The following is a 72,089-nucleotide window of genomic DNA, read 5'->3' as shown; positions in this document are numbered from 1 at the left end:
GTAATATTGCAGTACCACTGGACTTTTACTGCTGAATGTGTGAACTTGGTAATATTGCAGTACCAATGGGCTTATACTGCAGGATTGGTTGTGCAAATTTTGTTGTAATTAAAAAAAAATTAAATTAGTTTTTTGTATTTTTTTAAATAACTTTTTTTTATTTTTTTAAACACTTGGGAATATTGGGGAAATAACTATGCCCTTAGAAGCACAGAGCAAAGGACACAGCACCACTGGACTGAACAGGACACAGCATAGGACCCAGCAGCACCACTGACCTCAGAAGGACAGAGCACAGGACACAGCACCACTGGACTGAGCACAGCACAGCACAGCACAGAACTGAACAGCATGAGATATAGCAGGACAGAGGACCACCGAACACACCCTCCCTCTACCCTGATCAATGCCCGAGTGAAGATGGCGGCGACTAGCGGGGAATTTATAGGATCCGAGTATCGCGAGATCCGACAACGGGATTATGAGTCAGAGCCTCAGTTTCAGATTTGAATTTGGCGCCAATACCCGGATCTGTCTCGGATCCGACTCGGATCGGCAACGTTCAGGTGGGCTCGGATTTCAGAAATCCGAGTGCGCTCATCTCTACTATCTACAGCATCTATTGAATCTATAGAATTGCATATACTTTTCAATACTAAGGTGGAAAATATAAGTGAATATAGTGCAGTTTCATGAATCACATGCTCTCAAAAACAGCATGTTATTTCTTATAATGTTAAAAGCAAAGGAGTGCTATCTCTTTGCAAAGAACAGAATTTGAAATGTTGTACCCTGTGTGCAAGGATAAGGGGTGCATTCATAGACAGTTCATATGACAACAACAAAGTTGATAAGTTAGCAATATAGGATATATTTTTGTCCTCAATATGCTAATGCAGCTCACAATTTCTATGCCTTACAGCCAGTTAATGTATGTTTACCATAGAAGACCTTCAGGAAGCAATCCATGGTTTCAGACTACCAGAGTATGATCTTCCTGTGCACTACATGTACTGTTGTGTTGTGTAGGAAGAGATGATTCTTTAGGTAATATCCAAATAGCTTCAGAAAGGCAGAATATCTGACACTCACGATAGGACTGGGCATCTTGGTGCACAGAATCTCATTTTGCTTTCAGAGGAAAGCCACTACTTAGATCAGATAATTGACACATATGTGCAGTTTGTCAAATCATGTCTCTTTTATGCTCAAAGAAATTCACATTCAAAAGACCAAAGCCCAAGTATACAAGAAGCTACTATAATTGACTCATACGTGTATATTGAAATTGATTTCCCAAGTTCACTTCCAGTTGCAAACAGAGGACTGAAATATGCTTTGATCATAGTAGATGTTTTCTCTAAGTGGACTGAGGCAATACTTTGAAAAAGATAAAGGGGCCTACTTATTATTGCTTTTTCGCAACGTCCGTTTCCGGGGGACCGACACATTTAAGTAATGTGCATATTTATTAACAGTGCATTGCAGCAGATATCATAGATATCTGCTGCTTTTAATTTTTTTTCAAAATCCATTGCAGTCCCCATAAATGTCTATGAGGACTGCTATATACCACAATTTAATAAGTTCTGACAAAGGAGTTACACATACGATAATGTATGCCTACTGCTGTATGGGGAGAGCATTGTGTTAGAAGGATCTTCGGATCCCTCACCGCATTTTACTGCTCTCCCCTTTGGTTACTATCGAAAAAGGTGGTCATTTTGCAAATGTGACCATAGAAAAGATAGTATAGAGGTCTTCGGAGGAACAGCAGTTTTTCGTGCCTGCTGCTCCTGATGAAGTTTTTTAATAAATACAGATGATCTTTCAATCCTTATCTTTGCAATAAAGATTGAAAGGGATTGTGTTAAAAATACGGTCTTTAATAAATATGCCTCAGAGTCTTGGTTAAAACACTATGTAGATCAGGGGACTTATTCATCAAGAAACGCAAAACAAATGTAATGTGCATTTTTAAAAAACAAATTTACATCAAGTATATGCACATCCGTATTCAACAAGGACCGGATCTGATCTGACTATACGTCTGTTGATGAATACATGTCTAGGTCCACTCTACTCTAACAGATAAGACACTGTAGGGTACATCCAATACATATGTGGAATATCAAGTCACAAAACAACGGACAAATTTTTTTTTTCAATAATAAAAAATAAAAAATGAGAAAAAGTGGGTTTTCACTTAATTTTGTTTTTTCCATAAAATACATTAAGCAGAATGTTATGAATGTCTGCTGTACATAAAAGGCATTTTACAGTTGCTCCTGATTGCAAACACATGTTCTAACTTGCATATACAGCCTTTATCACTAATAATCAGCACTTACACCAGAGCTGTAGCTGGTGCAGGTGATATGACTGAAATTGTCAACCTTAGACATACCCAAAGCTTGAATCGGATGCTTCTCTGTGTGCTCGGCACACTGTCACTGTACATAGACTACGCTCATACGCCTAGTCCCCTTCATGTGTTGCCCATGAAACCATAGGCTGTGGTAAGGGTCCTTTGCGCTTGAAGATGAATAGGATGCTGCTGCATTTTCTGGTGTGTGGTTCATTTCTAGACATACGCATAGCGATTTCACTCCAAAATATGGCAGGTATAGGCATTTATGTTCCTTAATAATGCATGCCCCAGAAAAGTAAGAAGCAGTGGTGCACAACCTGTGGTTCAGGACCCAAATTCAGTACAATAATTTGTTTGTGAGGTCCTCTGATTGTCAGATAAAAAATATTGAGCACCATTGCTTTAAAGAGCATTAAAGCAAAAATGTTATTACAACAAGTAAATATTGCTTCTCCATCTGCAGTAAATACAATTTCCTTTTTTTAATTCATCACAGGCAGAAAAATGGAATTTATCTATCCTGGTGAACATTCGGTAACTACTCCTATACAAGATACAATTTCTTTTGACAATTATTTATCTCAAATCTAAAAACAGTTAACTTTTTTATTTTGTTGTTTTTAATATGGCCCAAAGAGACCAGTGACCTACATTATTTCTAGCATCACAGTTTACTGTAGGGATGAGGTACAACAATTTTACAGAAATTGTAGTTTTGGTCCTCATGGGAGGGACCTCTTTGAGGAAAGCAGGATGCTAAGGACACACTATTAGTAATCATATGCAACTGCTATGAACATTATGCTGTGTAAATCTTGCACACAAATATACATGTAATTGTTAAAGTACGCAGATGGTGCTGTCGCTAGGTTAAAATGTTATTTTTATGCATTGTGTGTTTACCATATTTCATATGTTGTGATGTTATCAGTGATTTATGGTCTTTTGAGATATAGGGCTTGATTTATTAAGAAAAGTAAAGCAAAAAAGGGAGCAAACCATGTTACAATGCAAGAGGTGCAAATGTATTTATTATTTTGCACACAAGTTAAACACTGGCTGATTTTTCAGGTAGCACACAGATAATTGTTAGCTTTATTTTTACACTGAAATTTAAAGTTAATCTAGAATATGCCAAGTAGCAAAATTATTCCTATGTTTTGCTTTACTTTCCTTACTGAATCAGGCCCATAATGTTTAAATTGTGCCAGGTGGGTAACATGTAACAAATTGTCAATGTGTAATTGTTCTGTTTAAGTTATATGAAAGACTTTAAGTATAGATATTAGTTGGGTAATGTGCTAACTTAGATAATAAAATATGCATATTTTTACAATTAGGTTAATATTATAGGATTGTGTTTGCAGCAACCTTATGTCCTAATAGTCTTATTCAGCAAGGCCTTGGTCAGCATTCTATTGTGTAGTCAGCAGCCTGACTATTTGCACAGAAAACATAACCACAGGATGTCCTGCTAATTCTGATAGCAATTGAACAGCAAACTCTCTGAATTAGTATAATTAATAACAAACTATATTAAAGGCAAAGAGAGTATTGTGTTATACTGTGTATGTGTATAAAAAGGGACATTAAATTGCACAACTGTGATGCCAGCTTGTCTAAGCAGACCTTTATTGAATAAGTTAAATAAAAATGTGATATTAAAGTCAGAAGATTTTAACGACCTGCCATTCTGAGGTTTTATTGTGTGACGTTGAACATGGTTCTTCCTCCTTTCGTCTACAATGCTTCTGATCAGCAGTCAAAAGGACACCCTAGTAAACGTGCTTTGGAACCACAGTGATTGCATTGGAAAATCTTTATTTCATACCATACAAAGAACAAATCAGCAGTGAGAAAGTCGTTAGTAGGTGAAGTGGATAACACAATAGTGGGAAGACTGGTTAAACCAACATAAATACACAATACTTTTGCTGTGTTGGCAAAATAATTTTTAGACTCCCATATACTAGTAAACATAACAAAGAAGTCCGCAAGTTTTAAATGTGCAAATCAATATTTATGATCTATTTAACTTTCATGCACTGTTTTAGAGCTCATATCACTATGTTCAGTCCTTGTTTGGCCTCTACCTCTGTACCTCACATGTTGGGGATCTTTCTGTGCTTAATGTAGATTTTGTGTAAGCCAAACCCCTGTTAGCTGAAGAAGGCACAACTGGTAAGTGAGCTAACACTGTGTTAAGCAAGTAATTTATTGCTGCATTAGTATTTATGTTTGATTCCCTCACAGATCTGTTAAGCCCTCTAATGTCCCTGTCAGATGGAGTAGATAGCAAGCAATACAATCCGAGGTGTGGGTCATTCATGCCTGAGAATGTACTTGACACTATTAGCGTAAAAACCTGCTTTTAATGTGCATATATCAGCTGCAAATGTTTTTTGAAATTTCATAAGATCACTTTCTGTGCTGCGCAAATTCCCTTAATGCAGGTTGCATATGCACCACTGGCTGTACATGGTTCTGTTGTGGATGAGTAGATGGACAATGAATCTAGTGGTAAAGCATGTGCATATCTTTTGCAGCAGATGCCTCTGATTCTCTGTATACCACATGGAGGGTGATCATGGTGTCATGTTATCCCTCAGTTGGTGTAAGAATAGATGTCATTTTTTAAAAAAAATTATCTCATGTCTATTCTGACTTCTTTTTTTTTAATCCAGTATTTTTATTGGAATTGTCAGTGTACAAACATACCAACAAACAAAGAAAAGAACAAAAAAAGAAAAACAATCACATATGTGCCAATATTAAATATCAGAAAACATTGCAAGACAACAGTATCGCATAGTGATAACATTTGTGCACTACTCATTTAGGTACATACTTTGTAAATGCTTGTACATAAATACTTTGCAGAAGCAGGGCTCGACATCTTGCTATAAACATTTATTGTGAGATCCAGGGGGACCAAACACTTATGTAATCGGGACATCTTGACTTGGGGATACAAGATAAAATGGAGACTCCAACCACCTATACCATATACCCTCAAATTTTTGCAATGCCTGCCTGCTGGTATAAATAAATCTCTCGTGCCCTATAGTGGTGTTAACCAGGACTTTCCAGCTCCTAATTGTGGGACTCATCGGGGCTAACCATAGGCGCGCTTTGCTAATCTTAGTCACCATAAACAACTGGGAAATATACATTTTTGTCAATTTATTAACCTTAACCTTCAAGCAAAGCCCATATAGACAGGTGGCTGATGACCGAAGTGAAACCTCAATTCCAGTTTTTTGAACACAGCGTATAACCCTACGCCAAAAGGCTTGTATACAGGGACACTCCCAGAGGAACTGCCAGAAACTGCTGTGTGCCACTAGTGCTATCCATAACCATCCCCCATTCCTTATGTGTTAAAGGACCAATATCTATTTCCCATTGATTTCTCAGGTCGTTCAAATCATCCACTGTGGATTCATACAAAAGACAGGAGTACATACATGAAATCAGACCCTTATGATCCAGAGCCTATAACTGCTTTCTCAGTGGAACTACAGCAATCACTATTGGCTCCCCCTTAAATTGTGTATTCATGGCATGTCTCAATTGGAGGTAAGAATAAAACATTGTTCTAGGCACAGAGAACTCCCTGTTCAAAGGATTTGAGAACATTTGCTTCATACAATTGACCTACAGCCACCACACCATATTGGGACCACCGCCTGGACCCCACCACTGTATCCAACTCCCTCAATCTCCTCGTCCCCCAAATAGGAGTACATGGGTCAATATCGGTAAATCCCACCATTTTAATACTAACTGTCCAAATGTTAATTGCTTGAATCAAGAGCGGGGAAGCCCGTGGGCCAAGCCGCCCAGATAACAGTGACTATAAAGGTGTATGGTTAGCATTAAATTGACGAACTAACATCCAGTGTAGATCCTGGTAATAGGGATCAGAAAACCATGCCCTAAGATGAGTCAGTTGAGAGGCGATATAATACAATTTTAAATTAGGGAACGCAAGACCACCAAAGGACCTGGAACTTCACAGTGAGCTGAGCTTAACCTTGGCCCTCCCCCTCCCCACACCAGAGAAGTCAAATAATGATCAATGCTGCAAAAGAAGGAGGGTAGGATATATATAGGTGACTGCTGAAGTATATACAAAAACCTTGGCTGCACCACCATCTTGATTAAGTTTATCCTGCCAGAGACAGAAAGAGGGAGTTTCCTCCACACACGTATTTTTTATTTAAGATATTCAATCTAAGGCTGCAGATTCAATTCCACATATTCTGAGGGGGTATTAGTAATCCATATTCCCAGGTATTTAAATTGCGGTGCCCATTTTAATTGGAGATCTTTTAGTGGTATAACAGGGCATTTAAAACCCAATGGGAACACACTGGACTTATCCCAGTTGATTTTCAAACTGGAGAATAACCCAAAACGATTAACCACCCGCAAGAGGGTACCCAGGGAGTTATTAAAATCGGAAAGAAACAGCAGCATATCATCAGCGTATAATGCCACCTTATCCTCCCTATGCCCTGATTTAAGTCCCTTAATATCTTTATCGTGATGAATCAGGCAAGCCAGCGGCTCTACTAGTGCAAACAAAGCTGGAGACAATGGTCATCCCTATCTAGTGCCCCATTCCAATTGGAATGGTTGAGAAGGATGAACATTCACACATACCCATGCTACAGGATGCGTATAAAGTAGCATAACCCATTTTATAAAATCTGAACCCACCCCAAAACCGGATAACACCTCCCACAGGTATGGCCACTCCACCAAGTCTAACGCCTTGGTCGCATCCAGAGATACCACAACTTCATTCTCTGAAGGAGGCGACCACACCAGTAGGAGAGTGTACAACCTCCTAATTTTAATAGATGTAGTCTTGCCCGGCATGAATCCCGTCTGATCCAGGTGAATCAATTCTAACACCACCCTATTCAAGTGGGAGTCAGGCCCGCACAGCTTGCTGAATGTGTCCAACAACTTAGCTACAAAGAAGGGTCGATGGTTTTTATATAATTCAATGGGTATACTATTCCAGACACTTTTCCATTAGGGAATGACATAATGGCCATATCAATCTCTTCTAGGTTAAAAGGAGAGTCAAGATACTCCCTACTATCCGCAGAGAGCATGGGGAGAGTGATAGCTTCCAAGTATACCTGTAAAGTAGCCAAATCATACTGGACCTGTGACTTATATGTACTAGCGTAATATTTATAAAAAGCTCAACAATATCAGGCATCAGGAATTTCTTAACCCCACTATCATCACAAATGACTGGAACAGCCACATCTGCCCTCTCAACCCTCGACAAGTACACCACAAAACTACCATTTCTATCCCCCTCAGCATATTGCATATGTTTAGAAAAAATTAATTTACTTTTGATTTATCAAAAACATAATTTACCCACTCCCTCTGAGCCACCTGCCAAACACGCCTTGAAGCCTCAGTTCCACCACTTATATATTGCCCTTCTAATAATTTGCATGTTTCCTCCAATTCTTTTTCCTTATGCCTAGATGACTTTTTTTATTTCCGCCACACTAGCAATTAATGTCCAGAAAATCTTTGAAAGCATCCCACACTAATGGAGGTGTACTGTCCCAGAATTATCCGCAAAGAAACCTTCCTTCTGAGTAACCATTGTTGCCCCTGTACCCATCAGGAAAAGCCAAAAGGGGTTCAACTTCCAAAAGGACAGACCTCTGATAATAGCAAAGTCAATATATAAAAGAAGAGGTGATCAGAAATTCCTCTAGCCTTGTATTCCACCCAACGTATCGCCAGCACCAGAGAATGCGACAACAAAGCCAAATCAATCCTTGAAAATGCATTATATGATGTAGAGAAACAGAAGAATTGAACCTCTTCTGGATGCCTCAAGCGTCAGACATCTACCAAATCCAACTCGCCTACAAGGGCGGCAAAGGCCGACACAGAATAGCTAACTACAATATTTTGCTCCCGTCATCTATCTATAGATTTATTCATCAAATTATTAAAATCCCCTATGCATATAGTGGGCACTTCTGGAGACATTGCCATGAACGCACCACATTTTTTTAACACTTCACTGTTATACGGTGGGGGTATATAAACTACCAGGAGGAGCACCGAAACCCAATTAATAATTTCATTAAAACAAACCTCCCTAAATGATCCACCTGAATTTTTTCCAAGGAGGAACTAATTCGTCTATACACCAGTACAGTAACACCTTGAGAATTAGTTGTGTGTGTAGAGTGGTACGCACCACCTAACCATGATTTTTTAAGGGAGAGTGTTCTTTCACCATGCAGATGGGTCTCTAATAAACAAATTATATCAGGGTAATTTTTTTCTGACTTGACGTATAACAAGGGAATGCTTCACACTGTTATTTAAACCTCGCACATTCCAGGAGAGGATTCTCAGCTCCCTGTCAGATGCACCAGAACACAAACAAAAGCATAGTGACTTGTACCAGGTCCCACAGCCCTGCAGAGCATACATAATCAAGTATGAATGTGAGCTCACATAAACATTGGTCATATTTTTGCGATAACTTAACTTCACACAGACTAAATAAGAAACCTTAACACTAAACCCCCACCCTGTATACTCCACCCAACTAAAGTATACCTCAATCCCAAACTGTAATTAACTTAGGATACCCAACAGGCCAGCATGCAGCCACCCGCCGAACCCGCACTACGCAAGACAGCCCGGGTTCAACAAGACAGGCCGCCCGCCAACCAGCGGAACAGACAGGAATAAGTTACAAGGACAAAGAAAGAAAAAAAGAGGGAAACACCAGGTACAAAGACAAGAGGTAAGAGGATAAGAAAAGGAAGGTAAGGGGGCAAACTGAAGCCAGAATAGGCCTTAAAGCCATGGGCTCTCCAGCCCGTTGCCTCGTATATAGGCATTAGAACAACCTTATTTCTCATCGACACATGTTAAACATCAATAAGCATAGTAAGCACCAAGAACACAATACATAGTACAAAATGTAGCTCAGCACAAAAGTGTCCCGAGGACAAAGTAAAGAGACACCAAAGTACTCACCCGACATTCCGTTTCAACATTCTCCAGCAGCCAGATAATCCATCACGGCAGCAGCCTCACGAGGTGTATACAAAAAGGATGTGTGACCTTTGAAACCACATGCAGCCGAGCAGGGAAGATCATAGCATATGGGATCTGTAGGTCACGTAATCTTCTCTTCACCGGAATAAACTGGGCCCTACTCTTTTGTACATCAAAGGCAAAGTCAGGATACACCGCTACTCATTGGCCATTATATTCCACTGGGCTTTTCTGCCTAGCCAGACGCAATACAACATCACGGTCACAATAATGCAAGAATTTGGCTATGAAGGTACGCGGAGGGGCTCCAGGTGGAGATTCCTGAGTTGGGATGCGATGAGCCCATTCCACTGCAAATTGGGCTGTAAACGAGTCTGTGCCAAATAATTGGATTAACCACTTTTCCAGGAAAGATTCTGGAGCAGAATCTGGAGCCTTCTCAGGTAGCAAAACCAAACGGATGTTGCTGCGGCATAGTCGCCCTTCGATATCCGTGAGCTTTTGCTGGAAGAGGAAGGCCTGGAACTCCAGACCCTCCAACCGACTTCCAACCGGTGCAGAGACATCCTCCAATGTGGACACACAGGCCTCTACCTCACCCACTCTCTCCCTTATCTTTTGTATGTCTTGCCGAAGAAGAGATAGATCAACCTGCACCTCTGCAATTTTTTCTGTCACATGTTTCTCAGATGCCCCAATGGACTGCAGAACCTGCTGCAATGTGACAACCAGATCAACCTGAGGCACTGACAGAGGAGGAGAAGCAGAATGCGATGTTTCACCCGAGCCAGTAACATTAGTGGAGGAGCGAGCAAAACGTTCTAATTTTCTTGCTGCGGCGGATTGACCATGCTTCCCCATGGTCTTTTAAAACAGAGTGGGTAATATTTATCCTATAAACTTGTATGTGACCTAGAATCAGGGCCAGGACCAACCAGGCAATTGTGCATCAAAGGATATATCACTAGCAGACTACAGAGCTTGACCTTGCCAAACCTGGCAAATTGCAGCCAATTATAATCGCCCTCCACCAGATGATATAGGCAGGGCAGACTTCTTCAGCATATCAGATCCACAGTAACAGTGGCAGACTTTAAAGGTCCAAACGGATCCAGGTAATATGCAGTTTATTCCTCAGGTAATAGAGGATACACATCTATATCTGGAGTGTAAATCAATTGTGCAAAGGCTATTACACCACACTTTATATCACAGAAGCAGTGACTCACTTGAATTCAGCAACTAGGCAATATGGCGCCTGGAGCTTGTAATGGCGTGAAAAGAGGGGGACCGACTGCCCTGATCAGCCACTCAGTCTGCCAGACCCAGCCAAGGAGCCTCCGATGACTGGACAGATAAGTCCCTCCAGATGTGCCAGTAAATTAAGCAGCGGTCACGCAGCACACTTATAGCGCTCTGTCCTCCCGACTCCATAAACGCTTCACACACAGCACCTCAAGCACTGTAAACCGCTCTCCTCTGCACAGCAAACACTATCGCCGTGGACCCATTTTCAGCTGCAGAGCTTTAGAAGTCTCGTTCTGTACTTGGTTAGCAGTTTTAGTTGATTTACAGGAGATATCAGGATATTCGGGCTGAAGAGCATGTAACAATACGTGCTACTCCATGCTTGTCCAGGCCACGCCCCCGTCCATTCTGACTTTTAATGTTAATAAATATTATTAAAATGATATATGAGTTATTATGGGTACTGTCACTGTATCCATTTAGAATTATCCTATTAGCTAACGCACCTTGTAATGGCAGATCACTTACCATATATTTGCAAATATATGCAATAAACTCTTGTGTATTTTAATAATAATTTAGATGGAATTTTTGTACTGGCAGTGTAGTTTTTTTCTATATGTATTTAAGCATTCATTTTAGAGCAGCTGCTGCAGTTTAATTTATTTATTGAAGAATTCACATTTTTTGTGCAACAAAACACATGTTGATGCTATGTATATTTTTGTTTGATATAGTTAGTCACTAGAAGCCACCTCATCTGTGGCATTTCTCTGCTTGAGGGATCTGTTAATTAAACTATGGAAACATATCACAATTTAAAACATGACATACACAAGACATATTACTTTACATATATTTATAGGTATGCAGCCACCAAAAAGAATGGATGGCCAACTGGCCCAGAAAACATTAAAAACAAGGATAACATCCCTTAGCTGAATGGTAGGAACCTAACCTGACATCAGCGAAACAATGCCACCTCCTCAACTCTATGACCTACACTGGACAATGAGACAAAGAACATTGAAGGGGAAAGTAACCTGCAGCCAATCAAGAAAGCCCCTTGTATTAGCTGCTGACCACAATGTTTTCCTGCCACTCTGTGGTCCTTTAATGGACACACAGCCCACCACCAAATGAATTAACCAACTTCCCAATTTCCAATAAATTTCATCAATGAAGAGCCACAACCCCTCATCTGTAAGGTGAACCTCATTATGCCTGAAAAAATGAGCTTAGTCCACTGTAATCAAGGGGTGCTTAATTACCAGTGCTTTGAACTCCTTGGTTTAATTACATGGGGACCTGTTCAGTTGTTTCAGAATTCACCTCATAATGGAGTCACTAACCTTACCCTTCCAGCAGATCGTAGGGATAATATGCGACCAGCACAATTTAACAGATGGCCACCAATTCTTGACCACTCTAAAATGATTCACAGATTTTAATAAGCAACTTTATGGATCTGCATTTAATTAAATCGTTCCCTCTAAGATACACAACAAGTATGTCAGGAGGGCCTCTATGCTCAACTTCTAAGACCAACATGGCCATAATATTTGGCCAGCACAATTGACTCTTACCCACCAAACGATTCTCAATGGAGTGGAGGAAGAATGACCACTCATGGGCAATATGGTGCCTGGATGCCCAGAACACAAAATAATGACCAACTTCCCATATCCGTATCCTTATCATATGCACACCTGCAAACAAAACATCCTCATGTCAAGTGGCATCCTGTCAGACAGATAAATAAAATCAACTATCAAAGAGTTGCCAAGCATAAGGAGGGGAGGTTTGCAGTAACCCATATAAAGGTAAGAAAAAGTTCAGAGGTGAAGCAACGGAGACCAAAAGTCATTTAGCTCAATGGTCCGTCTTGGACATCTGAATTTTAGTTGAACAGAGAATATTGTCACACTAGATCAATCTATGAATACAATCATTTTAGATGACTCCCAGATTTTAAATCTAGATAGTATTAATACTATTCTATCAGTTGATTTCAGCATTTTCACTGGGAGGTGTTATCGCTTAGAGTATAGATTCACAAAAGTAGAATAGAAGACAAGTGTTTCATTGCGGTTCCAACACTAAAGAGTCTGAACATTGTTATATAAACTTTCAAAATCACAATTTATTCCTCTTTAATAAAATAGGGACTTATATGATCTTAAAGAAAGGAGTATTTCAGCGAATGTATGAAAAATGTGTAAAGTGTAGTGGGTTAAAAACTGGACTGTGGAATGATCTTGGTGTTGCAATATTTATCTAGATAGTAAGTTATATGTAATCAAAATAGAAATCACTGTAGGCTAATATAACGAATATAAGATCCTCGGTAATTACTGGTTAACGAGCTATAAGTTATGCTCTGGAATCACTAAACCGTGTGGGTTTGTTTATTGGTTCACCCAATTTTAATATTAGACAAATTGTATCAAATTGGGCTAGGTGCACACTACTGTGTTTTCAGCCAATTATCAGGCCAATCAGACAATAAACGACTGATTGGCCCGATTTCGCAGTAGTGTGTACCCTGGAACGATGAACAATGAAGTGACGGGTATTAAAGTAATTCTATAGTTTTTAAATAAGCATTGCCCAAGCGATTGTATTGTGTTTCTAACGCACAAAGTGATTTCTTTTAGCAGATGCAAAGTTGAACAGTTAAATACATTATTACATTATGATACAGTAAAGTACAGTCAATACCAAAAGATACATACATACCGCTGGGCTAACCACGGGCACCAGTGGACAGTAATTCACCCTTAAATACTGTAATCAGAGTAGACTGAGACTGGTGGGGGTGCAGCTATGATTATATATACAGTCAGGGTTACAAAGTGAACAATAGAGATGATGTGGCTTGATTCTATAGGTCCAGACATCAGATGGGTCCAGGGTAAACAGGTCATAGGCTGGTTCAATATAAGGAATTCAAAGGTGGGGGTCATCTCTCCAGGGGATGAGCTCTATTCTTCCCGCCTGACTCTCCAGTTACAATTAGTCTATTAGCATTTTATGGTCAGTATCATATTAAAGGTTTATTCCCTAACATCAATAACTAGAGTATGCAATGTGCGATCTCTTCACCGAATGCATCGGACAGCTGCTGGTGAAAAGGGCTTTAATATGATACTAGACATGACACCTTTCTTATAACCTGAACCTTAAATAACACTGAAGTGTACATATAATCATATTATTTAAACTAATAATAAACTAAATACTATCTGCTCATAAATGACTGTGTAACGGAATCAATATGAATATGAATTACATAAATAACTAAATGTTGTAATGCGAGTGTGTACGTGCGTATTTTACCGTGCGATCGCAATATGCCACGTGTAGCGTGGCATACTGAGTGCAATTGACCAATAAAACAATATCAATCAATATACTTTCGTTCATCCAATTATACGACTTCGACACGGGATCCAGAATCTCTAGTGGAATGGTTAGTACAATCTTCAGTGTTACATGTGATGGTAATCATGCAACATGTGTTTTTGAATCAAAAGTCGTCGGCATGTCTTTTGGGGCACATATTGATAGCTGCTAGAATGACAGTAGCCTAAAACTGAAAGTCCCCCGTCTCCCACACTATTACACGAGTCATTTCCAAGATTCAGTACAGCTTTGAGATGGAAACAATAGACATGCCCTATTCCACATCTGCATCAGCTCCCATTATGAGATGGTTTAGGTGGCATGAATATGTCAAAGATGGCCCTGGGGCACCCCGAGACACCCCGGACTTCCCACCATTCCACTCTCCAGTGGCCCTCATAGAATTCCCCTAGCCTAATGAACAGACTACACCCTGCGGCACCCCTGCCATGTGGGGAGTATTATCAGACTGTCAAATTAAAGGTTAATGTGTTTTGATGTATACTTGCACTCTTCTGTATGTATATTGCTGATTTTATGAGCCTTGCTTCAATTGAGTGACTGCTCCTTCCCTGCGTGGGGGTTTGCCATGTGTTCTTCCTTGTGTGATTTCCCCTCTTTTCTTTTTTCTGTACCCCATATATTTTTGAATAGTTTCAATAAATATATTGATGATAAAAAAAAGTCGTAGGAATGGTGTTTTCAGTGCAGGCTTGCAGTATACATTGTATGTTCCTCGTCAGCTGTAGACTGTTGTGTGTTTGCATATGAGTGTCCGCTTTATTGTAAACATCACATTACAATGGCCAGCGGAGAAGGAAGGAGGGTAGGGGGAAGTCCATGATTAGCATGTTGGAAACAGTTAATACTTTTTATTACTATGAATTTCAGATATCCACATAGAAGGTAATAATTATTAATTTTGAAGTTGTCTGCTATAATAATTATTACCCAATTGCATACTAATCACAAACTCACACATTATTGTACTCCAGTAATTGATATGGATCTTTGAACTATATTCATTCAATTATTAGACTTTATCACACTCCACCTGGTTCTACATCTTGTGGAGGTCATATCTAAAAGTGAGCATAAAAGGAGCATAAAAGGAGCAGCTAAAAAACACCAGGAGTTAAAGGACTTGCAGGAGCACCTATTAAAATGAATACACCCAGAGATGAAGGGTGAAATGGACAGTATTCTTTCTGCTATCGAGGGGGCTGGAACAGCCATCCTGAATTGGCTGAACCCTATGGTCTCAGCACCTGTCTCCGGTGAGCCTGAGCCTTAGGACAGGACAAGACAGTTTTAATACCTGCTTCAGAATGGCTTTATAGCTTAAACATGCTGTTTAAACTATATTGCCATTCAGAACATAAGAGAAAGCACCATTGACATTTAAATTATGTTGCCAATCATTATTTATTGATTAAGGGGCAAAATTAATTAAATATTAACTTATGAGGGAATAACACATTTTCATTATATTAAGGGGATAAAATTATTTAATTATTATATTATTTGAACAAATGACAAATTGTGTAACATAAATAATTATATCCACCATTAACAATCAGTTAATAATATTATATATTCACATTTTCTACATAATATAATGCTATAATAGTGTCCCATTAAAAAAATATAAAAATAAATTCTTTCAGAAGTTAATATTAAATTTATGTTGTCCCTTTATCAATAAATAATGATTTTCCAAATCATTTAAATATGAATGGTGCTTTCTCTTATGTTCTGAATGGCAAATAGCTCATACAGCATGCTGTTTCATCAAACTCGCCATTTAAAACCACCTCTTTCATTTTGGCTGTTTCGATGGCTGTTTTGCGGCAGTTTTGAAAACCCCAGCTTAGTATACCCAGCTGTTTGTATGTACATCATTGTTAAAATCGGGATGGCGGTTTGTAAAGTGGTGGTTTTGAAAAATTTAAATTCTGACCGTTTTTCACGGCGGTTTGGGCTTTAGTAAATATGGCGGTTTTAAAACCGCCGGAAAACTAGCCGAAAAGTGGCAGTTTGAGCAAACTCTCCGTTAGGAAATCTAACCACTAGAGTCTGATACAAAGTATACCCGGTGTCAACAACTAGCGGATCTTGTTGATGACGGGTTTAAGCAGAGCCTATTTGCAGCCAGTAAGGCAGTTGTATGTCTTAATAACTTAGGCCCTAAGTGTGTAACTTGATGTGCACGGTTTGGACGATTAAGACATACAATTGTTAGGTCCACTGTTGATATTCAATCGTGTATTTTTGTTTAAGAATAATAATAATAATAATAATAATAATAATAATAATAATAATAATAATAATAAATCATGTTGTGGCATTGTATTTTAAGAAATATGGAATGCAAAGAAAATATTGTATGTAAATAATGCATTTCCAATAATGGATAAAATATATTTGAAATTTTGACCTGGAGTAACCTAATTAAATTCAGTTTTGCAGTTGCTATCCTAACTACTAAAATTGGCATTTGTGAGTATTCACTTCACAGATCCAATTTGTCTTCTCAAGCAAATCTGTGATTTTAGTTACCATATTTTCATTTACCCTTTTCAGAAAGCTCATACTAATTCAAAATAGGATTTTTGAAGCAGATTAATTTAAAATTAATCAAAAAGACATTGGAGGTTAAATTTGTATTTCATAAAAAAGGTTGCATTAATTTTCAATCTCCCACAACAGAGGAGTAGTTTGACATCAATAAATATAAAAGATTAAATAATATATTCTTAAATTGTCACAGTTAATAATTTAATAATGTAATTCTAGTAACCTATTTAGTGAGTTTTAAAAAGTTTGCTTAATTCAGCTGTTATATACTCTTCTATTTGCAAAACAAGTTATTGACATACAAAGTATTTTAAAAAATAAATGAAATTCCTGACTTGATTGCTATCTCCTGAGGAAGATAACGCACATGATAGCAGGCACAAAAGAAACACAGGCAGGATAAGTTTAACTAGCTGGTGATGATAAAAAATTGGTGCAGATTATCCCACACTGAGGATAGGCAAAAGCGAATTATACGAAAAAATTTGTTCTCTGTCCAGTCAATATAAAATAAAAAAAAATAAGCCTCCTAACAGTGACTTGATGTCTTGCACCCAACACAATAAACATGCACATTTGTAAACAAATGCACCTTTTACTCACAGTTGTTTTGTGAAAATTGTTCTTTTGTGGAAGTATAACCACCATGGCTGAGACTAAAATATTTACTGATAGCCTCAAACTTTATATTGATCTGAAAACTACAGGGTATTAATTACCTTGATAGAACAAAAATTTGGAATAGTCTGCCCCATGCAACATATTGGCCCCTCTTTAAAATTCTCTTTCCAGCTATTGTCATAATCAGAACTAACAAAACACCCTGTTGATGCCACTAGAGAGCATATCCTTGAGCTCTAAATATAATATATCTGATTTATGTCCAACTCTCAGATGTACAATTCTGTTTTGTTTTGCTGTAGATGCAGTAATGCAACATGGGATTTAAAAATCAGCATAAGTTGCACTTGTGGCCCTGTATGCCTGGAAAGATGGATCAGGGTCATGCAAGTGCAACTGAGGTACAGTAATGGCATGCACACACAGGGCCGCCATCAGGGGGAAACGGGGGGTACTATTATGAGGGGCCCGTAGTGACTGGGGTGCCCGCCAGCTGCGACATGTGGAGCAGGCAGCTGCTGTCTAAAACATGAAGCCGGCATCCTTTTCTTTTTTTGCGCTTTTTATTTTGATAACTGTTTCCTGTCACCGGGGGCGGGTTTGTGAGCCGACGACAATGTTCTTGTGTGATGGCCAGCTTGTGTCTCTGCATCTGTTTCTGCTCCTTCCAATGTGGAGCTCGCGTGATGACATTAGCGTCATCCCGTGGGACTGCCTGTAACAGTGTGCTGACAGCTGATGTTCCTGTCTCGGCTGGTATGAACTCGGGCTATTATGTGTGGCATGATATCAACTGGGGGTACTATGTGTGCCATAATGTGAATTGGGGGCAATACTGTGCGGCATAATATGAATTGGGTGTACTATATGTGCATAATATGAATTGAGGGTACTATGTGTAGCATAATATGAACTGAGGGTACTATGTGTGGCTTAATATGAGGTCAATGTAATATATCCCACATTATACATTGGGGGCAGCCTTTTTTGTTTGTACTGGACCCCACAATTTCTGATGGCAGCCCTGTGCACACATAATAGGGGCATGCCCTCTGGATATGCAGCCTATTTTTTGTAGGCAGCAACACAGATATATACAGAAGTGGAAGTTTATCAATTAATTTACAGGCATATAGCAGGTGCTTGAAAGGGTGAGGATATCCTAAAAGTAACAAACACAGAGAAAAATCCCCCTGCACAATGCTATAGCCAGCAAAGGAGCTTCCATTTCTACTTGTACATAAAAATGCAAAAGTCTCAGTTGCACACATTTGCAAATGTATGTTTAAGCCACCCGCCACTCCATGGTGATTTTGCTAATATGGTGGTCCTAACTCTAAACAGTGAGAGTCCCATATATTTGGGCCATACATATATGTGTTTTTAAATTGTGAGCTTTACCAAGAAGTACTTCAGAAGCCTCCAAATGGCAATACAGCACCAGCACTCCCCCTCCGCTACTGACAGCAACATGCCTCTCAGACAAATACAGAAGTGGGAAGTTGCTTAATCAATTTATAGGCTCAGAGCAGGTGCTTTAAAGGGTGGGTTTATCATAGCAGGTGCCTGTTGGCAGATGTATATTTTCTGGTTACACGAGCTGTGGTGTAAAGATTTTTTGCTCATCAGTATTTATATTTAAAAGTCTTAAAAAATAAAATTAATTAATGAACTAATTAAAAATTACCCACTAGTGATCATATGTGGTAATGCCATTATCATCATCATGGCTCTTGCTCCAGGGATCAAGCACCCATAGCAGATATGTCTCTTGACAGGCCTATCCCTGGCTATCTCGACCTCCAAATACACAATAAGTACATGAACATGCCTTTACTGTACTTGCCCTACATTTGGACTCCTCTTCCGTCCCCTGTTACGCTTCTTCACATTTAATGAGATGCATGTCAGAGATAAGATAATATCTTAATATGGTTGCAGGGTTATGCTCATGTTTCACATCTTCTCTTTCCACTCTCTTTCCTCCTTCCAACAGTGATCCATCAGCAGTAGCTGCACAGAAATACCAGTCACCAATGACTTCTTTATTATTGTTGGATGTTGATTCTGCTCTCCTACAGTAGCCACACACAATTTCCCCAGCCGTAGCAACAGTTGTTTTCTCACTACCCCTCATACACCTCTTAAATTGTAAACTGATTTGGGTGTGTATTTGTCTTTGTATGTAATTTGTGTCATGACCCTCTTTTTGTACAACACCGCATAATATGTCAGGCCTTATATTGATTTTTGCTTAAAAATAGGGGTATAATGCATATGTTATATATGAGTTTAATATATATGTAGACAGGGTGACCTCCGATTCAGAGAGAGGCATCAAAAAAGGAGGCAACAGATTTCTCCTGGCTATCCTTCCATTTCTCCAGATTTTGATTTGTCTGAACTCATGCAGCTAGGTCATAATTATCTCTCTACTGAGAAGAAGAGCAGATGTAGACAGAAGAATTTATGTTATACTGAAGAGTGGATAAAATGTTAAGAGATTGGGAAACAACCAGACCAAAGACACTAGGGAGATGTTTGACTCGGTCGTATATTCAAATTGTCAAAATATATCTCTACTTCAATCAATACTTCTGCTTTCATCAGTAGTGGAGCAATAGGTAATTTTCTGGATCTGCATTTTGATAAATACTTGCAAATTACTAACATCAAGTTACCCAGTCCCATGACATAAGAGGCATAGACAGCTCACTGCTTCCTGGAAGCTCTATTTAGTACTCCACTCCCCCAGTATCTGTCACTATTGGTATGTTTCACCAAGAGCAGATTACATGCTTTATCACCATTTCTCCTGCATTTACACTAATTCTTAGATTGTCATGGTTGACTCAACATTTTCAATTGGAAATCTAGGGAAATTGTTTGTTGAAGGGACATGTCATTAGTCTTATGTATCTTTCTCTGTCTTTCAAATTTGGAACCACCAGAAGTATTATAGCTTTCACTGTCCCCTTCCCATTACTCATTGAACCCCATGCTATCCAATCTAAGCTATCTACCATGATTTTAGAGACCAGAAACCAGGATATTCTGTGATAGGCTGACTGCTTCTAGCAACGAAAGCCCCACAATTGTTATTAATTACAACCAACTCCTGCAATGAATAGCACAGGAGCTCTTCTTAGCTACCTGGTACATTGGTGACTAGGTAAAACTTTGCAGTCTCAGGTGGTGACAATTGGTTTATGGAACTTCTATTTCTGCAGCAGTATTTTTGGGACTTATTGTTCCACAATAAATGGAAAGCCACAGGTTGCCTCAGCATGGCAAAAGGCATGGGGGTGGCTGTTCATAGTATGGCTCCCACAAGACACTATAAACCATACCTCACCCAACACCATTAGAATTCTTGTCCCCGCCATCTACAGTGGAGGAAAGAAGACACTCCCAATGAGATTATATATTTATATTCCCGCTACCAGCCAGGAAAGCAGGGTGGAGATCCCAGAGGCTAAAATCAAGAAAATCCATGCTTCTACCAGCTGGTGGCTATTATTGGTCTTTCTCATATTATGGCATCCTTTATACTTTACTCATAAAGGGAGATTTGTGATGTATTTTCTTTAGTTTAGTTTACACTGTCTGTAATTCAAGGAAATTATTACAGAATTTCCTTGAATTGCTCCTTTCCAACTCTAAAAGTTTACAGACACACGTTGCCCCCATACACTTTGATGGGCTTGTTAAATGTTTACATTTAAGTATCTCAAACCGGAAAAATGTAGAACATTTATTTAAATAAAGTCAAAAGTCTAGCATGAAAGCTTCAACCTTGACACATTTCAATTGATAACTCTTCTATCCGTTGTTATGCAGTTTTTATAAGTTCCAAACTGAAAAAGTTTAGTCTATTTTTTAAACTGCACTATAGTATCTCAATACTGGGTGAATAGATTCCTTTGGATATATGCATGCAAATTTACATTGTCAGTATCCCTAATCAAACTGATCAGTTATACTTTTTAAATGTTATTAGCTTCTGAAAATAGGCACTATATAATGCCAAGTTAAGTTAAATTTTTGCCATAATTATGGCTGCTGCCATCAATATAATTTACCAATATTTACCAATATATTTAAATTCTTAGAATTATTTTTAGCAAACCTCTTCATACTTATTTAAGAAGAGACATGAGGTGATCAGGTACATCTGTATGACATTATTAAATTAAAGAACAATTATTTACTTATTTTTTTCTTTACAGATTTTGAAGTTTCTGTGTAATGGGTTTCTGGACAAAATATATGTACTGTTAATATATGTAAATCAAAATATATTTCTTTGGTACAAGATTAAACATGCAAAAAATAATTTCTTTGCAGGCTCATTCACAAGTCTACAAATCAGTGGTACATACAGATATTATTAATTTCAGTGTCACTTTCCATTGTTCTCCATAATTATAGAATATACTAGTATAAGTAGAAAACATAAACTCATTTGTCTGCTACACAATACTGGTAGAAGCTGATTGGTTGCTATGGGTTACAGTACATACATTTTTTACAACATGAGTTCTCAGCATTGTTTCAAGCACTTATTTCTATCCTTCATTTCAATTCTCTCTTATATTTAATTTATTTTAAATCATACAAAGCATATTTTAATGAATTTTAGATACAATATATGTTATTGTCAAAGCCTAAAACAGCTGTGTACCGTGATTTGTGCAGATGCGTCTAGATTTTTTCCAAAGCATGGGTTTTTGAAACAAGATGGAGAAGAAGCTTCCACCAGCTTGCTAAAGTTGTTGAATAAAGTTGAAGGCATTCCTAGAGGAGTATGGAGTAAGTCACTGATGCATAATTTTGTGGGGCAATGTAAAAATGAGATTTCAATTTGCTGTATGAAATTAATTATGGTGTGTAGAGAGTTAATTTATGGTGCGTTGCTTCATGTGGCATGGAGCCTAGCCATTTCCACTCCGCAAAAAGACTCTCATCTTCTGGGATATAGAGCTGCAGATTCTGCAGCCACTGTGCCTGTACTCTCCTCCAACATTTAATGTGATTGGAGGAGGAACAAGGCTCATGGAATGGGGCAGCATGGATGCTTGCTTAGTGGTTAGCACTTCTGCCTCACAACACTAGGGTCATGAGTTCGATGAGTTTCTAACCGTGGCCTTATCTGTGTGGAGTTTGTATGTTCTCCCCGTATTTGCACAGGTTTCCTCCAAGTGCTCCTGTCCCACACTCCAAAAGCATACTAGTAGGTTAATTGTCTGCTATTAAATTGACCCTAGTCTCTCTCTGTGTCTTTGTGTGTGTATGTGTATGTTAGGGAAATAGATTGTAAGCTCCAATGGGGAAAGGACTGATGTGAGTGAGTTCTCTGCACAGCACTGCAGAATTAGTAGAGTTGTTTAAATAGCTGCTGCTGCTAATGATGATCATGATGAAGGCTCAGCACTTACTTATCAGAAAATATTTGTCCTTGTTGCCCTCCTCATAAAACTTCCAAATCCTTAATAGAAAGGTCGATTCAAACTACCAGATGAATAATCTGATGTTGCAGTTTCTTCAAGGATACATAAAAAAAAAATAAGCAAAGCTCTAACCTTATAAACTTGCACTCCCGGCAACACTAAACAGAAGCCTGCAATCTACACCGTAATTATTTTGATTTTTTTCTTGAACTCCAGAAGCGCATCCCCAGCAACAAAGAGACCATAGCAACTCATGTTTCTTACTCACCCCAGTGAGATATGAAGATATAAAACTTGCCACCAACGAAAACAGAAGAAAAAATGAAAGCTAAAAAATGGTTAAAACAAAGCCAGATGCAAAATTGAAGGAAGACATACATGAAGCTATAAAACTAGCACGCTTCAAAAAATAAAGCAACAATATAAAGACTATAAAAATAACTGCTAGCGGCATAGTTAAGATTTGAAGGTAGGTCCAAGAGAATGAAGTGATGTTATAAAATTTTCATTCAGCCCTGCTGGAACCACAGTATTAAGTATATTCATCCAGATGGCTCCCAATTTCAATAGTATGCTAGCCCAAATTCCTCTACATCTGATGATCTATAATTGTATACCTCAATGCCAGGAGATTATGTCTTGCTGTAACAAGGTGCCTGGTTACTGGTTGGTCGCTTGCTTTACCTTCTAATGTCAACCTAACAACTGATCTATGTGCTCTCCTCTCTTTAAATTGTCTGCTAGTTTGTCCCACATAGTAAAATCCACAGATAAAGATTATAATGAATATCACACATTTGCTTGGATATGCCAAAAAATGTTTGATTGAAAACATTTTGCCTGAGAGAGGATGTTTAAATGTGACTCCAGTCTTCATATAATCCAGATGCATGGTTGGTTGCAAATTGGGCATAATTAATTCCCATTTATTACGCCCAAAACAACAATTATGCCTGCAAACACCCTTACCCTATCTGATCTGCATTACCCAATATTTTTTTTGAAAACCACAAAATAGCATTTTTTTAGAGAATAACAGCTATTTGTTCCTACACAAAACACTCATATACTGTAGCTAAATATAATCAAATATTAATCCTGAAAAGCTCTAACTAAATAAAAAACAAACCATGTTTATGCAAAACAGATTTATTAAATGTAAGCCTATTCTTCCAGAAGCCATCAGGTATTATGTCATATTATAAACATAGATTGTTTATTAACTCGCCATGATGCTTCAAATTACATTGATGTGTATAATACATTTCATTTTTACACATCATATATTAAGTTTGTTTTGTGTAAGATGAAAATGTGATACTTTGGGAATAGCATCTGTTGCAAAAAGCAATTCAACCACAATTCTTTCCTTGTCTTCATTAGCAGAGAAGGCATAGAAACGATGACCTTTGCTTGTTTATTTCTAAAGTGTGAGCATGAATGCTACACTGAATACTTTGACAGAAAATAATACAGAATATTGAAAAGGTCAAGGTAGTATGCCATGCTACTACTGTGTAATTAACAGAGCATTCTCTCTCATCTCGGCATGATAGCTCATTCTTGTAGTTAATGTAGCTCTTACAAACAACATGCAGAGATTAGGAGGCTGCCAGCAAAATATCAAGAAAGAGTAGTTTTCACCGGGAAATGTCAGACAATACAAAACTTTTTTTCAGCCATCAGTCTTCCATTAAAATGTATGGCATTACCTATTTTTTTATGTCATGTGAAGTTGCTATTCTAATTGCTAATCCTTGTCGCAAATTCATTCAAGTAAATCTTTTACCAGATACTTAAGTCACAAAATGAATAAATCAGAATGTAATATTGAAACACCTGGATGAATGATTTAAGCTTTAAAACATCCAAGTAAACCCAAATTCAAATAAACAAGAAACAAAGATAGGGAAGGCAAATAAGACTATACGGACCAACCGAACATTGGAAGAGGATTATAAGTTAAAAGAGAGAGAAAGGACAAGAAATCCAGTCTTTTTATTTCTTCAGAATATTCTTAAGATAGTTAGAGAATGGAAAGTTAATTTTGCTGTTCAGTACATTTAAAAAAGTTGAAAATAAATGAGTGCAAATGTTTACTTAGCAGGCTGGAATTTAGTTATAAGTTGGAATTTATCTAAGAATTCCAGACTTGAAACATTTAAACATTTCAGGTCTCCTTTAAGAGTTAAGAGTGTTCTTTATGTGCATTATATTTCAGGTGAAATTAACATTTGCTATTTTGAATGCAAAATCAATTTAAGAAATGAATGTATATTTGTAGGTTTATCTTTTCTTGCTTCAAAGTAGGTGTTGGTCACAATTTTGGACCTTAAATCATTTACAGCAGATGTGGACCATCATATCTTCAGGAGAACAACCCTTCAAGCACAAAGAAGGGATTCCACCCAAGTGAATTGGTAGGGCCTACTTTTGGTACCTTAGTTGAGTTGATGTCTTTTAGTGTATGGTCATTGTACATGGAATGAAGGCGAAACCATAAGGTACATTCCTTATTGTATTCTTCAATTTATATTGTTTACAAATATATAAAATATGCACACTTTATTGGATGTTTGGTATGTGTTTCTGGCCATTGTGTCAATGACTATCTAGGATTTACTAAACCCAGATAATCTTATTCATTCAGGAAACACCAGTGGTCATGTTACCGTTGTTTTCTATTTGAAACCTGGGCCACCATTATATTTCATGGGGACAGCAATCAAGATTTTACAATCTGACTACTTCTGCAAACTGAGAGTTGCAAGTCAGAATCTTTGGATATTTTCTTCCTAACAAGATTTTATCATTGAAGTCCTATTCTCTCGGTTGTCACACAGACAAAGTTGCCAGTGACAGTCTTTTTTTATTTATGTGTCAGATAATTCCTGCATTGTGTTTGTCACATAAACCAAGTAAAAACATAAACCAACTAGGTAACTAGAGAATGGTGGGTACAACTTATAACATTGGATATACAGGTTAGATTTGAACTGCCCTTGACTTCAACAGTAGAACTGTAAATGTGAACCTGTTATGGCAACAGCATTACTTTACTTACAACTTGCAAGTGTTCTATCCTTGTTGAAGTCCAGGAGATACCCATATAAGGTGTATCTTGTTATCTTACATCCATCTGGCCCTCTTAGAGCAGAAATAAAACAAATGCCTCCTCAGCACATCAAGGCCATATCACTCATTCTGAATGTTACTGATGTATTTAGCATCAGATTCAGAGACTCAAACAAACTGAATGTCAGATCACACCCCAAATCTTCTAAAGGCTTAAACTCTGTATACTTAAACCTTCAGGTTAATTCCTCCAATTCCTTTATATCCACCAAGTATTTTTGCATGAAAGTGCCATTACAGTAAACAGGTACTACAAGAATATATTATTTTAAATGCTAGAGACTTTGTTTTTTCGGACAATGGCATTTTTCCATCAGTTGGTACATGTCCAAAATAGACTAAATTAAAATGAAAAACAAATTACCTATCTTTACCCAAACTTCCCCTAACATTCCCTTCTTAATAAATGATTTAACAGAAGTCCTCACAGTGTATATAATTTTTATACACTGAATAGCTGAGGTACAGCACATAATCCTTGATGACATTAGTACATTATTTTGATCAAGAATGTTTATATTTCCTCCAAATTACATTGGTTGGCAGAGGAAGATGGAGGAACAAGAGACTTTACCTGCTGAAAGGATGAGTTGGATGGAGCACAGGAGAAACATGCTAAGATGTTCCTAGCTTTATGTTGCAGAGTGAGATTATTGTAATAAGATATAGGGTGGAAAGGGTAATATGTATTGCTGTGTGGAGGGGTGTGCAGTCATTTTCAATCTGTATGTATGAGCTTCAGAGCTTTACATGTATTAAATTCAGTTATCCGCTATACATGTTAGGAGATGCATTTTAAACCTTCCAGCTAGTTGAAATTTTTATAGGAGAGACTACAGCCGTGCGCTTATATTAAGGTCCATGCTAATAAACCACATTCCTCCATATCCATATTCTGAGCGGGGTCATAGTGTTTACAGGGCTACATCTTATAAAGTATTAGAGGCATTAAGCTAAAATTTGACATACTGATGAAGAACTGTCTCTGGGTGCTGCAAGTTCAGGAAACAAATTACAAATTGGAAAAATCTAAATTTTTCCACTTTCTGTTTTGCAAAACTCACGGTTTTTCTATTTTTTGGGGGGGGGGGGAGAATAACTATGTACAGAGCGTTTTAAGACTAGAGGTTTGTTTTTGTGGAGTGAATTTGGAGGTTAAGATTTTTGCGAATGTTATGTTTTTTCTTATAAATTAGTAAAATTTTCCCCATTTCAAAAATAAGGGAATTCACAGTCTTGTGCATGTCAAATAGAGGCGTGTGCTGGTAATATTCGGAATGGCTTCACTAGGGAGGAAAAATATGGCTGACAATTTTCTTCTTTGAATGGGACATAAATTAGACTTATTTGCTGGTGGCACCTTGTACCACTATTAGCCCTTGCACCACTCTCACTGTAAAGTTTAATCATCCGTGCGGTGTCAGAGGTGGCTGTAACAGAAACCATTTTAAATTCCCTGCTCCAACTGTGATGTCACTTAATTTATTTCCTGCACTGAACTGGGGTGGGAAATTTATAACAGTTCTCAGTGGTGATCAGTACAGGGGATCAGAAACTTATTGAGCTCTGTTTGCACTTTGGCACTAATTATATTCAGGGAACAGCCTACAAAGGGAGCAATGTGGATTGAAAATTGTAAATCCCACAGGTGGTCCTGTGTTGCTTGTGCCCTAGTAGTGTTTGGATATGCCTCTCTGTCTTTGTGTGCCAGTGGCATGCTCAAAATGTGCAAACAACTTCAGAGCTATGAAGTAAAGTAACTGCAGCCACCTTGTGCTGTATGTCTCTAAACTGAGCTTACCCTCTCTGTTCCGATGCACTCATAGGCTGAGAAAAAGTGAGGAAGGCACAATTGCCTGCCATCCATGTTAATCAAAATATTCCAGGCAAAGGATATCTGTTGCAAGGCTGAGTATTCTGTCTGACAAGCATAGATATCTGATACAATATTGCATGAACTTATCAGCATCCTGAAAATTATGTGACCGCATGGTGGTGACGAATATAAACGTATTCCAGCCCTGCAATACTTTTTCTGGTGATGTGTGATCTGGATAGGCAGCATTGCCAAATGGAACAAGGTGCACCTGACCTTCAAGAGCTCCAAACTGGCTCCTCCTGACACTCGTAAATCAGACTACAGACAATGTCTGATGGGGCCGCAACAATTCATCATCACCACCATCATCATCTGCACTTCACAGGACACCAACTTCCTATCACTCCAGTGATATAACCAGACATGCTGGCAGCATGGCAGCATATAAGCTACAAAAAGAAAGAGACTTTGAGGACCTCTATGCTACCTCAGATACTACAGGTTCATGTGATCCTCTGAACTCTTGCATTTACTGCCCTGTACCCATCATCTCATTCTCCCACTCTGGATGCTAGGTATGTGGCTTCAAAGCTCAGGCTCATCAAAGTGAACATAAGAGAGAGAGAGAGAGAGAGAAAGGAGGATCATGTTCCACTACTTTCAATAACCCAGTTCAACCCTTCACAGCTTCCAGCACTGGAATAGCTGCTACCAAGTCTTTTCCTGCCCATCTGTGCCCTCCAGTTTGATGACTGCAAACTGGACAAAAAAAATCATCTTTGAAGTCAATGCAGAACCATTTGATGTTAATCAGGTCCAGATAGTCAGACCAGAGATATTAACTGAGAACAACAGCTATATGGAACCATAGGAAGCTCAGAAAATAATGCAATGTAGACAACCTGATAAGTAGCCTTCTGGAGGGTGAGTGGCTTGTGGTATTAGGGAATGTGGGAAAATGTCTAGGACAAGAGACTGAGTGTGACCGAAGTGAGCTGAATGGAGGGGAGATGTTTACCAGTGTAATAGGGAGATGAGTGAGAGCTTGGCACTGCTGGTTACGAGGCCATGAGCATTGACGATGTTGTGACAACTGACTCCAAAAGCAAAAACCTCCTCATTCTGTGCCTAGGGGCCAAGCTAAGGCTGGGTAACAAGTACTTGGAGGTGGGCAGATAAGAATGTTACAGTAAAGCTGGTTGACATTGGTGTCATGTGAAAGAAAAGCTGGTGGGCAGTGGGTGACTTGTAAAAGAAAGCTGGTGGGCAGGTTGTATGAGAGAAAAGCCAAAAAATATATATATATTTAGGTGATAGACTATTACAATTTATTCAATTAATAATAGAACTAAAATAGTGGCTTTACAAATGTGCAGCTCTCAAAATATGGGTACTGGCACCTAAACAACCAAACATTGTATAAGTAAATATCAAAAGCGCATATATGGAATAAAAAATCTACAATTTATGAAATATTTTACATAAAAAATTACAAATAAATAATGATCATCACTGAACTTATATCATGCTATATCTGCTACACTGCTTCAATTACTAGCATACAAAAAACATCATCTGAGTTCCAATTTTAAGAAGCTAAGAAAGCAAGACAAAAAGCTCTGTTTTGCTGTAATTATGGTGTTAAATCCTTTCGGAAGCAATATAATTACATAGTTGTCCAAGTGGCCACTTATTTCATGCATGCACACTGTTATTTTATTAGCTCTCACACACTGTGTTAGTGGAATCGATGTCACAAATTTATGTTAGTTTACTAATAAATAATACGTATTTTGATTTTGCCCAAACATATGTTGATTTGATGGAAATCCTCAAATACTTAGCTGAAGAAAACTTCTTGAAAGAAGGAATAAGCTCACATTGCAGGGATCAATTACTGACATGTTTATCTGCCCACTTGTAATGATGGTTTCATCATAGGAAAAAAAATGTATCTTGATCCCAGGTACTACGTACAATGATCTCAAATGGTCACTTTAACACAACACACTCAATTAGCTATTAATGGTGATCATTATCAGAGACAAAACAGAGTCATTTGATCACCATAACAACTAAGATGCTAACAGCACACTACATGTGTGTATTCAAATGAACACACAAATATGTGCAGCTCCACCATTTTTTAGTCACAGCAATCTCACTTCATGATAGTGATGACACCTCCCTTTGTCACATTATATATATTTATATATGTGTATATATGTCTATCCGCTTAACCATCTATCTATCTATCTATCTATCTATCTATCTATCTATCTATCTATCTATCTATCTATCTATCTATCTATCTATCTATCCATACACACATACATATATCTATATATCTTTACCTCTATATCTATCTCTCTCCCTCTCTCTCTCTCTGCATATATACATATATATATATATATATATATATATATACAAGTTAACCCGTGCATGATACTCATGCATTTTTTTGTCAAATAATGTCAGTATACCAAATTTCAGGTCATTCGGATGAGCCCTTTCTGAGAAAATAGTTTTTTCCACAGACACACACACACTAACACACGCCGCTACACATGCAGGGGCGGATCTAGAAAATGTTTGTTCCCCGGGGGAATGTTAGGGCGGGGCGATTTAGGCCCTGCCCCCTTTCCGCCTTCTGAGGCTGCCGGGGGCTGCACAGTATGTGCAGGTCCACTCGGCAGTGACAGGCAGGGACAGTGAGTTTAAAACACAATCAGAGCAGCCGGGCAGCACACTGTCACTGCCAAACGGACCTGCACATACTGTGCAGCCATCGGCAGCAAACCCCTACTAGGGGGGGGTGATTGCCCCGATCGCACCCCCCTGGATCCGCCACTGTACACATGTGTGTTCATGAGGTAAAATTACCTCACGAAAATGAGTTTGACCCCTCAACTCGTCAATAATGTCAGTATACCAAATTTCAGCCCTTTTTGAGGTTTTTTTTCCACACACACTAAGAATTTAGTAGGTCAGTTAACCCGTGCATGATACTCATGCATTCTAGTCAAATCAAGCTACTTAAGGTGTTAAAAACTCCCCACTGTCACCCCTGGCAACCACCAACCACTCCCCACTGTCACCCCCGGCAACCACTAACCACTCCCAACTGTCACTTCTCCTCCAAGAAATATATATATATATTTTTTAATTCTTTATAAACACTTTTACAAAATAACACATTTTTTTATCACCGAAGCTTTTATCACCCTTGTGCTGATCCTATTTTGGCACATTTTGGGCTTGTCAAATTCCCAAACTGATATCAGTAATTTGTTTACACAGTACTCACACAAATTACACCTTGTTTCTTTCCAGAAGTCTATGAATTTTCAGGAAAAAAAAATTTCACATGGCATAGACATCTAGACAAAATCACTATTAAGAAAGTAAACTGAAAGCTAATGTGCATATTTTTTTCATAACCACCACAAGAAGTTCTTTGTTGTTCTTGGATTGACACCAATTGACCTTTCCAAAACCACAAAAATCAGGATTCTACACATATGCTTTCATAATAAAATCTGTACTTGATAAAGTTTCTTTTCTTTTTTAGCTAGTTTGCAAGGTGGTTAGTGAAATGCCATATCTTGCATGAAATAGGTCTGCACATGCTCATTAACTTTATGCCAATGAATGCAAATGCATGCAATTAATGTCTGAAAGCCAGTGATTCTTACTACTACCTATGACTTAAAGGGTGGAATGGGAAGGGAGGGGGCAGATGAACCTAGGCAATGTACTGGAAGGGCATACACAGATGCAGATAATTCACTTTCTGGGTTTCTCTAAATAGGTGTTTTTTAAGGGATGTAGTTCAAATTGTTCTACATTCATAATGTCAACATTCAAAATGTCTACACAGTATGACAACAGTGAAAATGTCTACACTGTTATAAGGTCGATCAACATAAGGTTTACACTTGCAAAATGTTGCCATCTAAAACATTGGCACATGTGACACACTGTCATCATGTTTACAGGTTGTAATGTCATCATTCAAAAGTCAACATAAAGAAATTTATGTAAAATATTAACGGCATGCCCCCAAAAAGCTTAAACCACCCTAGTGCTGCTGGCCTAGGCTGTTACTACCAAATTTGGGAGGGCAAAAAGTGTGGCATCCTCGCCAAATTTACTAGGCTTTGCCAGGCTGGACTGGTGACAAGATAGCAGGGAAACATACCCCTTGGTTAAACCTGCCAAAATTCCAAACCAGCCCCAGTGCGCGCAGCACAGGGCTGGATTCCCTAGGGAGATCAATTAAATAAATGCGGACTCCCCTAGGTTTAACCAGCTTCATGCAGATAGCACTAGGGCTCTTCCCACACTTCTGGGTGGTGGTGCTCTACAGGTGCATGCCAAGGCGGCCATTATTTGTTTGGGAATCCTGATGCTTGCAGTACTATAACCACCAGCATACCCATGAATGACAGGGCATGTTGACACTTAGGGAACCAGAAGTGCCAGCATGCCCTGACACCAAGTGCCCACTGAGACCTGTAGTCCACCAAGGAATATTGTAAATAAAACACAGACATAAGTGTAAAATTTTAATTAATTGAAATAAAAACACCCCTTACACTACCCTCATTCACCCTCTTTATCTGTAATATATCCAGGGATCCCTGGCTTGGCAAAATAAAAATATAAACCTCATATATAACTCAGACTTGAACTCAGGGCTTGAGTTCAGGCCGTGGGATATCCCCATGTAATATATATGACTGGACTGATGATTACAGCTCATTTGCAGCAGGAGCTCTTAGGAGCTAGATGTGTGTTATATATGAGGGGGTCCCTTGAGTTTCTTGGAGCCATGAACGGATGTTGCAAAACCCTTTCTTCATGCTGGACTCGTTAATATTTTTTCACAGCATAGGGGGTTACTTTCTGGTGATCAATATGATCATCAAATAATAACTACTAAGTAGCCACATTATTTGAAATAGGCGAATCCCCCATTCAAATGATTTATTGAAGCCAGGATGGTGGAGAATATGGAGTATGGCCAAGTATTTAATTTTTTTGCCAAAATTAATTATATCTTGTATGTAATACAGTTGTTATTTTGAAGAATGAAATGGGAATCTGGTAAAAGTTTATGAGATTGCAGGTTAAGGTACATTTACCTGGACACTAAGCAGAAAATAATGGTTGTTTTAATTGTAGCTTATCTTGAATAGTTGACATAATCCCTCCCGATTCTCTATGATTAAGACCTGGGTGCAAATGTATTAAACATCGGTTTTTGCAAGTCGCTGAAAAGCCATATCCGAAGACTTGCAGAAAATGATGCATAATAAATTTATCCTTTGGTATGGATGAAATGCATCAGCATAAAGACTGTTATCAGCATCATCAACATCAGCTGTGACTGGATCTGGAAGTTAATACAGACCCAGAACTGATATGTGTATTCCAATAAGCATTCCAGCTGAGACATGGACCACAGTGGACGACATATCACCTTCAAGCCCCGATCTTCTGGACATGTAACAAGACAGTATATTTAAGTACATAGAGCAAGTAAATGATTTTTGCATTTTAATCCACCTTTTATCAATGGCATTTCCATAGAATGTCTGATTAAAAAGTAAAGTGGCAGAAAAGAACTATAGTGACTCACTACAGTCTATATTGGAATGTTGATATTTATCTTGCCATTTTGTATCCATTTTAGAATTTAACACAAGCTATTAACTTGCTTTTGCAACTCTGGAAATGAGATTAGTTGACTAGAGTGGTGGCATTCTTATTTACCATTTTTTTACATTGTGACTGCATAAATGATATTGTGTGCAATAGTAAACAAAGTTGTACACTGTTTCCTGTGAATATTATTTAGCATAGTGTTTTGTGCTTTTACTTGAATGGGAAATTGCAGTTATTAAAAAGTTTTAAATTCCCTTATAGACACATTTAATGCATTTATTTGCTACAAATATGTTTCAATGAGATCTTTGGATTCTACCCCCCAATCTTGGGCATTGATATGGAGACTCAGGTATGTGCGCCCTCCCTTTTTACATTGTTATTAAGTTGAAGTTGTCTTTTTTGAGAGTTCATGACCTTATTCTGCACATGCCGAAGTTCAACCACTATAGTGTTCAGTTCACTGTCCGAGACGTTTGCAGGGGAGGAGTGGGCTCCTGCTAATCTGGCTCAGTTAGATTTCTTCAGCAACTGCAGGTGGAACAGAGTCTGCCTTAACCAGAACTGTTGTAGTGAGGGAGCCATAATTTTCGAACTTTGTACAAATTTTTTAATTTCATTATTTCTTTTAAAAAAACAATCATTTAAAGGTAAAATTATAGCTTTGCTCTCTAGCCTGCTGCTGTGCCAATTGCCTGCACATTCATTCATTCCATGAGCTCCAGATAAAGGATGCTCCTTACCTCTTACTCATAATGGGTCTCATGTAGACACAGATGTAATTCTAAAATGGAAGCACAAAAGGAGGAGGTCTTAGTCTGTATTCAGGCTGAGATGTATGTCCCCATTGTACCTCTCTACAAGTATCTAGCATTGTCCATGTGCTTTAAGGCATTGTAATGTACTTTAGATACTGCATACCCATGACTGCCATGACATGTTGCCTCTTGAGGAATCACAGAAATCAAGGCCTGCTGGGACCTGTAGTATACCAAGGACAAATTGTAAATAAATGCACACACAGAATTCAGTTCTTTATCTAAATCAAAAGGTTGGTACCTTGGCTTCTTATTGAGCTAACATGGTCAGAGCATTCAAAATCCCCCATTGTAAACATTCCTGCACTGCCACTATGAGCACATTTGCAGTGGAACATTTAATGGAGCAATACACTTTTATTGTATGATACTCTTTAAATGCATCCTACTAAAATGTACGCATTGTGCACACTGTGCAGAGTCGCACAAATCTTAATATACAGTACATGCTGCTCTGAATACTAAGTAAAGTATATGTTTTAAATGAACTCTACGTACAACTACATTTTTGACATAAATTACATCTGAGTCTGCATAAGGCTCAAGATGTGTAGTCAATCACCAGGGGAGGACCACCTGCTGTGGCTACAGTAGCCCTTCTCTCCTCACTTAACATTTCTGTTGGCCTCCTCTTGATACTTGAAAAGTGCTTCCTGCAGTGGGCAACACTCTGCTTCATGTGCCCAACTGCCTTCACTGCATTGCATACACCACTCCAAAGACAGTATTTGACGTGTTCTGAAAGCATGCCTACCTAATATCTGTTCATTATGTGGAAATATGCTATGAATTAGACCAGTTCGACCAGTTTTTAGTTTGTTGTTCACCCTTTCACATCAGCCCACTCTAAACCTTTCTGAACCTCCTCTTCCTGGCCTACTTCCCTTTTCTCCTCCTCTCTCCTTCTCTTCCAAAAAAACAGTAAACATAGATAAAAATATGAATTACATTAACTAGGACTCACATCACACATACACACAAATAATACAGGAATTAAATAAAAATACATAGCACACAGTAGCATCAATAAACAAACAAACACATATTCTAGACTGGCCAACATGATTTTATTGAGACTTGATGTCTGTAATCATCACTAATTATAATAAATAAATTCAGGATACCTCTAACAGATGCTTTTCTATATTTACATGGCTACCTAACAATATAGAGCAGGGATAGGTAAACCTCTAAGTTCCAACTGTTTCAAGTATTTTTTTGTCTGTAGCAAGTGTATAGGTCTTCAATAAAGCTATGAACCTAAGAATGAACCTAGCGGATATGGAAAAAAAGCTTCTTGGATTTACATGTTGTTCTTTAAATTGTTTTTATATTTGTAAGCATTAAATTGAAATGTCTACAGAATTATAACCTCAAGATGCATCATCCACTTTCATTTGTTTTCTGTATAGTTACACAGGGACTCAAGTTGCTCACTCTCAGGAGGTCCAGCATTTAACTCTAGCCACCAGAGTCACCACCATACCAAGGTGGCAAAGAAGAGCTTCTGCACTTTACAGTGCTGAGGCTGATTGTAAGTAATAAAAGGGGCACCCTCTTGTATTTGTCTCCTTTACTAAAAGCAACCTAGCAGTAAGTAGTTTCTGGACTAGCCATTTTGACACGGGGAAGCTATTCTGTTCTCCCAAAATGTAAAATTAAGGTAACTCACCCAAATTAGCTATGGTAAAAGCTTCTTTGTAATGGAAATGTAGTTCTGTGGAGGTAAATGTTTTAATGTTCGGATTCTTCAACTCCGGCGTGTTCAGCGTCTTCGGCAATTAAATTTAAAGCGGCGCTGCATTGTAAAGGGAAACTTCCATTTACAATGCAGCGCCGCTTTAAATTTAATCGCAGAAGACGCTGAACACGCCGGAGTTGAAGAATCCGGAGATTAATACATTTACCCCCTGGTGTGTTTTCACTTGAAAACATAGTGCTGGGGTTGGTTTATATAGGGGTCTACCCTCTGTTTTTCTGTGCTTGTCTACTATAAACAATGAGTTTTGTATGTCACAATGTGCTGAGATAAAGATGAGCAAAGGATTAACTGATTGATCCCTAAGTCTGAAAACAGAAAACAAAATGGTGAAAAGTTCCCTGTAGTAGACAGATAATGTGGCTGTAGATATTGGAAATGCAACAGTCAATAGTCTTAGGTTCAACAGAATATTATGATGCTTAGTTAAACTGGAAATGCAACAACACTGAAAAGTCTCTGGTTTAGCATAAGTTATCAGAAGTGTTACAATCAATTAGTCTGTCAATTGCATAGCCTGAACGGCCTACCAGTGTATTAAAAGGATTATAACGGGGTCAAGAATGCTGTCTTCCATTCGTCTCCCTGACAAATTCACAGTAAATCATATGCTCCTTTAAAATCTATTGAACCATGATGATTTTCCTACTTGATCTCTAATGCAAAAATGACAGACAGAGAGTATTTATTCTTGAAGGTAATGGCATTTACTCTATAATCTCTGCAAAGACTCAGATTCACTTTTCAAAGAATACAGGAGAACCCGCAAGCAAAAAGAAACCTTTTTTGAGTTCTTTAATATGTAAGGTTTTTGCAATTCTGGACCTGATAAATAATACATTTTTCCAACAGGAATTTTAGCTCAAGGAAAGAGATCTATAAGACAGTTATATAACTTATATAATAAGGTAGTAATGTTAAAAATGTTATGATAATCATTATAACAAGATAGCAGATAGTGTTCAGCTTCATATTTATTAGAATCATGCCGAAGGTAGTAGATTCAGGAAATCCAGAAATGAAGGATAACTTCACATTGAATAGTTTATTGTATTTTATATCATTTTTATTATCTTGGGCAATGGTTTGATGAGTTTTTTCAGGCCATCAAAGGTGAATCTTCAGTACACCCAACTCAGGTAGGATGAGTTTTCTGGACACAAAAAATTCCTTCTTATAATACAAAATGACGAACCCATAAAATTATCTACTGCTCCATAGTCTAGTATTCACCACTTTAAGAAAACAGAAATGAGAAGAATAGATGTGATGGGGATTGATATTATTGTGTAATCAAAACTTTGTTTGTCCAAAACAGTGGTTGGTGTTGAGGCAGACACAGCTGTTTTCCCTTGGCAAGACATCTACTAGAATAATGTCCAGGCTTTCCACAATAAAGACAAAGGGGTTGGGATAAACTGTGGGCTTTTTGTGCTTTTGAAATAGGACCTCAAGCATGCCCCAACTGTAAAAACTCTGATTTGAAAAGTTGGAAACCCTTAGCTGGAAAAGTGTGAGGACCATTTCAAATCAGCTTCTGCTTTTTTCTATTTTGCATTTTTTAAGTGTAAGCTGGTCTATAAATTCATACACCCATTGTTGGTCCTCAATCCATCTTAGTTTATGCCAGATAATGTTATTTAATCCTTCATGAAAAATTAAATCTTTGGCCTGCCTTATTTCAGGAAGTATCTGCCAGAGATATTCTTTAATTTACTTTTTTTGGGCATACAGTAAATGAATTAAACCATGGAGGAAATATATAAAGATGTAATTATTTAGGTGGCTTTGAAACTGCATTGCCAGTGATTTTAACCTCCAAACTGCCACATAAATATTCATTTGTTTGGAGGATCCATATGCAAATCTCCAGGGTTATGCAGTGGATTTGAAATGGCACAAAAGTAACCAAGTTGCGGAAGGTTTAATGGATATTCTCCAATTTTGAAAATTAGTCTGTTTATGATTTGCTGATTTAAAACCACTTTAAATTTGCACAATTTTTACCTCAGCTGTTTAGTTGATGGAGACTTCAGGAGCTTGTGAGAGAGAGCAGGTAGTGTAATTCTGATTCACCTAGAATGACACTGTAGCAGGGCATTTGTGATTTCTGATTTATTGTCTTGTTAATTATTTGAATGTTCATACATTTTTGGCTACTGTGTTTTTGGTTTCATTGTTGTCTGTGTTAGTTTTGTATATGGGATATGGGTGCCAGTGTTGTCAGTCTTTAGTTTTCTGTGTTTTGTGTGTTATAATTATAGTGATGGCTAGTGGGAGCAGAGGAAATGAGGTCAGTGATAGTGGTGAGGAGGAAGAGATTCTTTAAGAGCAGGACGTAGGAGACCAGGTGCAAATGTAGTATTTATAGAGAGAGGTTTCCATGCCATGCCATGAAAGTGGGCATTACCAGCATGTAAGAGGTGTGGCTATAATTTTAGACAGTGCTATGCCACTCGCCATTATCTTCCCATCTCCATCATACATGCTACATGCACTACTGTTATGTGCTCGCAGCTCCGGCTTAATAAGCAGAGTATACCTTCCGCCTGTCCTTGAAGTCTGGACAATGTCCTGACTGAGTAGGTCAGTTACCCAAACTCAGCACTGCCCCACCAGAATCATGACAGTTGGGAGTCTGTCCTGTTCTTTACCACCTTTTCTTGCAGTTTTTACTTTCTACTGCTGCTGCTGCTCATGTATTAAACTCAGTTTCCGCTTGTCTGGATCCTGAAATGTTAGGGCTATGTTTTGAAAAGAATATATGACATGAACATGAGTTAAAATATGGAAATTATAGCAGTAATTGAACTATATAGGCTTTCCTCCCTCAAACCAGAATTGACATTAAATCAAAAGCAACCATGTTTAATAATTAGGACTCTCTCCCTGCAAGTAGTCCCAGCATTAAATAAATATCATGAACATTTAATAAATAGACCTATTTACCACCAACATGCCCCGGTATCAAATTAATTTAATTTACATTTACTCTATTTCCTGTATTAAACATCAAATAATTAGTTTTCACATTTAATAAATAGCTCTCCTTCTTTGCAAAGTCAACCCCATATTAAATTAATGGCAACCAATTAACCTTATGTTACGTTAATGGACTCCACCTATAAACTAAACAGCCACCACCTTGACCCTACTATTAAATAGCCCTCACCATCAAATAAATAGCCCCCTCCCTCAAATGACCATTTAATTTAAAGCCCACACGCCAACCTACATTACAGTAAGACTTACCTTTTTCCATGTTCCATATGTTGCAGAGGCAGACTCTGAGATAATGACCCAGTGATAGCAGCTGAGCAGGAGTAATAGACAGAAATGCTGTCAGTGTAGGAGAAAGGGGGGGAAGCTGCAGCACACACTCAGGGGGAAGGGCAGATAAGTGATCCATGTCTGTACACAGTTAGGTGGTTGAATTCAAGGAGGAGCCAGTCACCAGGACCTATGCCAGATACCCAACTACCCCATTTTCAGGTGCCCTACATTGTAACTACAAACTACTCCTTTGCAACTAGCCCAGATAAAACCTGATCCAGATGCCCAGGGTCAGGGCCGTAACTAGGGCTGTGCGATAGAGCGACCGCCCAGGGCGCAATGCTGAAGGGGGGTGCAGTTTAGGAAAATTTTAGCTTCATTTGGATAAAATTGAGGGTTTGGGGGGCAGCATTTTCATTTCTCGCCCCAGGCGCTAGAGTTTTAAGTTATGGCTCTGCCCAGGGTGTACACCACATCCTGATATATTGCTCTCTGGATCTGTTCCTGACAATGAAGGATACAATTCCCAAATCTAGGTTCTATACCAAACTATTATCAAATGGACAGGAGGGTTTTGGACAACTGGAACCCACCCGCTAAGTGCGAGAGAGGAGGATAGACAAACTGTGTCCTTATCTCTTTTCTTCCACCACCAAAAAAGATATTAAGTATATCACCAAGAGCAAGTAAAATATACTATGGCTCAAATAAATGTACTTACACACATGTTTCCCATTCCAGGACCATCACACCTGCAGTGCCACACTCCCAGGCATGAGCCTTCCTAACAGGAGCTACCATATGACTCACAGGAAGCATTGGAAATAATCCTTTATTTAGTGGAAGATCAATCTTTGCCACTTGTGCAAGGTAGGAAGAACATCAGCCTACTGCGGAACCCACAATACCTGCCCAAGCTACCCTTAATTGTGATGTGGCTGCAGTTTTACAGGAGTTCCATGAATTGCAGAAAAAATTGAGTGGAAATAGAAATGCTTACATGCACAGCAGAAGCCAGAGTAATCATCATCATCATTATCATTTATTTGTATATGTGCATGGGTTTGAAAATGTTAAGATTGATTAAAATATTTTAGAATAGAATTCAAATGCTCAAATGTTGTGTTGATAGACACTTAGTACAGATGACAACAGCTATTAATGCTTTATCTGATGCGATCAGATGGCCTCTTCCCCTGCCTGAAATAAAAGTGCTATACTTGTACACTTATCTGGCCAATCAACATCTACAGAAAGTAGCCAGCTCAGCACACCTACACTCACTACACCAAGGCGAAGTTTGCTTACCAGGGGAGTGCCAACGTGCATTACCAATACATATAGTGAGGATCAGCCAAACACTAAATGACAAAATAAATACATTTTGTTCATGCTAATGATTCACATATGTTTGTAAATGTCTGTATACAATATTATGAATAAATGTTTATTTTAGGCATAGGTAGCTTCTGTGTATACCCAATAGAGGTGACATTTGCCTTTACAATATACATACCAGGTTAAGGATAACACAGATATAAGCTACAGAACATTCCTCCCTACTTAGTAAAACTCTAAAATAAGCAAAAAATGTTTGTATGCTTTAATTAAAAAATAGCTGATGTTAAGAACACTTTATTATACCAAACACTTAAATACAAAGTAGTTGGCAATGAGTCTCACTTTCTACTGCATTTATGAAGTGACTATTTTGGTTAGAGACAAATTATGCAGCATACAGCAAGTCAACATTATATCAGTCACATTTGCAGGGGTATACAGAAGCAAACATCCAGATTTTTATAGTCTTTAATAGTGCAAAGGTACATTCTCTCACAATTCCAATGGTTATATGAACCTCATTATATCTGTGCTGGGCAGAATTCTGTGGATGTAACAGTGGTGTGAGGCACATAGAACACAGATTATGTCTAAAAGAAAAAAAATATGTCAGAATGGTTATTAGGTTTACATTTGAACAACAGTGCAATATTCTAAATTACAAAACTAAACTTATATTAGGATTAATTATGGCAGTGGATATGTTTATATTTACATACATTCTCCTGTATCTCTCTGCTGCATTTGACACTGTTGACCACTCTCTCCTCATACAAACACTACAATCCCTAGGTCTTGAAGGCACTGTCCTATCCTGGGGCCTGATTCATTAAGGATCTTAAATGAAGAGGTATCTTATTTCAGTGTCCTGGACAAAACCATGTTACAATGCAAGGGTGCAAATTAGCATTCTGTTTTGCACATAAGTTAAATACTGACTGTTTTTTCATGTAGCACACAAATACTTGATAGCTTATTTGTACACTGAAATTTAAAGTTGATATTTGTGTGCTACGTGAAAAAACAGTCAGTTTTGATGGGCCGCTACTTATGGACCAGTGCTGTGTGCTTGCCCCCGAGCTAAAGTTCCAGCCAGACCATGCAGTGTGATTTTTATGAGTCCAAACCATTTCTCACCTGCTTTTACAGCTGCAGGAGGCTGGTGTATTTGAGCCTAAATATTTGTACAACCTCCTGATCTCAGAGGAAGTCCAGGATCAAACCTGCATTGAATACAGGTGAGTTGTGGAGCCTGCCTATACCCTGGTGCTGGTGATTTTGCTCCCACTCCTTCCTTCTTCTCTCCTCAAAAGTTAATAACATGTACTTTCAATTTAACTTTCATATACATTACTCCCAATTTCCATCTTGCTACACCAACAGTATCAGACAGATTTGGGGCCCTTTCTATATGCAGCATAGGCCTGCAATGGCTGGCATTTTTAACAAGTTCACCTCTCAAAACCACCTATTGTTTGCAAAACCACTGCTTGATACATCTCAAATTTTGCATTCTTATCATGTTTAAAAGTAGGGACGGTGATTTGTAATGTGACACATTTGAAATCTGCACTTTTCAAGCTCTTTTCTGTCAGATCACCCTTTCATTCACCTAAGAAGTAAAACAACTAAAACCGGTTAATTTTCACAGAAAACAACTTGATACATTTCCCCCAAATCCAGTTTAAAGATATGCTAACACTTGTTCTTATTTTTCATTTGGCATTGACTTGATGGTCCTAAAATGATAGAGACAACATAAAGTGAGGTATACCAATCTTCTTAGATTTGATTATAGAAATAGAATAACACCAGTATAAGTATTAACATATACTAGCACAACTAAGTAAAAAAGGTTTTAGGTTAAACTCTAGTTTCCTTACTCAACGAATAAAGGTTAAACAATTCCAGTTCACACTGTGTAATGTAAGAAAATATGATTTATCCAGTATTTGTGTACTTTTCAGTGTGGCCTAATTTCATTTTTATTGCTTCATTTTGAAATTACAGTACTGATTAGGGGACTATTAGGACATTCAAAATTTTACAAAAGAAGATGACAGAATGAAATTACATAAATTTAATTAGATGCATTCCTACTTCTTAGAAGTGTTCTAATTACTGTTATTATCGAAGCACAAAATATTTTCAGTGCAGTTCATAATATGGTTCTTTTGGGAAGCTTTTTTAATATTTGTACATTGGAATAAAAGTTAATGCTATACTTTTATGTGTAAATAAAAAAATAGGGCCTGATGCTGACTAGTACACCCATTTAATTTGTGTGAAATCATCACATGTTTACTGCGTATGCCCAGAAAACAAACTGCACGCTTATGCACACATTCAGAGATGCACATATCTATATTTGCACCTCCTTACAAATGAAGATATGGGACAGACTGGAGAAGGGAAAGCTAATACAGGCTTGAATACAGTAAGTGTATGTTTCTACAAATATGGCTTAGGAAGACCAACATACTCCTGCCAGGAGTCGTATGTTTTGCACCTGCTGGAAGGCAGGTGCAAATACATGCTGATTATGATGACATTCTCTGGCACTAGCTAGCTGATTCTGATTGGCTGATTATGAATTCACATTTGAAGCTGATAGATGCTTTCTCCATTGATTGTACATATATTATAATCCCTCCACTGACTTTTCATCTGCTATAGAATGCAATGCAAACTCCATACCCTCACCTGCAAATCTCTTGTTTGCTTCTCTCCCCACCACATCCTTCAACCTCCATCTCCCTACTGCACCAACCATTTAGACAATAACAGACACTTCTCCACCCCTCTGATTACTCTCCACCAGTCTCCAACACTTTAAAAACTCTCTTTAATCTTACCTGTTCACCAACAAAAACCAGACCACTGCATAATTCCTCCCTACCATGCCCTCCTTATTCCCTTTTAAATGTCTTCCACTACAAACTCCCCAGTTAGATTATAAGCGCTTACAAGTTTTGCCCTCTTTTTTTCTTGTTGCCTTCTTTTGCCCCCTAACCCGTGGTATTCCGACCACTTCATTCTCACCTTTGGCTGCCCCCGCCATCCTTGTAAATGCCCAGCAATTGCCTTTTGTACTATGAATAAATGTATGTTACCCTTCTACTTGCATTTGCTATCCATGCTTTTCAGTTCTACTTGTGCTATGTAAATTTTTCTGAACTTTTGTTTGTTTGTGTGAACTAAGTCTACCTTGTTTATACTACCTCCATGTACAGTGAAGCGGAACTTTGTAGTGCCTTATAAATAAACACTAATAATAATAATTTTGTGGTGTTTTATGCTATCAGAACAAATGTTAATAAACTTTTCTTGTGCTTATGATCTTGCTATGTGTGTGTCTTGTGGGAATATTTATGTCTGAAGTAGTTATGGAGTATATACTACATTTGCAGAGCTGGAAGCTTCCTGAGATGCCTATTGCATAGCATATGTGAGAAAATATTCTATTGCTAATGGCAACATTTTTTAGCATAAATTACAGCCAACATGTGAACAACTCAACATCAGACCCTTAATGTTTATTGAATATCTAACAAAACAGGATTTTTCAATTCTGTTTGACAGGGTGCATCATTTGGCAGGCCCTGCTACTAAATGTACTGACAATTAATACCCTCTAATCTGTCATTGGTCTTCTATTTTTATTTTGGAGAAGTTGTTGTCTATCCATTAACTTTCATGACAGCGCTATAATGACCTGTCCTGATAGCAATGTTCAATGATTCTTTCACCTATGTATAGGAGTTGTTTGTAATGTGTTTCTTTCATCCATAGTTATCAGCATACAAATGTCACTAGAGAATCCAGAACAAGGATGAATGTCATTAGACAGACACTCATCCACAATCCTTTATATTTATTCCAGTAGAATGTTTTACTTCTTTGAGCTTATACTGACATTGAATTATTTAAAAAAATGAATCATTGTTTTTACCTATACTAGAAATTTTAGAATACACTTTTTCAACCTAACTATGGAGAGTGGGGAGAGTACAACTTGTTATATTTTAGTATTTTTGTTCCCAAATTGAGGAATTCATTGGAGACCCCACAGATTGAGCTCCAATTGCTCTTTCTTATATATTATTGTATATTATTGCAACAGTAAATGGGGTTTAGAGATGTCTGGGTTTAAAGAACTATGCCACAAACTGGCAGAAGGGGGGGAGCATGCTGTGTTTATTTCTTGCATGATGTACTGTGTTAGCAGTCGTCATCTGGAGCAATTATTTTAAGTGTGGATATTTTTTTAACTACCTAAGTTCTCCTTATATATGTTTTCTCTTTTGTTTGTGTGAATATTTAGCAATTCTGGAACAATGGTCAAAAGTCTAAGGTGGACCTTTTTGCATGATGAATGAGTGCTGAATTTATTATTTTATTTGCTTAAATCACTGATTTCATCTATTATGTTTTTAATTATATAAACTATTGTTGAAACTTAAATTCATCTTTTAATGATGTATATAATCTATAATTATATACAAACATAAAATACAGTATAAAATGTATGCATAGCATGATATACAGAAAATACATGCGATAACTAAATTCATTAACAATTTAATTTATTCAGACAACATAAAAATAATGGGTGCTTAGAATGAAAACATATATGATATTATAAAACATTTAAGCACTTTTTAATAAATTTGCCTAAAGCACGAAACTGTTCCTACTTGTATAAATTAGTTTAAGTCAGCATGACTTTTATGAACAATCAAATAGCAATTTAAAAAATGGTGATATTAACACATGAGAAAAAGCTTTCCAGATTAGATTATTTAGATCATAAAAACAACTTGACTTTTTCTTGCCTAAAGGCATTTGAAAATCAGTTGTGTGTAAACTCAAAATATATGCTTTTATTTTTTATTTTAATGTAATTATTTTCAGATTAATAATTTACTGAGCCTTTAAAAAGTGATTTTCATGTATGTTGTGATAGATAGATAGATAGATAGATAGATAGATAGATAGATAGATAGATAGAAAGATTATTGACCCTTCCACCTAATAAATCTGATAAAGTACATAAATCATTAGAGTTTCTGGGTTAGATTAGATTAATCAAATCTTTTAAAAAGAAAAAGTGGATAACAACCAATCAGATCTAGCTATCACTTTCTAGAATGTACTCCACTATTGCTTTTTAGAAGTTTGATAAATCTCTCCTTCTGTATCTATTCACATTATTCAACTGATATTTTCATTTGGACTACTGCATGAAAGAAGATTTGAATCTGATTTTTTTCAAAATAATTTAATTTAATGTTTTATTTTTTTTATTTTTGTTTACCTTTAATTACATTGAAAAAGTAAAATTTGACTTTCTTCGCATTTAATAGTTATTCAAAACATTATCCTCTCTTGTGTATATGACACTGTGTTACATTGTTATGTTGTATGTAACCTTTGCATTAACTGCTAACACTGTCAGGCCACATATCTATGCTATCTCTACAATATTGTGGGTCATAAGCATACACACGTGTATGATCAATGTATTTATGGTGCAAAATGCTGCTGTTTTAGAGCTAGATGCATATTGATATGTGTTAGACTACTGCATGCATGTTGATATGCATTTTGTGTGTGTCCTTTCCCTGTATAAGATCTGAGTGTAAATGCTTCTACAATTAAATAAGACCCTTTATATAGAAAAAAGTGATGGAAAATTACCTCAATAATTTGTTGATACTACCAACAAATACAATTTGAATATTTTCCAAACAAAAGTAGAAAAGTTGAAATGATAATAAAGGAATAAAAAGTAAAATAACTAAAATAGGAAAGCAGAAGTAATGTTTAACTAAAAGGGAATTCAGTCTGCACACCAAAATTTGTCAAATGTAAGAAAAGGTGCATCACCAATGTGACTAACTTTACCTATTACAGGACAAGAATGCAGGAGACACTTTAAACATTAAATGCATTCTAATCCCAAGGGCCATCATGAAGGGAAGTTGAGACCTGCATTTTGCTGGGAGTCAATGTAATATTCTTAACCCTGAAGAGGGCCCTGCATTGATAGCCCCAGAAATGGACTCACCCAAATTCCACATACGAGACCAGAGCCACATAAATAACCTTTCTCTGCATTCCAACATGAAGTGCAGTTGGGAATCCTATAGACACACCCAATGCATTGGATCTGCCAGCCCTGAATCATGAGTTCCCTGAATACTCCCCATCAAAGTGACACACACATTGGGTTCCTTAGAACACAATCCCTTTGCTTAGAGGAGCACAAAGATGCAGATTAAATTAAAAATTACTGGGTCTTGCTACCATTATGTTAGAAATGACTGTGAAGCCCTTTGTGTTCTAGGTATCAGTTACAGTAGAGAATTGCCCAGGATTACGGGCTTCTTTAGTGCCACACTATAGCAGCATAATGGTGAGACTGTATTATTAATCATCTAAAGTACTTTCACACATGAAAGCTCAACAGTTAAAAGCAGTTCAATTTTTAGAGAATTACTGAATCCACATGCCAAGCCCAAAGCTTGCACTACTATCATCAAGGTGTGATATGTGCTGTCAAAATATATGCCACATTCCTCCATAAATTGCTACATGAATGATTATTTGAGTATCATAATGTTTGAATATCAGACTCTCTATCAATATCCCAAGCCCAGTGTGATTTGGCAGAAATATTTCCTCTTTCATTATATGCAGCATGAAGTTCACTTAGATAGAAACCTAATAAAATCCCATATGGCCATGACATGCAGCAGGTCATTCCTACAAGGAACACAAACAAATAATATACAAATGACAACTCTTCTCTTTTCTGTCTAAAGATAGTCTCAACATGCCTAAGGGGAAGAAAATATTACTGAACTGTCTCAATCCTTTAAAGGCATGCATTCTACACCAGACCAACGCAAATCTATTCCATCTTCACCACCTAAAAGCTGATCAGAAAGATAACCAGATGGCAAAAGTTCAGTTGCTCCAGCTATCAAACAAGGTTCACTGCTACCCTCCAGGAGGTAAAGTATATACATTTTTTTTACAAGGCTATTTCAAAGGAGTAGTAGCAAAAATAACATCAGAGGTGGCAAACAAAGCAAACAGAATGGATGCATTTACTTAGATGGAAATAAACATATACATCCTTGCTTACAAGCTGAAGACATGAATAATATAGGTAAGCAAACCAGCCGAAGGGCATGTGGCATCACAATGGGGATTGAAGCACCTAAACTTGAAGAATGCCTCCTGTTATATCTAATTTCCCCCACAATTTGAAAATCCGCTACTTTATAGAACTCATCTCATGTTATAGACCCACTCTCTAAATTCCATAACTCCAAAAGATGTCATCCTACACTTCTTCAAATAAAAAAAAAGAGATTACAATGATGCCAGAGCAAAATATGAAACAGAATTTACTATTCTCTTCTCTTTGGGCAGGGGGATGGGGGGGGGGCTTGGCATAGTGTGGAGTAGTGCAAAGATGTCCTGTTCTCCTGCAGGAATCTGCTAATATCCAGAGTGATCCAGATTGAGGTAATTTACCCAAGTGGGTCCTGTAGAAGTCAAATAATTGGGTGGAGTCTTTCTAAATTAATAAATATTGATTGTAATAGTTTTCTGTGCAAATACACTTACACTCACTTCTATATTTGTAAATGGTTCACATTTAATAAAGTTCCAACTCACATTCTATTATTATTAAGAATTAGAGATTATTTACACAAATATCAACCTAAAGGTATTTATGATTCAAGTCCTAAAAAATGTATGGTGTTTGTTTTCTTATATTAATCCAAATTTTAACAGTATGATCCTGGTATAATTTTAGATGCGATCGCTCATAGCGGTTGCTAGCTATGATCAGTATAATATCAACTCTCATAAGTACTGTTTTTGGGTTAGTTTAAACCAGATTTTAGGAGGTCCTTTAAGCAAGATATTCACAAAGCTGTCAGAATAAGTTGCCACCACTTTTGGAGAAGAATCGTTTCAACTGACCTATGACCTGCATTCTACTGAAACTGTGAAGCCCTTTGTGTTCTAGGTATCAGTTACAGTAGAGAATTGCCCAGGATTACGGGCTTCTTTAGTGCCACACTATAACAGCATAATGGTGAGACTGTATTATCAATCATCTAAAGTACTTTCACACATGAAAGCTCAACAGTTAAAAGCCGTTCAATTTTTAGAGAATTACTGAATCCACATGCCAAGCGCAAAGCTTGCACTACTATCATCAAGGTGTGATATGTGCTGTCAAAATATATGCCACATTCCTCCATAAATTGCTACATGAATGATTATTTGAGTATCATAATGTTTGAATATCAGACTCTCTATCAATATCCCAAGCCCAGTGTGATTTGGCAGCAATATTTCCTCTTTCATTATATGCAGCATGAAGTTCACTTAGATAGAAACCTAATAAAATCCCATATGGCCATGACATGCAGCAGGTCATTCCTACAAGGAACACAAACAAATAATATACAAATGACAACTCTTCTCTTTTCTGTCTAAAGATAGTCTCAACATGCCTAAGGGGAAGAAAATATTACTGAACTGTCTCAATCCTTTAAAGGCATGCATTCTACACCAGACCAACGCAAATCTATTCCATCTTCACCACCTAAAAGCTGATCAGAAAGATAATCAGATGGCAAAAGTTCAGTTGCTCCAGCTATCAAACAAGGTTCACTGCTACCCTTCAGGAGGTAAAGTATATACATTTTTTTTACAAGGCTATTTCAAAGGAGTAGTAGCAAAAATAACATCAGAGGTGGCAAACAAAGCAAACAGAATGGATGCATTTACTTAGATGGAAATAAACATATACATCCTTGCTTACAAGCTGAAGACATGAATAATATAGGTAAGCGAACCAGCCGAAGGGCATGTGGCATCACAATGGGGATTGAAGCACCTAAACTTGAAGAATGCCTCCTGTTATATCTAATTTCCCCCACAATTTGAAAATCCGCTACTTTATAGAACTCATCTCATGTTATAGACCCACTCTCTAAATTCCATAACTCCAAAAGATGTCATCCTACACTTCTTCAAATAAAAAAAAAGAGATTACAATGATGCCAGAGCAAAATATGAAACAGAATTTACTATTCTCTTCTCTTTGGGCAGGGGGATGGGGGGGGGGGGCTTGGCATAGTGTGGAGTAGTGCAAAGATGTCCTGTTCTCCTGCAGGAATCTGCTAATATCCAGAGTGATCCAGATTGAGGTAATTTACCCAAGTGGGTCCTGTAGAAGTCAAATAATTGGGTGGAGTCTTTCTAAATTAATAAATATTGATTGTAATAGTTTTCTGTGCAAATACACTTACACTCACTTCTATATTTGTAAATGGTTCACATTTAATAAAGTTCCAACTCACATTCTATTATTATTAAGAATTAGAGATTATTTACACAAAGATCAACCTAAAGGTATTTATGATTCAAGTCCTAAAAAATGTATGGTGTTTGTTTTCTTATATTAATCCAAATTTTAACAGTATGATCCTGGTATAATTTTAGATGCGATCGCTCATAGCGGTTGCTAGCTATGATCAGTATAATATCAACTCTCATAAGTACTGTTTTTGGGTAAGTTTAAACCAGATTTTAGGAGGTCCTTTAAGCAAGATATTCACAAAGCTGTCAGAATAAGTTGCCACCACTTTTGGAGAAGAATCGTTTCAACTGACCTATGACCTGCATTCTACTGAAACTGTGAAGCCCTTTGTGTTCTAGGTATCAGTTACAGTAGAGAATTGCCCAGGATTACGGGCTTCTTTAGTGCCACACTATAACAGCATAATGGTGAGACTGTATTATCAATCATCTAAAGTACTTTCACACATGAAAGCTCAACAGTTAAAAGCCGTTCAATTTTTAGAGAATTACTGAATCCACATGCCAAGCGCAAAGCTTGCACTACTATCATCAAGGTGTGATATGTGCTGTCAAAATATATGCCACATTCCTCCATAAATTGCTACATGAATGATTATTTGAGTATCATAATGTTTGAATATCAGACTCTCTATCAATATCCCAAGCCCAGTGTGATTTGGCAGCAATATTTCCTCTTTCATTATATGCAGCATGAAGTTCACTTAGATAGAAACCTAATAAAATCCCATATGGCCATGACATGCAGCAGGTCATTCCTACAAGGAACACAAACAAATAATATACAAATGACAACTCTTCTCTTTTCTGTCTAAAGATAGTCTCAACATGCCTAAGGGGAAGAAAATATTACTGAACTGTCTCAATCCTTTAAAGGCATGCATTCTACACCAGACCAACGCAAATCTATTCCATCTTCACCACCTAAAAGCTGATCAGAAAGATAATCAGATGGCAAAAGTTCAGTTGCTCCAGCTATCAAACAAGGTTCACTGCTACCCTCCAGGAGGTAAAGTATATACATTTTTTTTACAAGGCTATTTCAAAGGAGTAGTAGCAAAAATAACATCAGAGGTGGCAAACAAAGCAAACAGAATGGATGCATTTACTTAGATGGAAATAAACATATACATCCTTGCTTACAAGCTGAAGACATGAATAATATAGGTAAGCAAACCAGCCGAAGGGCATGTGGCATCACAATGGGGATTGAAGCACCTAAACTTGAAGAATGCCTCCTGTTATATCTAATTTCCCCCACAATTTGAAAATCCGCTACTTTATAGAACTCATCTCATGTTATAGACCCACTCTCTAAATTCCATAACTCCAAAAGATGTCATCCTACACTTCTTCAAATAAAAAAAAAGAGATTACAATGATGCCAGAGCAAAATATGAAACAGAATTTACTATTCTCTTCTCTTTGGGCAGGGGGATGGGGGGGGGGGGCTTGGCATAGTGTGGAGTAGTGCAAAGATGTCCTGTTCTCCTGCAGGAATCTGCTAATATCCAGAGTGATCCAGATTGAGGTAATTTACCCAAGTGGGTCCTGTAGAAGTCAAATAATTGGGTGGAGTCTTTCTAAATTAATAAATATTGATTGTAATAGTTTTCTGTGCAAATACACTTACACTCACTTCTATATTTGTAAATGGTTCACATTTAATAAAGTTCCAACTCACATTCTATTATTATTAAGAATTAGAGATTATTTACACAAAGATCAACCTAAAGGTATTTATGATTCAAGTCCTAAAAAATGTATGGTGTTTGTTTTCTTATATTAATCCAAATTTTAACAGTATGATCCTGGTATAATTTTAGATGCGATCGCTCATAGCGGTTGCTAGCTATGATCAGTATAATATCAACTCTCATAAGTACTGTTTTTGGGTTAGTTTAAACCAGATTTTAGGAGGTCCTTTAAGCAAGATATTCACAAAGCTGTCAGAATAAGTTGCCACCACTTTTGGAGAAGAATCGTTTCAACTGACCTATGACCTGCTTTCTACTGAAACTGTGAAGCCCTTTGTGTTCTAGGTATCAGTTACAGTAGAGAATTGCCCAGGATTACGGGCTTCTTTAGTGCCACACTATAACAGCATAATGGTGAGACTGTATTATCAATCATCTAAAGTACTTTCACACATGAAAGCTCAACAGTTAAAAGCCGTTCAATTTTTAGAGAATTACTGAATCCACATGCCAAGCGCAAAGCTTGCACTACTATCATCAAGGTGTGATATGTGCTGTCAAAATATATGCCACATTCCTCCATAAATTGCTACATGAATGATTATTTGAGTATCATAATGTTTGAATATCAGACTCTCTATCAATATCCCAAACCCAGTGTGATTTGGCAGCAATATTTCCTCTTTCATTATATGCAGCATGAAGTTCACTTAGATAGAAACCTAATAAAATCCCATATGGCCATGACATGCAGCAGGTCATTCCTACAAGGAACACAAACAAATAATATACAAATGACAACTCTTCTCTTTTCTGTCTAAAGATAGTCTCAACATGCCTAAGGGGAAGAAAATATTACTGAACTGTCTCAATCCTTTAAAGGCATGCATTCTACACCAGACCAACGCAAATCTATTCCATCTTCACCACCTAAAAGCTGATCAGAAAGATAATCAGATGGCAAAAGTTCAGTTGCTCCAGCTATCAAACAAGGTTCACTGCTACCCTTCAGGAGGTAAAGTATATACATTTTTTTTACAAGGCTATTTCAAAGGAGTAGTAGCAAAAATAACATCAGAGGTTGCAGATATAGCAAACAGAATGGATGCATTTACTTAGATGTAAATAAACATATACATCCTTGCTGACAAGCTGAAGACATGAATAATATAGGTAAGCGAACCAGCCGAAGGACATGTGGCATCACAATGGGGATTGAAGCACCTAAACTTGAAGAATGCCTCCTGTTATATCTAATTTCCCCCACAATTCGAAAATCCGTTACTTTATAGAACTCATCTCATGTTATAGACCCACTCTCTAAATTCCATAACTCCAAAAGATGTCATCCTACACTTCTTCAAATAAAAAAAAAAGAGATTACAATGATGCCAGAGCAAAATATGAAATAGAATTTGCTATTCTCTTCTCTTTGGGAAGGTGGATGGGGGGGGGGGCTTGGCATAGTGTGGAGTAGTGCACAGATGTCCTGTTCTCCTGCAGTATTCTGCTAATATCCAGAGTGATCCAGATTGAGGTAATTTACCCAAGTGGGTCCTGTAGAAGTGAAATAATTGGGTGAAGTCTTTCTAAATTAATAAATATTGATTGTAATAGTTTTCTGTGCAAATACACTTACACTTACTTCTATATTTGTAAATAGTTCACATTTAATAAAGTTCCAACTCACATTCTATTATTATTAAGAATTAGAGATTATTTACACAAAGATCAACCTACATTAAAGGTATTTATGATTCAAGTCCTAAGAAATGTATGGTGTTTGTTTTCTTATATTATTCCATATTTTAACAGTAGGATCCTGGTATCATTTTAGAAGCAATCGCACATAGCGGTTGCTAGCTATGATCAGTATAATATTAACTCTCATAAGTACTGACCTATAACCTACATTCTACTGGAACATCATAAACCCTTTACAAGTGAAGAACTCTTTTAGTTATCTTTGTGTACTTTGTGACATCATCACTGTTTTTTGTCATCTCAAACTGCATAAAAAGTCATTGGACAATATCACTCACTCTCTTTGGCCACACAAGACTTCAAGATGGATGAGTTGTTACTGGATCCAGTGTGCAGCGTAATGTATCTGTTATACTTTCTTGTATTTTGTTATACTTTGATATATTTTGCTGTTAAATCTCTTTTTGCATTGGAACCACATTAATCCCATCGGACAATCTTTATAGTAATGATAAAAATGGACATAACAGTCCCTCTACTCCAGGCTAGTATTTGCACCTCTCTGCAGTCACTGGTTCACCAAATACCACTGTCACAGGCCGAGAGTTCAGATGGAATTTCTTTCCCGGCTGGAGCGACTTCTGAGTCGGATAAGTGTTGACGGCTGACAAAGGATCTGCCAAGCACTCTGGATGCAGCAGCCTGCTGGTACTGATACATTACTACTGCTGGTATTCAGTGATGGAGGTCCTGCTGGTCATACAAGCCCCCCTGAGTGGTGCAAGTACTGTATACCAATCAGATATTTCTGCTGTCTATACCCTCACAGCCAAACCAAAGGCTGCCAGGTATGGAATACCCTCTTTTTGAGCCTGTTAAGCCTGCAGGGCCCTGGATTATTTACTCCAATATTGGATTTTATGTCCCCTCTGTGACTGTTGGGTGTGTGGGAGTGACTATGCTGCCACACGACCAGCGCTCTGCGTAATTAGGCTTGGTGTTCACTAGGTCACAGCTGGACATTCTAAAACTTGCTCAAATTTATACAAAAAATCACACCCTGCATGACCTATGCCCTTTTTGTCTGATAGTCTTCACCAGCTCTGTCTTTGCTGGACTACCTCGATTCCACTTTAGACACCATTCTGCATTAAGATGACTACACCAACTCCTCTCCCCTCTATTGACTGCTGCCTTAACACGTTTTGGCCCTCCTGAAGTGGGTCTTCTTGTTAGGTACATGCAGCATTGGGGTCTGTAATCTGTGGGACCAGATGACAGTGCCTGAAACATAGCAGAAGCACTATAATCTACCCATGGTCATGTATTCTATCGAGATTGGCAAGTCCAGCCATGCAGCAGCAACAGTGGAAGTCTACCTCAACTACTACCTTCACCAACACTTCTGCATCACCCTTGCTGCCCAAGCAATCCACTAATATGCCTGATTAGGGAGGTCAAAGCTTAGAGGATACCTTTTACCTTCAACAAGATCTACAGGCGATCACATCCTCAGAAAAGAGGATCATGGATAAGATCGGGGAGATGCAGGCCAACCACTCACTAATTTGTCATGATAGTAAGAAAATTCTTGAGAGGGTGGGTGAGGCTGAACATAGAATATCTACTCTGGATGAACTCACAGCCTCTATGAAAAGTGAAATATCTGACCTTGCATCACAGATTGATCAGTGCAAAGTGAATATGGCAGATTTACAGTGCAGACTTTGCTGAAATAACCTCAGATTTGTTCACCTTCCAGAGCGGGCAGAGTGTTCTAGTCTGGAACTATTTCTTCAGAACTGGCTTATTGAAGAGTTTGGCAGAGAGAAGTTCTTTCCACATTTTGCTGTAGAAATGGCTCATCGTTTACCACCTCAGCCCCCTCATCCTGATGCCCCAGCCTGCACATACATCGCAAAACTCCTTTATTTTAAGGATTGAGACTTTAGGGCTGTTCTGCAGATGACTAAACAACAGGTTCCTTTGAGATTTGAGAACTGTACAGTTTTGATGATTACTAACTTTGCCCTGAAGGTGCAGAAGACCCAGTCCTAGTTTACACAGATAAAAAAGAAGATAAGGGACCTACAATTTCCCTACACTATGAACTATACAGCAAGATTAAGTATGTTTGCAGATGGCATGCCCCATTTCTTTTCTACTACGCAAGTGGTGGCAGACTGACTTCAGAGACATCCTTTGACTAGGCTCTGGGATCCTTATTCTCAAATTTCATTGGGCAGTGATGGAATCATTTGATATGGGAGAGTCTCTACTAGAGGAGCTATGATTTTGTAGTCCCCCTCTCTCCCCCCCCCCCCCCTCGTTTCCCTGATTACCACCAAATTACATCCCTGGTTTGGGGTTAGAGAATTTTGTACTCAACATATATATATATATTGTAACAAAGGGAGGCATTTATCTGACAAGATGCAGAGAAAACATACAAGCAGAATAAAACATTGGCGCAGTTATGAACCTAGGTTGAGATTAACCCAGGTAAAAATGTATGTGTAGTTTAAAGTTTTGTTAACTTAGATGATTTGCTCTCAGCAAACAGACAGTGTGTGTCTGTTAGTGCAAACAGAGCCAGTGATAGGCGTTTTCTCTTAAAGAGAAGGTGGGTGTGTCACCTGTCCATCAAGCTAAGGCTGGGAGAGGAGTATCATGCATAAAAGCTTGTTTGTGTCATTTGTGCACTGAGACCAATGCTGGGGAAGCTGGCTGGTCTTGAGAGAGCTGAGCTATGTCTAGCTAGCGTTTAGGGTCTCCAAGAATTGCTGTGAATTCTGTACGGTGTCAAACCATTTACCATCCTGACAATAAAACTACATAAAAAGGAAGAAGTTGTTTGCGTGTGCTTCAGCAGTAGCGGGCTCTTGCCACAATATATATATATATATATATATATATATATATATATATATATATATAAAAGAAAACAGGGATACTCTGCACTCTCCAAACACAAAATTAATGCTATATCAAGTACTGTTCTGTATTAAAAACAGGGAATGTTAGTTCCACATATTGCAATATATATTTAAGCTGACCAACTCACGCCAAAGTCTTCCCATTCTGGTCAGTCCTAACATGATCAAAGTCTCTCCCTAGCACTAGCAGCCATGGGAGACCTGGGACTCACCTGACACAAGTTGAAATTAATTAATGTAAAGAATGGGGTGCAAGAGTCATGGGACTTACATTGTATAAACATATATATATGTACCCGCCATTGCCCGTGTTTGAATCTTCAAGTTATTAAGTTAACAATGATTCGGATATAACTGTTAACATTTTAAACATAATTGGCAGCTTTGAAGCTCTTCCAACACACCCATTAGGTGACTGCCCAGTTTTGTGTTTATTTTTATGTTAAATGTTATCCAAATCCATCCAGTGGCAGTCCCAGAACTGAGTCAAAGCTCTGCCCAATGTACACAAGCGGGAGGTCTGACTGGGACTTCAACCTTCGAGTAGATCTTTTGGGATCCAATGTTATCAGTCTGTGAAGTTTTCGTCCAAATCCATCCAGTGAAAAACTCAGAACAGGCTCCCTGGTTTAAAGTTCTACCCAGCGTACACCAACAGGAGGTCCGACTGAGACCTGAAACCACTTAAAACGTGTCCAGGATCAAACTGGACCTCCTCGCATTGGTTTCATAAAAACTGGTACAGGGGTGTCGAAATGCATAACCGGGCAGACAAACAAACCAAATCCATCCAGTGGAATGCTCAGAACAGGCTCCCTAGGTCAAAGTTCTGCCCAGCGTACACCAGCAGGAGGTCTTACATGGACCCTAAACTCCTTAAAACCTGTCCAGGATACAACTGGACACCCTCGTGTTGGTTTCATCCAAATCGGTGCGGGGTGTTTGAAGATATTAGCTAACAAACAAGCAAAGAAAAAAGTAACCTTCTTCTTTTATATTTATAAATGTTTTCCAAATCCATTCAGTGGAAGGTGATGAACAGGCTCCCTGAGTCAAATTTCAGGCAGGGTACATTAACGTGAGGTCTCACCTGGACCTCAACCACCTAGTCTCTCTTCTGGGATCCAATGTTACAGTTTGTAAAGCTATTGTCCAAATCCATCCAGTGGAAGGCTCAGAACAGCCTCCTCAGGTGAAAGTTCTGCCCAGCATACACTAAAGGGAGGGATCCTATCACCTTTAAAACCTGGCCAGGATCCCACTGGACCACCTCACATTGGTTTCATCCCAATCAGTGCAGGGCTGTCCGAATGTAAACAAACCAAATCCATCGAATGAAGGTGCACCAACGGGAGAGCTATACCTCCTAAAATGTCTACTGGGATCCAATGTTAAAAGCCTTTTGAAATTTTCGCCCAAATCCATCCAGTGGAAGGCTCAGAACAGGCTTTGCGGGATAAAGTTCTGGCCAGCGTATACCAATGGGTAGTCTGACTGTTTCCCTAAACCCCTTATAATCTGGCCAGGATCCAACTAAACCACAAAGCTTCTTTTTTCATATATATATATTGTGGCAATGGGAGTGGTTTTTCACAGGCCTCTCACAGTGGAATTAGCTATGGAGCTAACAGTCTGCAGGTAAAAGGCTGCAGACCAAGTCATACATGGGTGTAGCACTGTGCTTAGGTACAGTTATGTACAGGTCGGAGACATGTGATAAAGTGGATGTAAAAAGGTGATTTACTTACATGCTTTAACGTGTTTGTTTCCGCAGCTAGCAGCAGAGCTGATAAGGGTGGCTGTACTGAATAGGCATTACAGATCACCTGAGCAGACTTCCTTTAAAGACAAGGTGGGAGTGTCGCCTGTCAGTCACCCAAGCCTGTGGGAGGAGACCTGTGTATTTAACCTTGAGTTGTGATCTTGTCAGATGTGATTAATGCTGAACTAGTTGGCCAGTAAGTAGGGAGCTGTACTGTGTAAAGTAAGCATTAGGGTCACCAGGAGGTGCAAGCAAAAGGGGTTGCTTGCTGGTGTCTTCCTGACAGAAGAATTGCCATTTATTGTGATGCAAACAATAAATATATTTGATTTAAAACAAGAAGTTTTCTGTGTTGCTGATAACTACTGGGTGTTCTTGCAACAGAAGGTGACAAAAGTGCCATGAGAAGGGTGTGTTTTGTTACTATATATATATATATATATATATATATATATATTGGGTACATAATTCAGGTAGTAAAAATACAGATGTAAATAGACCGACATGAAAATGTCGACAGGCTGGATGGCGGTATGTTCATATATCTGACAGCAAGGGTGGTGTCACCAGAGCAGAGAACCTGCAACAGGGGGTCCCCCTGCCACAATGCCAACCAGCCTCACGCTGGTTAGCATGGGGCTGGTTTCCGTAGGGAGTTGGGGTCTGCAAATAAAGTGCAAGTTCCCTCCTTATAGCTACCCAGCCCAATGCTGACAGCACTAGAACTCTTCCCACACCCTGGGCAGTGAATGTGGGGTAATAAATGGTTAAAAAAAATGAATTCAACACTATTTTAAATTGGTGAACAACAGGTCCCAGCAAGGGCATGAACATTCTGAGCATGTTGGTGCTTGTAGTACTACAAGCATCTGCATACCCATGGCTGCCAGGGCATGCTGGCACTTAGGGAACCACAAGTACCAGCATGCCCTGACACCGAGGGCCCACTGTTTTCTGTAGTGTACCAATGCAAAATATAAGTAAAAGACACCCCTCGATCAGCCACCTAGTTTTTCTAAGAAATGATAAGAATATATTCATACTTGCCAACTCTGTTCTTCTTTCTTCTGTACAATCCAGTCTCATAAGTTTTTAATTCAAATTGAGAAAAAATACCCTCCAAAAAATTTCTAGTGCCTTTGTAAAGAAAAAAGTTGTCTTGACCCCCAAAATAATCCAGCTGAAATGTGCTTGGCAAAAAAATATTTTTTGGTGACACAGTGAGTGTTCCAATGCTTTCCCATGGGGTGCAAGTTCCAGTTCATAAATAGACCTGTCGGCTATTACAAATTTATTATGCACTGGGTTCAGAAGCAGTTGCAGTGTCTCTGGAAGAGTTTCTTTTTTGCCAAGCTTACTGTTGTCCGCCATCTAAGTTTGTTTTTCGTGCTGTATGGCTCTTTCACCACCCACACAGGTTGCTTTGACAAATGTTGGACTTAAAGGTCCTCTCCTAACTAAAGTCAGATCAAATCTTAAATAGAACAATGGCTACACTTTTCTTGACTACAACGTAAAATCACTATAATCATGAAGCCGGCTGTAGGCATGTCAAAGAAATATTGGAAACATGGACCAAATTAAATTTATCATCAATACCATTTGTTTTGTTTTGGAACACAATTACTTTTGGTTTAAGGGTCATTTTTACAAACCCATGGGACTGCAATGGCCAGTAAATTTGTGCCCAGTTATGTCTACCTCTTTATGGCATAATGGGAGGACCTGCATATATGGAAGAACAACCCCTTCATATATGTATCTGGAAAAGATACATAGGTAATTTGCTATACATTTGGAAAGGTACTGATAAAGATCTGAAAACCTTAATTTCTTATGTCAATAGCAATGATCTTTGTGTAGTACCAGCAAGACCAAGGTTGTATTTCTTGATCTCTAAATCTACATTGAAGACAATAAAGTTAAGACCAAAACTTTTGTTAAAAAAGTTAACTACAATACCTTCATCCCAGCATTGAGTAGTCATCACCATACTTGACTTACAAACAACCAGAAAGGGCAGTTCATGAGGGTGAGGAGGAACTGTTCCAATGTTGAGGTATTCAAAGACAAAGCATTTTCACTTAAGTATAGGTTCCTAGATAAGAACTATGAATCAGAACCAGCAGAGGCAGGCTATTAGTACATACTTAAATTGGAAAGAGATCCTTTATTGACTCAGAAAAAGAAAGAAAAATAGAATTAGAAAATGTGTCCATAATCCCACAGCATTATGGTCATTCAAAACAATTTAAGACAATTATCAGAAGGCATTGGCCTGTACTTATGAAGGATGAGAAATTGCACATATTTTACCCAACTTTCCACAATTCACCTACAGGCCCTAATCTTAACAACAAATTAGTTTCCAGTTTTCTACCATATGATAGTAATAAAAAGCAAGAAATGTGGTTAAGTAAAGAGAAAAAGGACTTTTATCATTGTATTCAATGTCATGCCTGTAAAATTAAAGGACAAAATACAACTAAACCTGTAAGGTCCTTCAAGCCTAACAATACTAACAGAGAATTCATGATAGGAGATAAATTAATGTGTAATAAAGTAGGGGTCATTTACCTTCTTGAATGCACATGTGGTCTGCAGTATGTGGGGCACAAAATACATAGCCTACATCTCTGAACATCTGAGACAATTTGACACACCTAATGTCTCAAGCCACTATTCAAAACATCTTTAACATGACCCAATTTTGCTTAAATTCATGGGCATCAAGAAGGTCCCTAAACATTAGAGAGGTGAGGACTACTTGAAAGCCATATCCAGAGAAGAATCTAGATGGATCTAGGAACTAACCAAACTATCTCCAAGGGTCTTGATTTCGATTTTCGTGCCTTTCTAGATAAAGAGTGATGAGAAAGAAGACAATATTTATTGGCATAACTAGCAATTACATCAATGATACATCTTAGCACACTGCTATTAAGGAAATTACATGAATGACACATTTAAACCCACAGTTTTTCACTTGAGGTTAAGTACACTGTACGATTGCATCTGCCCTACGATTAGGTTATGTGGATTTGTGAACAGCTTTTTTAATCGTTTATATAAGACAACATAACCTTCACCTTTATTCATGAAGGCTACTATGCATTCGTGAGTCAGTCAATAACACTATTGACTCACATAATTATCAGTTTTATCTGAGGATTCATTATATTCTATTAATATACATTCCTGCTAGCAATGTATTGCAGTTTTATCAATGCATTAATTTATGGTGTGATTCATAATCCTTCACCTTTGTGTCTAAAAGCTTCTATGCATGTTTGATACAACTCATTTATTTATTTATTACAAATGAGGAATAAGAAGAGCAGAGGATGCAGATGACTTTGGTTTTGCATTTGAACTTGATTAAATATTTTAGGTGTGAACATAATTACTCTTATAAACTTTTTCTCTTTATGATTTGTATTCGTATCCTAGTTGTCAGTTGTTCATTTAAATGACTGACATGTCAGTCAAACAGAATGGGCTTTGCTAATTGGTGGGTTTCTATAGAGTACACAGCCTTATAACCTTTATTAAATCTTAGTTGAAACTCTACAGGACCCTCAATATCCCTGACGAAGCCCAACCCATGGGCAAAACGCATTGGACTGACTATCACCATTGACTTTCAATAATCCTATATTACACAAATGTGTAGAAGTGGCCGCAACCACAGACAAAAATGCGGCAGCAGAGTGAACTCAGTAAAGGACCGGGGAACAACGCCTATGGGGTTGAAGTACCCTACTGTATTTGGGATCACTGAAGAAGAGGACCATCCTGATACATTATAAGGGGTAAGTGAACTTTCCTTACACCTGAGTGCTATTTAGTGACTATCTGTGGCATCTGTTTGTATATCTATAGAATCTTTGATTTCTTTATTTATTTGGACTTTTGAATTGGCTTGAACTGATTGCTCTGATACAATCCGCTTATATAGGTCATTTAGAATATATTGATGGGCATTAGGTATAGTCCATGGATTAGCATCCTAGATGCATAATAACAACATGAAGATTTGTTTACCATTCAGATGCATAATTATCTACTTATGCAAAGTATGCTTATGTATGAGTTCATCAGTGCACTGAGTTGTCTGAATTTATGTGTTATCTATATGTGTTGATTAAATAGTGGTACTTTTAGTTTACTGCTACCATTATATTCAACTTGAGAATTTATGTACACCTCATTTAGTGCCTGGGAATTTTAAACTTTTTGTAAGACCAGAAGAACAGACTTCTTAAGATACCCAATTCCCTCCAGTCCATCTTCCCCATCCAATCTCCATTATTTGCTGCTGTATCCATCATGCTAATATATGGCCCCTCTTTTGCCAGCATTTTAAAATGAATTTATTCAAAGATTGGACAATAATAATTAAAGTTTAAATCAAATTTAAAGTTACAGGGCTACTCCTTAGTGACTCTTAGAGTCACTAAGGAGAGAAAAGCAAAAGAAGGAGTACATTTGAACAGGGACAAGCCATGTTACAAGTCAAGGGGTGCAAATGGGTTTATTATTTTGCATGTAAGAAAAATACTGGCTGCTTTTACATGTAGTACACAAATACTTGATAGCTTAATTTTTACATTGAAATTTAAAATCAATCTAGGACATGCTCTACCCCAACTATAAATCTGTCCCCACATTTTAAATTCCTCTCTCCAAAGCAACATGATTTTGTCAAGGTTTTTTTGCATTGTTCTCCTTATTGACTCAGGCCCACGGAGTCAAAATTTTGGAACAGTAAACAAGAATACAAAAGATAAACTAGGATATACATTATATGTAAATATAAATATATATATAAACACACAACAGATACCATAAAAGGGGCGCGTAACCCACTTATGTATGAGGGATAACCAAACACAAATATTACTAATGTGGTGTACACAAAAAAGTCCAATTTACAGGCGGCAGCCGGTCCTAGGAACATAGGGTGAATCTGGAATATCTACAAAGGAGTAAAAGGAACAGGGCGCTACATAGTGTATTACCACAATATATAATATACAGTAATAAGAAGAAAGAGTATAGTGTGATAGAATAGATTCACACTTGAACCATACTCTGTGACTATCAAAAGTGAAAGTAGAGCCGAAATAGTAATTAAGATAAGCAGTCGTGTAAACACACTGTCTCCAATCCCCGGTGAATTCACCACTGATAATAATTCTGCGTACCAGATATGTAGTTCATTTAGGTATGTTTACGCAGCTGATGATATCTCCAACAATATTATGTATCTCCGATGTTGACACTCTTTATAGGAAGGAATTCATTAGAAACAGCTGGGACCTCAGAACCATATGTGCAAATGAAAAACTGAGATAGTGTAATACAGTATAACACAAATTTAATAATAAAAAGTAAGTAACAAACTTGCATAAGACCACATTTAAAATGCATATATTGGTATCTTTAGGTACTCATCTAGGAAGCGTTCAAGCTCGTGGAACATGTAGCAACCAATTCCCAATAGGTTTCAACGGCGATCCTGATTCATGCATACCACGAGATCTAGCTGGCGGAGGTCTTCACCTTTAGCAGCCGCCTTTGCCATAGAGCTTTATGCGCTCACTGGTACTCAGATGCCCCCAGGACTTAACTCCTGATGTAGTGTAAGTTTGAAATGTAGAACAGTAGCGGCAGGCCAGGAGGCAGTGTAGATGGCAGCAGATGGTCAGATGAAAGCAGCGGTCAGAGTCGCTAGCAAGCTGAATAATCATGTAACACGCCAAAGGTCAGGGTCACAGGCAACACAGCGGGGTCCAAGGTACAGGCAAACGAATCAGGGTCACAGGCAAGCAGGCAAGGTCCAAGGTACAGGCAGGGGTCATACACAGAAGTTCAATCCAAAAAAGAATACACCAAACAGCACAGAATCAGGTTAGCAGACAGGGAACTGGACACTATAACCGGCAGTGAGACTAAGCCCTCAATGCCTTAAATACTTTGATGGGTCAATCAGAAAAGAGGAGGACAGGGCTGACAATCAACCTCAGGAGGCTGCTAATTAATTTACTAGCTAGAACTGGCATAGATAATACATAAACCAGGAACATGTATAAATATATAAATGAACCAATTTAAATCATAGGAGAGCTCCCCCTGGTGTTGGAGGGTGTCCCTACACCCTCCTACTCTATGCCACAAAGATAAGCTCAAGGAAAAATAACAGTGTATTGTAACCAATGTACGCGCCCGGCTGCTAGATGTCACGGGCACTAGGAGTCTTTACCCAGGGATCACCAGAAGGTAGGCTTACCAGAGCAATGTAGATGGTAATAGGGTACTCTGGTAGCTGGGTGATCACGGAACATGAAATGATGACCGATGAGATGCTCAGGAAAGTCTATGACTAGCAACACTGGTAATAATGAGGTAATGATACACAAGGAACTGTATGGACAAGGACACGTGAAGGTAGTCAGTGGTCTGCGATAGCAAGTTGTACCACTGCTATAGTGAGGAGGAATGTCCAACAGAAACAAGGAGGTGATGAGAGTCAGCGGTCTGCGGGTAGCAAGTTGTACCGCTGTCTGAGTGAAGGAATGGAATCCAAGTGGAGGTATCCAGGTAGTCAGTGGTCTGCGGTAGCAAGTTGTACCACTGCTATATATATATGAGGGGGTGCACGGGGGGAGACTGCAACACAGGATATACACAGGCACCTTATACACGATCCACAGTAATATGCACAATATAGGTATATATATATGTAAATGACTGATCAGGTCTGCAATCTAGAAAGTCTCTTGAAGTAGTCCAGCACAATGATAACACAGTCAATGATGGCAATAGACTCAGCGGATAGCAGACTCCAGAGAGAACCAAACACAGTCCAGCAAGATATGCAATACACAGCACAGTCAATGAGAAGTATGCATACCGTGGTTCAGCAGTAGCAGTCAGATGGGATTGCAGCGGTACCTGAGCGGCTGGAGGCCAACTGGATAGGAAGTCCCTGGATAGGAGAAGCAGCGGTCTAGCAGGTGCAGCGCACAGGTGAGTAGACCGACAGGGACACGAATCCACAGGAGTCAGCAACACGTGGAACTGGACTCATAGGAAACCCAGGAGAATGGAGATGATCCAGCAGAGGGTAGTAGAAGAGATACAAATCCAATGCTGACAGGAGGGTAGAGGCCAGTGGAACACGTGAAGGCGTGGAGAGTGGATCAGCAGGAGATGGACGATAGCGCTGACCACAGCGGCAGGACTCAGCGGCACACGGAGGTAACCAGTAGCAACCACAGGAACCAACAGCGATGGGAAACAGGAGTGCAGCGCAGGGCAGGAGCTGTAGATCACGAAGTGTAGCAGATGGTAATGAAAAGCGGCAGTCTCGAGGAAGACACAGCAAAGATGAGATGAGAGTGTAGTGCACGGAGGCAGCGGATAGTAATCAGCTGGCAGTCACGATGTTGAACACAGGCGAGTTGCAAGCAGGAGACTGTAGTGCACAGAGGCAGCGGATAGTAGTCAGCTGGCAGTCACGATGTTGAACACAGGCGAGTTGCAAGCAGGAGACTGTAGTGCACAGAGGCAGCGGATAGCAGTCAGCTGGCAGTCACGATGTTGAACACAGGCGAGTTGCAAGCAGGAGACTGTAGTGCACAGAGGCAGCGGATAGTAGTCAGCTGGCAGTCACGATGTTGAACACAGGCGAGTTGCAAGCAGGAGACTGTAGTGCACGGAGGCAGCGGATAGTAGTCAGCTGGCAGTCACGATGTTGAACACAGGCGAGTTGCAAGCAGGAGACTGTAGTGCACGGAGGCAGCGGATAGAAATCAGCAAACAGACTTGATGAGAAGCAGGTGAGTGAGGTAAAAGCTGGAGTGCACGGAGGCAGCGGATAGGAATCAGCAAACAGTCATGATGACACAGTTGATGGTAGAAGTGGTATGGAACCACAGTAGTAGAAGTGGTTTGGAAACCACAGGAATCAGCAGCACTGAATACACAAGTAATACAGGAACACCTTCAGAGACTCATGAGGAATGAGACTCCAAGATCAGGCAACGTGGTAGTGACCACAGGTGCTTAATATAGGGAGGTTGCCTGATCTGCCAATTAAGTTAAAGGGGTATACACTGAAGTATAGAAAAGGGCTGCGCATGCGCAGACCCTCAGGATGGTGGACGGCCACGGTTCCTAAATGTCCGGGAAGAGGCACTCACGGTCCGGTGAGTGACAGTACCCCCCCTTTTAAAGGTGGGCACAGAACGCCTGGAACCGGGCTTGTCCGGATTTTTGGAGTAAAACTTCTTCAAAAGGGCAGGAGCATTAAGATCTTCAGCTTTGATCCAAGAGCGCTCCTCAGGACCAAAGCCCTTCCAATGAACGAGGAAGTGGAGGACTCCTCGCGAAATTTTTGCATCTAGTACCTCGGTAATCTCAAAATCCTCCTCCTGATGGACTTGAACTGGCTGCGGAGCTGAGGGAGGAGTTGAAAAACGGTTGATAATAAGAGGTTTGAGCAAAGATACATGGAAGGCATTAGAAATCCGAAGACTCTTAGGAAGAAGGAGTTTCACACATACTGGATTAATAACTTGAATGATCCTATATGGACCAATAAAACGAGGGGCGAATTTCATGGATGGAACCTTCAAACGAATATTTTTTGTGGATAACCAGACACGATCTCCAATTTTTAGTGGTGGAATAGCCCGCCTCTTCTTATCAGCGAAAGATTTATATTTGACAGATGTCTTCTTTAAACAGGTTCTAACCTGAGACCAGATATTTTTAAAGGTCTGACAAACAGTCTCCACCGCAGGAACTTGGGTGGGCGGGAGGGCAGGAAATTCCGGAAAAGACGGATGGTGACCGTAGACCACAAAGAATGGAGTTTTGGATGATGACTCATGGTACATGTTGTTATGGGCGAACTCAGCCCAAGGGAGTAACTCTACCCAGTTGTCTTGATTGGCTGATGAAAATATCCTTATAAAAGTCTCAAGATCTTGATTGACACGTTCGGTTTGTCCATTGGATTGTGGATGGTAAGAAGATGAGAGTGCTAATCGTATGCCCAAGGTTTTACAAAGGGCTCGCCAGAATCTGGACACGAATTGTACTCCTCTATCAGACACAATCTCAGATGGACATCCATGGATACGGAAGATCTCTTTAATGAAATGTTCAGCCAGGATAGACGAGGAAGGCAAACCAGACAGAGGGATGAAATGAGCCATCTTCGAAAATCTGTCCACTACCACCCAAATAGTGTTATGGTTCTTACTAGGTGGTAAGTCAGTAACGAAATCCATACTAATATGGGTCCATGGTTTGGACGGAATGGGTAGTGGTCGCAGCAACCCTGCTGGGGTTCTGCGGGAGGATTTGAATTGCGAACATAATTCACAGGAAGCAATGAACTCTTTGACGTCTCTCCTCATTGAAGGCCACCAGTAACTTCGAGAGAGGATCTCAAAAGTCTTGTGTTCACCGGCGTGTCCAGAAAAACGAGAGGCATGGAACCACGAAAGGATTTTCCTCCTTAGAGTAGAAGGCACGAGGGTCTTCCCAAATGGTAGCGTTTTGGTGGATGAAGCAGCCAGTGAGATACATTTGGGGTCTAGAATGGTATGGTTGGAAACCTCTTCTATATCAGAGGACGTAGCAAAGGCTCTAGATAAGGCATCAGCTTTTTTGTTCTTGGCAGCTGGTTTGAAGGTAATTATTAGTTCAAAACGGGAAAAGAAAAGAGACCATCTTGCTTGACGAGGGTTCAAGCATTGGGCAGACTGGAGATATGACAAGTTCTTATGATCCGTGAAGATCGTCACCGGATGGCGAGCTCCCTCCAACAAGTATCTCCATTCCTCTAATGCGGCTTTGATAGCCAGTAATTCCTTGTCTCCGATGGTATAATTCTTCTCTGCGGGTAGGAGACCCCGAGAATAGAAGGCACAAGGGTGGAATTTTTGCTGTTCCGAGCGTTGGGAGAGAATAGCTCCTAAGCCCACATTAGAGGCATCTACTTCTAGGAAAAAAGGGAGTGTCACATCAGGCTGACGAAGGATTGGAGCCGAAGAGAAGGACTCTTTTAATGTTTGAAAGGCTTGAATAGCCTCAGTAGACCATTGCTTAGGATTAGCCCCTTTACGAGTCAGGGCCACAATAGGAGATGCAATGGAAGAAAAATCTTGAATGAAGCGTCTATAGTAATTGGCAAAACCTAAAAAACGCTGGATGGCACGAAGAGTAGTTGGCTGGGGCCAATGTAGTACAGCATTTACTTTGTCAGGATCCATCTTCAGACCAACTCCGGAAACAATATACCCCAAGAATGGAATCTGGGGTAATTCGAATGAACATTTTTCTAATTTACAGAACAATGAATTTTTCCGTAGCCTGGAGAGGACTTCTGCCACATGTTGGTGGTGAGAAGGCAGGTCCTGTGAAAAAATCAATATGTCGTCCAGGTAGACGACGACACATACATATAATAAGTCCCGAAAAATCTCATTAATGAAGCCCTGAAAAACAGCGGGGGCATTACATAGCCCGAAAGGCATTACCAGATATTCGTAATGCCCGTCTCTGGTGTTAAACGCCGTCTTCCATTCGTCACCGGAACGAATTCTGATTAAATTGTAAGCACCACGAAGATCCAACTTAGTAAAAATACGGGCTCCCTTGATGCGGTCAAATAGCTCAGTGATCAACGGAATGGGATACCGGTTCTTGATAGTAATGGCATTGAGTCCACGAAAATCTATACAAGGGCGTAATGATCCATCCTTCTTTTTGACAAAGAAGAACCCAGCTCCAGCGGGCGAGGTGGAAGGTCGAATGAACCCACGCTGGAGGTTCTCCCGTATATATTCAGATGTAGCTTGAGTTTCAGGTAACGAGAGTGGATAGACCCGGCCTCTGGGAGGAGTCTTGCCAGGAAGAAGATCAATCGGACAATCCCAAGAACGATGAGGAGGAAGACGTTCAGACTGAGCTTTATCAAAAACATCGGTAAATGACGCATATTGAGGAGGGAGTCCCGGTGAAATAGCTGAAATGGAAGCTTGCTGTACCTTGAGAGGAATGACTTGGGAAAGGCAATGATGGTGACATTCAGGCCCCCAAGACGTGACTTGAGGGGTGCGCCAGTCAATCTGGGGAGAGTGACACTGAAGCCATGGAAGGCCTAGAACAATCGGACTTGTCGTAACAGGAAGAATTAAAAACGATATCTCTTCATGATGCAGGGCACCAATCTGAAGGGTTACTGGAGACGTACTCTGGGTGATGAGACCGTTGATGAGACGTGATCCATCGATAGCCGTCACAGTAATGGGAGTTTTTAAGGTAATCATTGGTAGAGACCATTGATTAACTAACGATTTGGAAATAAAATTTCCTGCTGCTCCGGAATCAATCAATGCCTGTGACTCAAAGGTCTTGGTAGCAAAGGAAATAGTCACATCAAAAGCGCAGACTTTAGATTTCATAGACGATGGAGAGGACTCCAGGGACCCTAACTTCACCTCTCCAGAACTAGTTAGGGCCTGGCATTTCCCGATCTCTTAGGGCAGGAGCTGAGGACATGAGTGGAATCAGCACAATAGATACAGAGTCTATTCTTGACTCTTCGTTTCCTCTCCTCAGAAGATAACTTGGAACGTCCAATCTCCATGGGAATCACAGCGGGTGACACTGGACGAAATTGAGGGTTAGAGCGAAAAGGTGCTTTAGCAGAAGTCGTTTTCTCAGCCTCTCTTTCACGAAATCTCATATCAACACGATGGCATAGAGAGATCAAATCTTCAAGTGACGAAGGAAGCTCTTGGGTAGTCAGTGCATCTTTAATTTTATCGGAAAGCCCCTGCCAGAAGGCGGCAACTAGGGCTTCAGTGTTCCACTGAAGTTCAGAGGCTAAGATCCTAAATTGAATGACGTACTGGCCTACAGTATGAGATCCTTGTCGCAGACGGAGGATGCTGGAAGCAGCGGAGGTCACACGACCTGGTTCATCGAACACACTTCGGAATGTAGAAATGAATTTGGCACTATCTTGTAATATTGGATCGTTCCTCTCCCACAGAGGGGAGGCCCAAGCCAGGGCTTGTCCTGAAAACAAAGAGATAAGATAGGCCACTCTGGAACGATGGGTAGAAAAATTTTGAGGTTGGAGCTCAAAATGGACTGAACATTGGTTAAGGAAACCCCTACAAGTTTTGGGGTCTCCATCGTACTTTGACGGAGTAGGCAGGTGAAGCGTGGAAGCTATAGACACCTGGGATGGCAATGGGGAAACGGAGGAAAGCACAGGAGCTTCAGTAGTAGCTGTCACAGTCTGTCCAGATGTTCCTTGGGAGGTTAATGACTGATAACACTGAAGTAACAGCTGTTGGCGGGCATCCTGTTGCTCCACACGGCTAACCAGATGTTGCAGCATCTCTTTGGCGGTAGGTTCCACATCTGGGTCTGTCATGGCCTGATCTTACTGTCACGGGCACTAGGAGTCTTTACCCAGGGATCACCAGAAGGTAGGCTTACCAGAGCAATGTAGATGGTAATAGGGTACTCTGGTAGCTGGGTGATCACGGAACATGAAATGATGACCGATGAGATGCTCAGGAAAGTCTATGACTAGCAACACTGGTAATAATGAGGTAATGATACACAAGGAACTGTATGGACAAGGACACGTGAAGGTAGTCAGTGGTCTGCGATAGCAAGTTGTACCACTGCTATAGTGAGGAGGAATGTCCAACAGAAACAAGGAGGTGATGAGAGTCAGCGGTCTGCGGGTAGCAAGTTGTACCGCTGTCTGAGTGAAGGAATGGAATCCAAGTGGAGGTATCCAGGTAGTCAGTGGTCTGCGGTAGCAAGTTGTACCACTGCTATATATATATGAGGGGGTGCACGGGGGGAGACTGCAACACAGGATATACACAGGCACCTTATACACGATCCACAGTAATATGCACAATATAGGTATATATATATGTAAATGACTGATCAGGTCTGCAATCTAGAAAGTCTCTTGAAGTAGTCCAGCACAATGATAACACAGTCAATGATGGCAATAGACTCAGCGGATAGCAGACTCCAGAGAGAACCAAACACAGTCCAGCAAGATATGCAATACACAGCACAGTCAATGAGAAGTATGCATACCGTGGTTCAGCAGTAGCAGTCAGATGGGATTGCAGCGGTACCTGAGCGGCTGGAGGCCAACTGGATAGGAAGTCCCTGGATAGGAGAAGCAGCGGTCTAGCAGGTGCAGCGCACAGGTGAGTAGACCGACAGGGACACGAATCCACAGGAGTCAGCAACACGTGGAACTGGACTCATAGGAAACCCAGGAGAATGGAGATGATCCAGCAGAGGGTAGTAGAAGAGATACAAATCCAATGCTGACAGGAGGGTAGAGGCCAGTGGAACACGTGAAGGCGTGGAGAGTGGATCAGCAGGAGATGGACGATAGCGCTGACCACAGCGGCAGGACTCAGCGGCACACGGAGGTAACCAGTAGCAACCACAGGAACCAACAGCGATGGGAAACAGGAGTGCAGCGCAGGGCAGGAGCTGTAGATCACGAAGTGTAGCAGATGGTAATGAAAAGCGGCAGTCTCGAGGAAGACACAGCAAAGATGAGATGAGAGTGTAGTGCACGGAGGCAGCGGATAGTAATCAGCTGGCAGTCACGATGTTGAACACAGGCGAGTTGCAAGCAGGAGACTGTAGTGCACAGAGGCAGCGGATAGTAGTCAGCTGGCAGTCACGATGTTGAACACAGGCGAGTTGCAAGCAGGAGACTGTAGTGCACAGAGGCAGCGGATAGCAGTCAGCTGGCAGTCACGATGTTGAACACAGGCGAGTTGCAAGCAGGAGACTGTAGTGCACAGAGGCAGCGGATAGTAGTCAGCTGGCAGTCACGATGTTGAACACAGGCGAGTTGCAAGCAGGAGACTGTAGTGCACGGAGGCAGCGGATAGTAGTCAGCTGGCAGTCACGATGTTGAACACAGGCGAGTTGCAAGC

The sequence above is a fragment of the Mixophyes fleayi genome, chromosome 1 (genome assembly GCF_038048845.1).
Source record: "Mixophyes fleayi isolate aMixFle1 chromosome 1, aMixFle1.hap1, whole genome shotgun sequence".
NCBI lineage: Eukaryota > Metazoa > Chordata > Amphibia > Anura > Limnodynastidae > Mixophyes > Mixophyes fleayi.
Note: the sequence above shows the minus strand (reverse complement) of the source record.